The sequence below is a fragment of the Humulus lupulus genome, chromosome 1, assembly GCF_963169125.1.
Source record: "Humulus lupulus chromosome 1, drHumLupu1.1, whole genome shotgun sequence".
Taxonomy (NCBI): domain Eukaryota; kingdom Viridiplantae; phylum Streptophyta; class Magnoliopsida; order Rosales; family Cannabaceae; genus Humulus; species Humulus lupulus.
Window position 1 is genome coordinate 275,176,384 of NC_084793.1, and position 72,089 is coordinate 275,248,472.

Below are 72,089 nucleotides of genomic sequence, written 5' to 3' on the forward strand. Positions count from 1 at the left end.
ATTCCTTAATAATCATAATTATGACAAGTGTCACACTCTTATTAACTCTATCTAAAACTTAGGTTATAATAAACAATATATCTAGGACCAGCAATATTAATCAAACCTTATGTTATAATTAATATTTCTAAACTATAGGTTAAACTTATAAAATCCATAACTGTTGCTATGAGTTTCCAACTAAGTCCCGGCTTGAACCAAAATCCACAGTAACTAACATACTACAAACTAATACTAACTACTACTACTATCAAGCTAAGTAAAATTCTGGAACACTACATTAACTCCACCTCACCCCATTGGTAATGATCCTATGAAGTCTATGCCCCATACAACGAACGACCATGGGGAAGTTAACAAAGTGAGCTCGGTTGGTGGAGCTCGAGGTATTGAAACGAACCGCTAGCACATATTACAATGTTTAACATATGTGAATGCATCAACTTTTAGTGTCGGCCAAAAGTATCCTTGTCTAATCATTTTTTTCGAGAGGCTATGCTCCCCTGCGTGATATCCGCAAACCCCTTTATGGATTTCTTCAATGATTCTTCTCACTTCAGGCGGGGTTACACATCATAACAATGGCATGAAATAGCCTATTTGATACAAATTTCCCTCCAATATTGTATATCTTGGAATCTTGTATAGTAATTTTTCGAGCCTCATTCTGGTCTTTAGAGAGACTTCAAGTTTCAAGGTAGTTGATTATAGGCGTCATCCATGTCGGTTGTGAGTCAGCCATTTCGATGTCACCCATTTCTAGCTTGGATATACTAGATTGTGGCAAGAATTCCACTAGAACCACATTGAGTGCGCCAGCTTCCCTAGTTGTTGCGAGTCAAGCTAACGCATCAACGTTTGAGTTTTTTTCCCTCAGAACTTGTTCAATCGTGTAGTAATTGAACTGCTCGGAAGCAGTTTTGGCTTTTTCTAGGTACTCTGCCATTTTTGTCCCTTGAGCTTGATATTCACATCGTACCTGGTTGACTATAAGTAGAGGGTCGCTATGGAAGTGTATGGCCTTGGATTTTAGTTCCCAAGCCACTCGAAGCCCTACCAATAATGCTTCATATTCTGCCTCATTAATGGATGCATCAAACCCAAATCTCAACTCATAAAGAAATCTATGTCCTTTGGGGGTTATGAGTATGATCCTTGCCCCTGATCCATTCTCGTTTGAGGACCCATCAACGTAAAGTTTCCACAGCTCTTTAGCTAGGGTTGCCCCTTCCTCGTTGGATATGTCGGTGCATTCAACTATAAAGTTGGATAATGCTTGGCCCTTGATCGTTGTTCTCGAGTGATAGGTTATCTCGAATTGCTAGAGTTCGACTGCTCACTTTAATAGTCGTCTTGACGCTTTAGGTTTTTCCAATATTTGCGTCAAGGGTTGGTCAAGAAGAAGATGTATGGGGTGTGCTCGGAAGTAAGGTAGTAACTTCCGCAAAGCATGCAACAAACATAGTGCGATCTTTTCCATTAGAGGATATCGTGATTCAGGTTCTAATAGCCATTTACTGACATAATACACTGATCTTTGTACTTTTTTGTCCTCACGAACTAACGCATCGCTGATGGCGTGCTCAGTTATGGCAAGGTATAAGTACAGTATGTTGGAAAAACATTCAGAGCATGCTGCGGAATGGAGGTGGCCCATTGGGTACAGCAATAAAAAAATTCATTATTCATATAAACAGTTTATATGAACAAGAAAACATCCAGACAGAAACATTAACATACAATATTATTAATCATGCAACATATATATAAATATACAATATATTTATATATAACATATAAATACATAAACATATGAATATTCAAGAACATGAATAATTACATCTCAAAGCCTATCAAGTGTCCTTGAATCTTTTCGTATATTTATCGATCCTCCTATCCAATGCATTTAGTACCTAAACCATGATCTTCTGGAGTGTTCTCTACACCTCAAGATGTGTGTGGGCACATAGAGAACATGGGTTTAGGTTTGCAATTTTAGGAATCACGAGTATTTCTCAACACATAAGAACTTGAATTATGGTGTGAGAATGGCTAGAATAAAGAAGAAGAAAAAAGAGTTTTTGTCTGACAAAAATTCTCAGAATTATTCTAAATTATGTATTGTGTTGTTGTTGTTGTTGTTGTTTTTCTTCTTATTATTCTATATCATATATATATATAGAGAGAGAGAGAAAGAGAGAGATTATTCTATTACCTTATTATTCCTAATAATAATAGTAATATAATAACAATATCATAATGATGATAGGATTTAATTTATGTAAATATCTAACTTACCAAATTTGAAAAAACTATTTTCAAATTATTAATTAATTAAATAATATAAAATAAAAACAACACTGATATAATATCAGTGTAGTTGGTACACGCATGGCACAGTCCTTGGACTGTGTCATGCGTGTACTGCTATATCCCTTTTTAGGGATATTGCATTTTATTTATTTATTTAACTAAAATTAATCTCTCACAAAATAAGGTGTTTATCTTTTTGAGGAAAAGATGACAACCATATTTCAAAATTTAAATTTTAAATTCAAAATTCAAATTGATGATCATCATTATCATCATCTTTTAAAATTCAATAAATCAAAAACTATTTTTGACTTACCAATTTTATTTTCTCCCACTCAAATAAAATAATTAATTTCAAAAAATTTATTTATTTATTTATATATATATGAATTTCAAAATTATATATTTAAATTAATAAATATATTTTCTAAAATTAATAATTATTCAACCTTAATTATCATATAATTATGTACTTGACCCGAAGAATAAAATTCTTCTCAAATTCTCAATTTACAGTTTTACTCTTGTATCAACTCTTACCTTGATATGGTGTTGATAGAGCCATCCTAGACACCTATGGACCTATAATATTAAGCTCCAATAAATATTAGATTATTAATCAAAGCTCTTTGATTAAATAATCATATTTATTAATCTCATGATTACTCCACTATAAATATGAGATTGAATTTTTTATAATTATAGACATATATTTACTGAGTATTTTATTTAATAATAAAGTGTCCATTGATATAATCATTACATACAATGTTAATCCTCTATTAATGATTCATAATTAAAAGGGAATAAAATTACCGTTTTACCCTTTTAGCCATATCTTGTTCCTAGAGTACCATTGACTTTACTAGTGAAGGTAGTGTCACAACAAGTTTGCGACGTGAGCGCTCATAACCTTTTCAGTTCCAAAAGTCAACCCAATAGGGAACCATATTCAATCTATAAGAAGGTATATATTTCATGTCTGTTAAACTACGTCCCCAGCCATATACATCAATGAGTCGCCAAAACAATTATGTTTAGCCTGATCATTCTGACAAACCTTAACGCATGAATCAAAGGATCAGATGACATATATAGGAGTTCATAGCAACTTCACGATTAAGATCATCGTTTGATGTGTTTGATTAATACTATGAAACGATGTTTAAACAAGTATTAACAAATCACATCTGGTCCAGTTCTATACATCACTATATATAAAACACCTTCACTAAAGTGTCCTACTACACTAGTGACCCAGATCTAGGTCACTTGTATTCATAATACTGGTGAATCGTACTAGCAGTAATTAATCTAAAGCTTCCATAACTTTATTTTACTACGAACTGTTTTAAATTTATTATCTTAATCTCTATCCTCTCATACCAATATGAGATTAAGACCACATAGATAAACTTTGGAATTTTCTGATATTCATTTAATATTATCAATATAATATCGGACATGGTCTATATATATATATAATAATTCAACTCAATTATTTATTTCATTTAAAACATTTGTCAACTACAATTGCTTTAAGGGCACTATTCACAACACAGTACATTTCCCAAGATGGGTTTAGACAAAAATTGGTGGTTCTGCGAGGTGTTTCTTGATAGCCTGAAAGGATAGCTCGTACTCCTCTATCCACTCGAATTTCTTGCCCCATCTATAAAGGTTAAATAATTGCTGACATTTATCAGTTGATTTTGAGATGAACTTGTTCAAAGCTTCCATACGTCCAGTTAAACTCTAGACATCCTTGTGCTTTCAAGGTGAAGGCATTGCTATTAGGGCCTTATTTTGTCTAGGTTTGCCTCGATTCCTCGAGCATTCACTATAAAACTGAGGAATTTTCTCAAAGATACTTCAAAGGGGCTTTTTTGTGGATTTAGCCTCATATTTTACTGCTTGAGTATAGTGAAACATTCTTTGAGGTCGGTAACATGGTTATTGGTGTGTTTCAATTTAACCAACATGTTATCCATGTACACCTCCATGTTGTTTCTGATCTGCTCAGAGAACATACGATTTACCAATCTTTGATATGTTGCTACAACGTTTTTTTAGCCCAAAGGGCATCACGTGTAGCAATATAATCCTTTATCCTTTATGAAGCTCATGTGTTCCTGATCGGGAGCATGCATAGCTATCTGGTTATATCCAGACTAGGCATCCATAAATGACATGACATCATGTCCCGAGTTTGCATCAACGAGCTAATCAATTCGAGGCAGTGGGAATAATCATTTGGCACGCTTTATTCAAATCTGAATAGTCAATGTAGGTTCCCACTTCCCAGTTGGCTTTGGAACTAAAACTGGATTGGCTATCCAGTCTGGATAGTAGGCTTCTCTTATGAAACGATTAGCCTTTAACCTATCCACTTCTTCCTTTAAGGCTTGCTTTTTTTCATCATCAAGGAGCCTCCTTTTTTTCTATTTCGGGGGGAAATTTTTATCTATATTTAAAGTGTGACTTATTTTGTTGGGATTGATCCTAATCATGTCTACATGGGACTAAGCAAAAACATCTTGGTTCTCTTTCAAGAAGCGTGTTAATTGCTATTTCACTTCTCTAGCAAGGTTTTTTCTAATTTTCCCCACTTTAGTTATGTCCCTATTATCGAGGTGGACATCTTCAAGCTCCTTAATTGATCTGAGTTCAGCTAGTTCCTCACCCATTCGAGGGTCAATTTCATTTTCGACCTCAAAAATTATTTCCCCTATCTCTTCGATCACAACTGGTTCTTGGGTGCTGGATTGACCTTTTCCCCTCATAGAGATGCTATAACATTCTCGACATGCTAGCTGGTCTCCTCTCAATGTCCCAATTCCACTTGGTGTTGGGAATTTGAGCGCCAAGTGCCTTACAGATGTTACAGAGCCTAATCAAGGTTTTTCTCTAGAGCAAAACATTGTAGGCAGATGGTGTATCTACCACTATGAACTCAAACATCATAGTCACTGGGACTGGATACTCTCCTAGTGTTACTGTGCTAGATATCCCTTCTCCCAAAAACCCATACAGGTTAGCTGCATAAGCTTTTAAGTCTCGAACTGATAAGCCCAATTTTTCCAATGTTGTTTTATACAAGATATTCACCGAGCTCCCATTATCAATCAGTACTTGGTGAACTCTTTTATTGGAGAGCTGGATGGTAATGACCGGGGAGTCGTTATGTGGGAACTGTACATGAGAGGCATTTTCTTTGGTGAAAGTTATTGGTTGGGTTTCGACTCGTTGTTATTTTAGAGCTCGGGGCTCTGGAACATAGGGAGATCCATCCTTACTTTTCAGTTCTTGTACATATCTTTTCTGGGCATTCCTACTCATTTCATATATGTGGGGCCCTCTGGAGATGGTCATTACATCTTCTCCATCAATCATAGGTGGTCGGTTATCATCTTGAGCAAGGGGCGCCACGAGCTGAGGTGGCGGTGCAAGTTGGGCTGGTGCCACTCTTTGGTTTTGTGGAGCTTGCCCCTGGTTATTGCTCCTATTCCAGACATACTGCCCGAGGTAACCTCTCGAGATTAAATCCTTGATCTTGTCATTCAACTGCCTGCATTCCTCAGTCATCTGGCCGATGTCCCTATGGAATCAATAATATTTATTTTGATCTCACTTGGTGCGTTGATTGCGCATCAGTTCAGGTCGTCGAAATGGAACCTAATTTTCATTTGCCACATAGATATTCTCATGAGTCTTTGTTAGCTCGGTATACACTATGTAAATGGAGATGTACTTGTCTCCCTTTTTCTTCTTCCTCCCTTATGCCTTTGGAGTGTTTCCCTCATTCTTCTTTCGTTTGGAAAATTATCACCAGAGGGTTGTACAACAGTTGGTGTCGCCGAACTTGAAGCAGGGTTCATGTTTATCGTTATAGTTATTGGGGCAGGAGGTTCCAACTGTAATGCTAACCTGGCCTCTTCTACATTGATGAATCTCTGAGCTCGTAATGTAAATTCCATTATGGCACAAATCAGTTTTAGCTGCAGGTCATCCCAAAGGTCACTTCTCGACAGGATTCCAGGTTGAATAGCCATCAAGTGGCTACTATTATCTATGTATCGAGCTCGAGCATCTTCGATATTGAATTATCAATATACTTCTTGAGTGATTCACTCTGTTGTTGTTTAATATTTGCCAAGGATGAGGCCTCGAACATAATACTTTTTGCAGCTCGAAACTGCTTTTTGAAATCCCTACACAACTATTCCCATGACAAAATGGAATGCCTACGGAATTTGTGGAACCAACTATTTGCAACTCCTGTTAAGTTTGTCGAAAACATCATACATTTGAGCTCAAATCCAACATTACTAGCCCTCATCACTGTGTTAAAAGTGCTCAGATGTCTACCAGGATCAGTACTCCCATCGTAAGGCGCCACATAGGGTATTTTAAAACCATTTGGAAATGGTGTGCTCGAAATATGAGGGTGAAGGGTTCGAGCTCTTCATCTGAGTCGTATTCTTTCTCCTTGTTTTTTTCTTCTCACAGGAGCTTGAACTGTTCCTCAAGCATGTTAATTCTCTCCTTAACCGAATCTACCAAGGGCGGAGCCTGTACTACGGGGAGCTGATTATTTTCAAAGGAACTCCAGCTCCTTGTTGTAGTATCGGGTTATAATTATTCTTGTAAACTGGTTGTAAAGGCTCCCGCTGAGCATTTAGATGTGCTATTAGGTCTGGGTTTGGCTGGTTATACTGCCCCCGATTCTGGTTCAGATGACCTCGAAGATCAAGTGCATTGTTAGGATAATTTTCGTAGTATATGGGCTCAGTGTTGTATACGCTTACCGACATATTGATATCTTGACTATCTTCAAGAAAACTAATCATTCTTTGCTGTTGTTGGTGTTGAGCATAATTTCGAGGTGGATTATCCACGTGTACCCTGATCCTAGTGGCTCGGTATCCGATAAGTAACTTCCCGAAGGCTGTGTTGGGAAACTTATACAAGATCTTTATTTATTTTAATATAGATCTAATATTAAACAAGTTAATATGAGACAACCTAGAACATGTTTCTAAAATTGAATTCAAAGAGAAATAATGATAAGAACACTTACATTATACGCAACGGAATGAATGAATCCCTCCTTCATTTTCTCTAACCCTTGTATCCTTTATGTCGAAGAGTATTACCAAGAAATTGAACCCTTCTTCAATTTTCTTCATAGCCTTCCAAAGTATCCTTGTAATCACCTAGACTAGGGTAGGCAATTCTCAACACATGAGATAGATACAGAGAGAAGAAGAATATAAGAGAAAAATTGAGGCTTAGAAAATGACTTATGCAGTATAGAGAATCCAAAACCAAATAGATCTTCTTAGAAACTTATGATTCAACTTATGTTTTCAACTTTCTCTTAGCATTCCTTTTATAGACTCAATTAGGTCATTTATTTAATTAAAAAATCAATAAAATAGTAGATAATATCAGCCCTTGGTCGAAATTATCATGGGCTTTAGGCCTGTGAAATTTTCCATTTAATTATAAGACCGTTGAACTTAAAATCAAGGCCTGTATTATTTTCTATTGATTTAATTAATTAAATAATTATTCAAACCCCTTATCAAATTAATTATTTATAATTTGAACCTTGGTTTAAACTTATTTATAATTTAGATACCAATTTATCTTAATTAATAAATCTTATCTAATTTGTCTTTTATTCTCTAAATTGTATAACTCTGTGAAACTATCCAGAATTGACCCGGTCAACTTTGATAATTCTAATTAATAATTAAATCAATTAATTGAGACTATCTAGATGATTTTATCCAAGGTATAGTGAGGACCATGAGCCTATGAAATCAAGCTTCAATAAGTTATCATAAATCTAACAAATAAATTTACTAACTTATTAATTCCTCGTGAGTAAAACGCCCTAGACTAGTACTTAATAAAACATTCACATTTTCATTGGTCTATAAAAGAAATCCACTTATTATAAATGTTTCAGTGGGGTCTTGCTTAAAAACATGCAAGTTGGGCCCAATAGTTTTAAAAGAAAATATCATTTTTTATACAAAGTTCTAAAACAACCAATAATTCAAGTCCCACTGGTAAGTTTAAAAAAAAAAGTCTCATAAAACATAACATTATAAAAAATGGCGTTTTTAATTGATCGTTTTTTGTCCATAGGATGCCCCCATGCCATACACACCAGGATGATAGAACTCCCCACATCACCACGCGTGCCACAGAGAAAACCAATTTGCTACCTGGAAGGAAAAGTAAGGGGGTGAGCTAAAAGCCCAGTAAGGAAGTACAAACAACAAGCAAGTAAGATACAACAATTTATAAACACTATCATTCATCTTTATACATCATAGCATCATCATAAAATAGGCATCAATATCATAAACATAAACATAATGCCACCGTCATATCATAAACATTATAACAAAATCATAAACATCACCAAACATCATAACATAATCATAAACATCACCAGGCAACATAACACATTCATAAACAATTCCTTGTGAACATGACCAGCTAACTTGTCCATGCCACCCTTTGAGGTAAACAAGAGACTCTGGTCCTTGAATAATCTTGGCACGTCCACCCATGGAGTTATGTCTTCATATCCTTAGTAACTCGGGTTACGTCTTCTTTATCCTTAGCAACCCATTTTGATGTGTCACGTTCATCACGCTAACATCCATTCATATCATACAATATTCATACAAGCCAAAATATCATCACATTATAGCATTCATAATTCATAACATTTCATTCACACAACAGTCTTACCATTCATAATATAACATTCATAAATTCTATCTAACTTCCTTACCTCAGGTCCAAGCTAAGTAAAACCACAACTTCTCAACGAGCCTATACCATAATCAAAACGACATTTTTTAGCTTCATATAATTACTATTTTGCCCCCTCATATAACTCATGTGTGCATGGGCCATGCACACATTGTAGGAGTTACACACAACATACACATATGCTTAATTACACATAAGGTCATAAAAAGAATAATGCTCATTGTACCTATATTGCATGCATGATCTTTCTATAAAAACTACATGGTTGCATAATAGACATTATATTGGATGTAAAAGTGAATTTGCAGGTAACATGTATTCGTGGGAATGTTGCGTAAATGTGGCGTTAAAAACGATAATTTCATGTGTCTACTTCTATCGTTTTATAATAATAGACTTGTAGCATGTTTTGTTTACCATTGTTTATCTTCTTAAAATTACTAGGTTGATTAAATCTCCCAAGACATTCTTTTTATTTCATAAAAACAATTTTATTTAGCCATTAAGAATATATAAAAGACCCATTTATTATTTTTAAATTACAAAGAAAAGCAAAGGCATTGGAAATTATTTAAAAAGAAAAATACCTATGTTTATCATGTCTCCTTAGAAAATAATAATTTAGTTTAAGTTAATAGAATTTCATAATTTGATGTGAGAAAAATAATAATTTTAAGTGTGGGAAAAAATATATTTTGCTTGAATTATTTTAAATACTTAATTTTTATGTAATACAAATTTATATGTGAAAATTAAATAACTAATTAAAACTTTTTAAACTAAACTTTTAGCCATTATTTAAAATTCACAAGTGAATTAAATCCAACAGTTTTCTTAATCCAATTAAAGAAAATCATAACTTGTAAAATAACAATTCATATTATATTAAAAATATCACTTTTAAGTTTTACCATTGTTTATGTTATTTATTTATTTCAAAATACCAATCAAATTCCTTTTATTGAAACACACTTTACATTTTTAAACAAAAATTCCAGCAATCAAATTTTATCATTAAAATTATCATCCTTATTTTTAAAAACTCATATATTCTCAAAAATATAAAAAAAAAATCTGTAGGTATTTATTTACACAAAATATCATTTCAAGGCATAATTAAATTTCCTATTAAATTTCTTAAAACATCAAAACACTTGCAAGGTTTATTTAAGCACTCAAAACATTATTCTCATCATAAACAACATTATTTTTGCACAAAAAATCAGCAAGCACATTAAATCATAAAATTCATTCTTTTCATTATATTAACAAAATTCATGCTTATTTATGTACAATATTCCAACACAAACCCTAGCATGCTTCTAACCTCTTTAACCATTTTAATCACATCATGAGCATACAATAATCACCTTGAAACTCATGAAAAAATAACCACCATTGATCTCGTGTTAAATATACTCTCAATACATTATTACCATGCAATTATTCTAAAGAACAAAACAATCATAACTTCATACAAGATCACAACCTATCATGATTTCTAAGATTAAATTGACATTAAAAAAATAACCATCATACTTGAGCATTACCCTAGGCCGAAACACATTTAATAAAAAATTAACCCATTCTTTTCATGTATTTTAAATATTCATCATCACTTTTCATAGATCACAAATTTAAACCCATGTACAATTTCACATAAATTCTTTAAGCCAAAACATACCTATCATTTAACCATATAAAAGCTTTGAACAACATATCACAATCACCATATTTCAACAATCATCTCACTACACATATTTTAATACACAACCATAAAAATCAAACCCAAACAACATCAACCCATGCCCACGCCTAGGTCTATCTTCCCTTGCATCAAAATATAACAAAAATATACATCAATCCATGAACATCATAACATTAGCTTTAGAGATTTGATACCTCTCTTGATTGTAAAATCAAGAACACAAATTGATCAACACCCAAACTTTACCACCCCTTGTTCAAGCCTAGGGTTTTTATGAAATCCACCATGAGAAGAAGGAGAGATTCAACAACACACAATAAAGAAACCATAGTCAATATTACTAGAAAAGAAGAGAAAAATAACAAGCATAACACAAAGAAGGCATACCCTAGACTTGGTATTCCCTTCTCCTTCTTCTTCCTTTCTTCCTTCTTCTCCTTCTCTCTCTAACTCACATCCCACTCTCTCTTTCTCTCTCTAATTTCGGCAGCCACAAGAGCAAATGGCTCTTCTCCTCTTTCCTTTCCCCTTTATCCTTATTCTCTCATAATGGCTTAATAAAAAGAAAAGGTAAGTTTCATATTCTCTCCATATTTTCTCTTAATTTTTGTATATTTGTTTTTATCTTTAAATGGCATGGAATAAAAAGATGATCACATCCTTACTTAAAATAACCAAGGTCTTCAAATTTTTAATTTATTTGAATCAAGAAAATAAATGGAATAAATCATTCCTTTCCCACTACACTTACACGTCCACCATATGGTTTCCCATTCCCTTTTTATTTATTTATTTTTTGTAAATAAATCAATTAAATCTAATATAAGGAAACTATATCATGTGTAGGAAATTCTACCCATGTGCATCATGCTACCATGCACTAGCACACACTAAATCTCTAGAGTACATCACTATCTACCATGCACCTAAGTGCATTCAATCAAATCTCACATAATCACATTTTTGAAATAAAAATAAATAAATATCATTTAACAAATAATTTCACAAAAATATTCTACAAACAATGCTAACAATTAAATAAAATAACAAACAATTAAATAAAACAAACAACAACTAAATAAAATAAACAACATTTAAATAAAACAATTCACCTCACTTAACACTTAAATAAAATAAAACACCAAAAAATGTTAATAACTAAAAAAAAAATTGGTGCAATACATCGTGACTCCTCTAAAGACTTGGAATTGTACTCTTGAATTCATAGAACGCTCGATAAGCAATATAGATACGTTATTAATTATTCATTGTTACAACCATAATTGTCACTCAATCCTCTATAGACGATCTACAATGATATGAGACTAAAATACTGTTTTGCCCCTCATTGTATTTTATCCTTAAAACACTTAGTTCCTTGTAAATGATATTTCAGTAAACTAATATTAATTACTAAAATGAGATCTCTATCATTTAGCACATTGAACCAAACTAAAAGGAAACCATTGTTTCACTTCTTCATCAGAAGCTATAGATGTCCATATCTATGATTAACACTCTCACTCAATTATACTACTGAGTTCCCAAGATGCAAGTATGGGCTAGTCTGTAGAGTAAGCTGGTAACGAACAAGTCAAAGAACTCAAATAATACAATCAGTTAGAATACTAACCACTCATAATTAATATTGAATTGACCTATGGTCAACTATATGATATGACTAGAATAGATAATAATGGTATGTTTACTTATCGTATCTACTGTCAATATCGGTCCAGTCCGATATAACAAATACATCCGATCTTATCTACTTTGCTAATATTCTGGAATAAACATAACACTACGATGTGTAAGGAGATCATATCGTAGATTGTCAAGTTAGTGTAAATCCTGTGTACTGACTAATCTTAGGACTAACTTATATTTGAACATATAATCATATTTATATTCCACTGTGATTACGTCACTATAAATACGATTAGCTATGTTGACCCTCAATTTGGCCAACGACACGGAGTCAAAAATACGACAAGAAATGAGATGATAATCAATAATGGAATCTAATGATAAAGAACAAACGCAAATGATTTATAGTGGTTCGGCCCCAATTGATGGTAATGACCTACGTCCACTTAGTGTTATTATTAATATTGAATTCCAATGCCGTGATCAAAGAACTAGGGTTCTTGAGTTTCACAAATCTTGGGAGAATTACAAAAAGACGATGGATAGTCGCACTGTATGTTCTTTTTCTCAGTTTTCAGAGAAAGGATTCAAAAGTCAAAAGTCCCTTCCTTAAGCCCTCTCATGCATATTTATAGGCTCAAGGGGGGTTACATGGGCCAATGGGCCTTAACTTTCCTTAATATCTGTGTATCAAGGTAATAAAGAGGAAATAATCAACGTAGTTATTACAAGATTACAATCTTTTAAGGAAATAAACCGAATCATACGACCAGCCTGGTCGTATCTAATCGTGAGGTTTGACGAAGCAAGGTGTAGCTAGTTGATAATCGAACAACATCTCCTTATTTCGACTCTGCCACGTGTCAACCACGTGTGAGAAATCCTTGCCACATCATCAGTAGCCGTTTTTGGGTAAACATTTGCTCCCTAAGTTTATTTTACTGCGACCAGCATAAAGTAAACTTAAGAAACTAACCCTTCGCATGCCCCACCAAATCTGTCAAAGCCGCCCATGCCTTCTCGAAAAAGGTAACTAATCATGTCCAATCAAGTCTTTTCAATTTCCCAAAAACTTGTTAGACGGCTATTACACTTCCCCATACTTTGAAAAAAGTAATTCCATGATTACCTCTTTTATGGTGTCACAATCACTATAAATAATACCCCAAGATCACATTTTTACTTTTTACTTTTCACTCGCCTTCTCTTCTTCAAGAACTCTGAAGAACTTCGACCATCAGAGCCAAGAAAATCCCAGAAGCTCCCGCTGCTGATCTAAGGAACTTTCGCTCAGACGCTCAAAACATTCTGTTCATACTCCACCTTTCATCCAAGTAAGCTTTCCAAACCTTTCAGTCGTTTGAGTTGCCATGCAAAATCTTTTTTTATTTGTTTCGTATCTGAGCTCTTGACTGTTCTTGATCGAAACTGTCTTAGGGTAAATGGGCATATTTATCGATGTTTGATAGGATAGTGAAATAATGTTTCACAGGAGTTAGGAGTCAATTTGGTAGTCGAGATCATAGATTTAGGGCGTAAAATCAAAGTAAAAATTCAATTTTTAAGCTAGTTGAAAAACTGGGTTTTTCCCGCCCTCTCGAAGTCGAAAAAGTTTTCTCTGAAAAACTTTTTACTTCCGCTTTTTAATCCGTTTCTCAAACTGCTCGTATAAAACTTAGTGTTTTTGCCAGAATGCTATTGGCTGTATAAAAGCTTAACTTCTATACGCGAGCAATGTTATTCCCACTTTCAACACAAGTTTTTAGGCTTCAAGTTCTCATCTCCCCTTTTCTGTTCACAGATTTTCATGCAAGATTCGTGGGGAGGTGAGAGACCAATTGATGACGACCTGCTCGCCCAACTGCTCGTGGATGAATAACAGTCATCATTACTTATTCCAGACATCCCTTTTTCTCGAATTCCACCTAACAGACCTCACTCAAACCCTTCAGCCATGGGTAGAATAAAATCCACTGCCCAGAAAAAGAAACCAGCAAAACCTTCTGAAAACCAGCCTACTCCCCATGCTAAAATTCCCTCGACCAGCAGTAGAGTTGAGGATACTCCCGAGCTAGGAATCCAAATTCAAGCCCACCTCAAAAATGTCATTCGACCAGATGTCGAATGGTACATTCCCCCCTAGTCGAGTAAGGATTAGGATGATTGCCAATTATATCAAGAAGTACGGGCTTCCTGGGGTGACCCTAGTCCAACCCACCAGAGACCAACGGGCGAATCTGCCTGGAGGCGCCTTTAGCGCCTAGTCGAGGTATCACATCGAGGCAGGAGCGATCCTGCCTCTCCATCCTTTCTTTCAAGGAGTGGCCAATTATTTTGGGGTCGCTCCTTTCCAAATAACCCCAAATGGGTATAGAATGCTCTCTGCACTCTATATCATTTATAGTCATAAGAAGTGCCCAGCCCCCACACCACACGAGGTCAACTATCTGTTCGACCTAAAGTCCTACCCCAATCAAGAAAACACGAGGTTTTTCCATTTCTGCCACCAGGAAGCGACCCGCACTTTCCTGAGTGATACTACTTTCATATCCAACATAGGGAAGTACCATATGGAGTACTTTCTAACTACCGACATGGTCACCAAAAACCTGGCCTTCACACAAGGAGGTAATACCTTTGCACCCCTGATTGTTTGTTTTCCTTTGATTCTTCTTACATTTCCCTTAGAGGTTTAGTGCATTTCAGGTCCATGGTTGCGACCAGTTCCCACTCCAGACATGGAAGTCCAATTAGCCCTCTTGGCCAGCATGACCGACGTAGAGAAAAGCGTCAAACAGCTGGTCACAGAGGCCAATCTGAGGCTAGTCGGCCTTTTGGCGCCTCATCAGGATGTGAGGGAATCTACCGCGGGGAGTGCCACCGGCACTGAAGTCCCCGAGCAACAACAAGACGTGTCATAACCTCCAACGAAGAGGGCAACAAGGGTGACCATCAATGAACCAATCGGTGCCTCGCGACCCGCCGCTGCACCAGCCCCTCTAGGGAAGGGCAAGAGGAAGGCCTTAGAGTCTATTCTTGAGTCGTCGAACGAGAACGGTACTGATTTTTCGCTTTTAGATAGTCTGCCTATTCCCTATCACCTTTTTTACGGGGATGGCAACTTTAAATACACACCTGCTTTAAATTCAGACTTCTTTAGGCCAGAGAGTGAGTGTAACACTAGTAAAGTAAATAGTGTAGAGACCAGTAATTATAGCTCGGGTATTATACTTTTAATTTCTCTGCCCTTGATTCCTAAACTTAGCAAGATTTTTTTATTATATTGCCTAATTGTTCGCTTGTTTCTTTTTTACAGACATGCCCGCCGAACGAGCTTTCGACTTGTACGCCAAATCGGTGAACAAGAAAAAATCCCACAAGCGCCAGTCTTGGGAGGGCTGCAGCAATCCCCCCACGAAGAAATCTCAAACAGTAGACCCTTATGTGCCTACTCCGACAAAGGAGACAATTCCTCCACCAGCTCCTGCCAGAGATGCAACTCCGCCGCCTCCAGTAAATCTAGATCCCCCGTCTCCGGTCGGATAGACTCCTCCACCAGCTCCAGCCGACCTTACGCCTCTAACGTCCACCGTCCAGCAGTCGGCTGGTTGCCGAGAAGAAGCCTCGGGAGACGACCTCACGAGTGTGGTGCTAATTCAGCCAAAGATAGGCTGTCCAGAATAACAAAGCACCATCGCAGCCAGGAGGCGATTCAGGAGACTGCCTCCATGGCAGTTGATCAAGTCTTCAACCGTGCACTGAACGAAGTGCTTGCTGTAAGTTGCTTTCCTTATTGTACTTTATGAATTTTCTCGCCAATTCGCCCTACTAACAGCTTTATCTCTTTCTGATCACAGGTTGTTCTTACCATGACTTCTGGCTGGCGATGCTCGAGGATGCTAACCGCTCAATTCGAAAAGAAACTTAGCGATCAGCTTAGTGCTGCTGAGGCTCGATACGCTGAGCAACTCAAGGCAACTGAAATCACTTATGTCGAGCAGCTGAAGGTAGTTGAGGTGAAGCATTATAAGGCTCTTAAGGAAGCTGAGGTGAAGCATACCGAGGCCCTTAAGGATGCTGAGGCGAAGCACCTCAAGGCGCTGCAAGTGACCAAGGTCAAACTCGCTTATCTTAAAGAGGAGTTGGAAAAGACGGAGGTGAGTATTGCTAAGATCACTGCATCTAAGGAGTAGTACAAGGAGATCTCGCTCATAAATTACGGGAAGCCCACAAGCTTCAAGATAAGCTGGAGATAAGCCGCAAAGAAGTTACTGCATTGGAGGAACAGAATGCCCGCAATCTTGAAGACTACGAAGGGGCAGCGTTCAAGTGCTTTTACTTGTTCTGGAAAAACAACCCCAGTGCTAATTTCTCCTATCTTCTAGACCATATCAGGGAGGCGGAGCTAGCTAGGTGTGTTGCTCGTCTGGAAGAAGAAACAATTCTAAGGTCTCCAGAGATTTCTTTAGCAACCGGTATCGAGGGCGCCTGAGAAGAGGTTGGAGATACAGTCGACCAGCAGCAACAGAAATCGCCACAGGACCCCCCGGCTACTTCATAATTTTATCTTTTTATTTTTGAATTATATGACCTACGGGTCATGATGTAAAAATAATTTTATGTTTTAACTTATATTGCTGCACGGGCAGCTTTTCCCTTTTTATAAAATAGTTACATCTGAGTAGTCACTGCTCACGGTGTAAAAGAATTCATTTGGATATTATAATATTTTTATGTTATTATAATATCTGTTCGCATGACCGAACTTAGCATAGTACTTTGGATTGATTTAACAAACTAACAAAATTTTGAAAAATCCTCTAAGTACCTTAGCATGCTTTCACTTATTTTGCTCATGTGTTTACATACCTTTCGATATGCTTTGCTTACTAGATGCCTTATATGCCCCCCAAGTGATTGAGGAGCTTTAGGTCCTTAGTCACTTGCCTTGACCGAAACCTGTTCGAACATTACTGCTCGGAGCAAAGGAATTAAAATGACAATACAGCAAAACAACACACATAATGAGCAAATACTTGTAATAAATACAATAATTGGCAAGAATGACTGGCTGCACACAGTCCTTTATATTTCTCGTAATAAATGGACAAAACATGTCTGCATGAGTGATCAATAAGATCTTACACTTATAAGCGATTAGTCATGTAAAATGACCAACCCTTTTTCATAACTTGTAAAAAGTAAAATTAATACAAGCCAATTCTTTAAGAAGAATTGTTTATTGATAGTACTTGCGCATGTGTTCTCCATTCCAATAGCGAGGAATGAGATCTCCATTTAAGCGAGCAAGTTTACAGGTGCCTGGATGGAGGACTTCTTCAATCTGGTATGGTCCTTCCCAATTAGGTCCAAGTACTCCAGCAACCTGGTCGCGGGTGTTTAGGAAAACTCTTCGAAGTACCAGATCTTTGACACTGAATTTCCATTCACGTACTTTAGAATTGAAATACCGGGCAATTTTTTGCTGGTAAGCAGCTACTCGGAATTGGGCTTGCTCACGCTTTTCATCAACTAAATCCAGGGATTCCATCAATAGTTGGCTATTAGAGCCTTGATCGTACGTTATTCTTCGATGTGACAGCGGATCTAACTCAACAGAAAACATAGCTCATACCCATAAGCCAAGGAGAATGGAGTATGGCATGTTGCTGTTCGGTGGGAAGTTCTGTATGACCAAAGGACTTCAGGCAATTGCTCCGACCATGCCCCCTTAGCCTCCTCGAGTCTTTTCTTCAGAGTATCCTTTAGCGTTTTATTGACCGCTTTGACTTGTCCATTTGCCTGAGGATGATTGACTGAAGAAAAGCTCTTGATAATTCCATGTCGTTCGCAAAAATCTATGAACAGATCACTATCAAACTGCATGCCGCTGCCTGAGACAATTTTTCTTGGCAATCCATAGTGACACACAATGTTTTTATTCACAAAATCCAGCATTTTCTTGGTCGTTATGGTTACAAGTGGCTTAGCTTCAGCCCATTTAGTGAAATAATCGACAACAACCACACATACTTGACGCCGCCATTTCCTGTAGGGAGAGATCCGATTAAATCTATTCCCCAAACTGCGAACGGCCACGGACTTTGCATCTGTTTCAGCTCATTAGGGGCTGCTCATGGGATTTTGGAGAACCTCTGGCACTTGTTGCACCTCCGGAAAAATTCCATTGAGTCTTCATTCATTGTTGGCCAGAAGTATCCTTGCCTTAGGATCTTTTTTGATAAGCTTTGCCCCCCAGCATGGTCCCCACAAAAGCCTTCGTGTACCTCTTTCATCAATTCCTTGGCCTTCTCTTTCGAAATACATCTGAGGAGTGGCATTGAGTATCCCCTTCAGTACAAGATTCCATCGACCAAGATATACCTAGTGGCCTGTCGCTGAAAGGTCCTAGCTTTGTTTCTGTCCGTTGGTAACACGCCTTGTGTTAGATACTCTATGTATGGTGCCATCCATGTATCCGCCACCTGGATCACCAAAGTAGTCTCCTCTGTTTGGATGCTTGGCATAGACAGCCGTTCAACTGGCACTATGTTCAGAGTATCAGCATCCTTCGCACTTGCTAATTTGGCCAAAGCATCAGCGTTTGAATTCTGGCCGCGAGGTGCTTGCTGAAGGGTGTACTTGTCAAACTATGCTAATAGATCCTTCATTTTGTTTAGGTAAGCGACCATTTTTAAGCCACAAGCCTAGTACTCTCCCATGACCTGATTTACCACCAGCTGAGAGTCACTGTAGATGTCAAGTGCCTTTATGTTCATGTCCCTGGCCAATCGTAACCCAGCGAGCAATGCTTCATACTCAGCCTCATTGTTAGAAGCAGTGAAGTCAAACCTGATTGCGCAATGAAATTGATGCCCCTCAGGCGTTATCAGACTCACACCTACTCCTGCGTGATGTTCATTAGAGGAGCCGTCCGTGAACAACTTCCATGAGGGAGTCTGGTTTTGAGGCTCAGGTTCTTCAGATGCTTCTGGCTGCTCGCTATCTGGAAGTCTAGTGAACTCTACGATGAAGTTAGCCAGGGCTTGCCCTTTTATCGCTGCTCGTGGCAAGTAAGAGATATCGAACTGCCCAAGTTCAACCGCCCATTTCAATAATCTTCATGCGGCTTCTGGCTTATGCAGAACTTGTCGTAGAGGCTGGTCAGTCAAAACCGTAACTGGGTGAGCCTGAAAGTAAGGTCGCAGCTTCCTGGAGGCTAAAATTAAGCAATAGGCTAACTTTTCAATAGGTAGGTATCGCAGCTCCGCTCCAATTAGCCTTTTGCTTACATAATAAACAGCCTTCTGCACGCCTTCTTCTTCTCTTACAAAGACAACACTAGCAGCATATTCTGTGATCGCCAAGTAGATGAACAAAGTTTCTCCATCAACCGGCTTTGATAGGACCGGTGGTTGCGACATGTGCATCCTCAATGCTTGAAAAGCCTGTTCGCACTCCTCTGTCCATTCGAAATTTGTGTTGCCTCTGAGTAGATTAAAGAATGGGACACATTTGTCTGTTGATTTGGAAATAAATATACTCAGAGCAGCAATTCTTTCGATCAAGCTTTGAACATCCTTAATCTTTGCTGGCGATTTCATATCGACCAGGGTTTTGATCTTTTTGGGATTAGCCTCGATTCCTCGTGAGTTTACTATAAATCCCAAGAACTTCCCTGATCCTACTTCGAAGGAGCACTTGAGAGGATTCAACTTCAACTGATATTTGTTCAAGATGTTGAAGCATTCTTGCAAATCCCCTATATGCCCTTCTGCCTTCTTCGACTTAACCAGCATGTCATCGACGTATACCTCCATGTTTGTCCCGATCAGCTCCTTAAACATGTGGTTGACCAGTCACTGGTAAGTCGCACTAGCATTTTTCAAACCGAAGGGCATTACTTTGTAACAGTAAAGCCCTGTGCCAGTCCGAAAGCTAGTGTGATCCTCGTCAGAAGGATGCATACTAATCTGGTTATACCCAGAGTATGTATCCATGAATGAGATAATCTCGTGCCCTACAGTGGCATCAACCAACTGGTCAATTTTGGGGAGTGGGAAACAATCCTTAGGGCAGACTTTATTAAGGTCTGTGAAATCTACGCATGTTTGCCATTTGCCATTCGACTTGGGAACAAGCACAGGATTAAAGACCCATGACGGATAAAATGCTACCCTGATGAATCCATTCTCCTTCAGCTTCTTGACTTCCTCCTTTAGAGCATTTGATCTATCTTTGTCGAGGAGGCTCCTTTTTTGTTGCACTGGTGGAAATTTTTTATCTATGTTCAGGACATGGCTAATGACTGCACGATTCTGACCATGTCTTTGTGCGACCAGGAAAAGACTTCCTGGTTTTCCTTAAAAAATTCCACCAGTGCTTGTTTTTTTGTTGTCTCTAAGTTTTTACCGACTTTCACAACCCTGGTCGGATCTTCTTCATCGAGTTGGACCTCTTCAAGGTCCTCGATGGGTCCTATCTCTTCATCAAAATCCCCAAAGCGAGGATCTAAGTCTTTATCCTCACTTTGGGCAACGCCCTATTTGGTGACATTATCACCTGATTGGGTTTGTACATCAACTGCCATTTGCAACTCTTTTCCGGGAACTTCTCTCGATACACCTTTCTTCGCCTTAGTTATCGAGGCGTTGTAGCACTCCCTCGCTTCCCGCTAATTTCCCAACATGCATCCTACCCCTGCGTCTGTTGGGAACTTCATGGCAAGGTGCCATATTGAAATGACGGCTCGCAGGTCGACCAGAATTGGCCTCCCAATTATAGCATTATATGCCGAAGGACAATCAACAACTATGAAAGTAGTGAGTAATGTCCTGTTAGCAGGTGCAGTACCTGCTGTAACTGGGAGCCTAATCGACCCAGTTGGGTGGGGCGAGCCCTTCGCCAGAAAAACCATAGATGGTTTGGTTGCATAGCTCCAAATCTTTAACGGACAACTTCATTCTTTCCAACGAGAACTTGTATAAGATGTTGACCGAGCTTCCTGTGTCAACCAACACCCTCTTCACCATCATGTTGGCAATTTGCACGTCCACAACCAACGGATCGGAGTGTGGGAATCGTACATGTTGGGCATCGTCTTCAGAGAAGGTTATCAATTCCTCCTCTGTTCGAACCTTTTTTGGTGCTCGATCCTCCACACTCATCATCTCGATGTCCTGGTCATGGCGTAGGGTTCGAGTGTATCGTTCCCTTGCCTTTCCACTATCCCCTGCAAGGTGTGGGCCACCACAGATGGTAAGTAACATGCTTGCCACAGGATCTGGCTGTAAAGGTAGCGAGCATTGGCGTGCAGTCGCCTGCTCGTTGCCACCTTAAGCCTCTCACTGAGACCCTCCTGCGGCTCGCACATATTTCCTTAGATGTCCCTGCCTGATCAGGAACTCAATTTCATCCTTTAATTGGTTACACTCATTAGTGTCGTGTCCGTAGTCGTTATGAAAATGACAGAATTTTATGGTATCTCTCTTAGAGATATCCTTCCTTATAGGCGCGGGTCGCTTATAAGGCACGTTAGAGCTGGTCACCTAGTAGAGTTCCGCTCGACTTTCGACAAGGGCCGTGTAGTTGGTGAATCTTGGCTCATATCGATTTCCTTTGGGGCATTTATTCTCAGAAGTTGAGGGCTCATTGTTCGCCCGCTTTCCACCATTCCTATCATTTATGTTCCTGTTGCCCTTGTCGTTGCCATTGGGTTTCTCCGACCCGTTGGTGGCCTTGGCAGGTTCTTCCTTTGGCCCCTTGTCCTTCGTTGGCGATTTCCCCTCATTGGCAATCGTATCCTCGAGCTTGATATATCGATCAGCTTGATCCAAAAACTCCTGGGTACTTCTTACCTTATTCTTTCTTAGGCTACTCCAGAGGGGGGAATGGCGCCTAACCCCAGCAGTTAGGGCCATCATCTTGCCTTCGTCACCCACTGTCTTGGCTCCAGCCGCTGCTCGCATAAAGCACTGGACAAATTCCTTCAAGGGCTCTCCTTCCTTCTGGCGTATCTCAACCAGTTGGTTGGCCTCTGTGGGGTGTACGCGACCCGCATAGAATTGTCTGTAAAATTCATTCACGAACATCTCCTAGGATACTATCCTGGCAGGAGGGAACTTAAAGAACCACTACTGGGCAGTATCGGACAGTGTTGCGGGGAAGATCCTGCAACAGGCATCGTCTGACACCTTCTGAATGTCCATTTGTATCTTAAATTTGTTGACATGAGATATTGGGTCTCCATACCCATCAAAGTTTACCAGTACAGGCATTTTGAATTTGCTGGGGGTTTCTGCCACAACAATTCTCTGTACAAATGGAGTGCCTCTCCTCCAATCGTACTCTATGTGGGACGTTTAACCCCCGACCAGCTATTGTACCGCTTGGTTCAGAGCATCAATCTGAGCCTAAATGACTTCTAGGATTGCTGGGGCGACTGGTGCCTGGGGAGCGTACTCATCGTGCCTCTCACGACGGTCGTTGAGTGCGTTACTTAAATCATCATCCCCGCGTCTCTGCTCGCTAACTCCTAGCCGATCAAAGACGTTGTGCTGCCTGGGTTGCCCCCCAATGTTATGGCTTGCTGGCCTATTTTCTCTAAGTGGGGGGCTTTCGCCTCCACCTCTTTCCTCATTCCTTCGACCAGTATTCCCTTTGTCAGAATCGGCTTCATTATAGTCATGGCCATCTCTAAACTGTGGCTGACTACGGCGTGACCGGCTGTTCACACTATTTCCTCCTCGAGCTGGCATTTCCCAAGCGTCAGGGGGAGGCCTGCGCTGGTCATTGGGTCCCTGTGCATTACTATGCTGTGGGGGGCCCCTGACCGCAGAGCCCGACTCGTGATGCCTTCTGTTGGCAGAAGGACACTACCTTCTGCTTAGTGGATTTGGCTCTTCGTCCCTTGGGCATCTAGGGCTGCGGGGCAACTGCCCCGCCTTATTCTGCCTCTAGTGCTGGGGATTGCCTCGACCAGCCTCAGATGGAGGTTGTTGCTTAGGATCCCTAGCTGGGACATCATCCTGAGCCAGAGGTGGCTGCTTTGGCCTTTAAGGGCTTGTTGGCTGGAGCGAAGGACTGGGATTGTGAGCCCGCTGAGGTGGCGCACTCGGTGGCTGATCCGGTTGAGAGGCCGGTGCAGCCTGTCCTCGAGCCAATTGAATGGCTACTTTAAGAGCGACCGTGGCATCCCTCTGCCGACGGTCCATGTCCGCCTGCCGCTTGTTCAGCTCCTGACATTGACACTCAATCTCCCTTTGCTGCAGCGCTAGGGTCTATGCTGCATTTTCCTGATTGGCCCTCAGATTGGCCAACTCATCCTGCAACACCCCCAGTGTTGCCCTCAGCATTTCCGAATCCAACTCCTCTTCTTCAAACTCTAAATGTGGCTCATTCTCCGCCACACTTGGAGGAGGTGGTTGAGATGATGCAGCGCCAGCGGCCAGTCCAGCTTTCTTAGATGTCTTTGTCATTAGATTCTCTTATAGCTTCTTGATCAAGCTCTCAATGAAAGCACCAAAATGTTGACCCTCGATTTTGCCAACGACACAGAGTCAAAAATACGACAAGAAATGAGATGATTATCAATAATGGAATCTAATGATAAAGAACAAACGCAAACGATTTATAGTGGTTCGGCCCCAATTGATGGTAATGACCTATGTCCACTTGGTGTTATTATTAATATTGAATTCCAATGTTGTGATCAAAGAACTAGGGTTCTTGAGTTTCACAAACCTTGGGAGAATTACAAAAAGACGATGGATAATCACACTGTATGTTCTTTTTCTCAGTATTCAGAGAAAGGATTCAAAAGTCAAAAGTCCCTTCCTTGAGCCCTCTCATGCATATTTATAGGCTCAAGGGGGGTTACATGGGCCAATGGGCCTTAACTTTCCTTAATATCCGTGTATTAAGGTAAATAGGAAATAATCAACATAGTTATTACAAGATTACAATCTTTTAAGGAAATAAACCGAATCATATGACCAGCCTGGTCGTATCTAATCGTGAGGTTTGACGAAGTAAGGTGTAGCTGGTTGATAATCGAACAACATCTCCTTATTTCGACTCTGCCACGTGTCAACCACGTGTGAGAAATCCTTGCCACGTCATCAGCAACCGTTTTTGGGCAAACAAGCTATATGCTCGGGATTTAATAGAAGTTTATATTAAACAAATAATCATGAAAATAAAATATGTGAGCAAAGTGATTGACCAAGTCAAAAAATGATTTCTATTCTTTTATTGATAATAAATGAGATTACAAAGAAATTGAGTTTTAACCAACAGGCTGGGGCTGTCTTGCCTACCTTACCCCTTAGTTTGCTCCCACTGGGGCCTTATGGTTATTCATTTGTCATGTCCGGTCCAGGGATTTCTATCTCGACTAGCACTTTTTGCTGCTCTTTGAGGTATCCATTGCCAGCTCGAGTTCCACCTGGGGCTTGTTGCTGTGTATCTTGAACTGGTGATGGGTGTCTAATGGGAGAAGGAGGATGCTTGATCAGAGATGGTGACGATCTCTCATTATTTGAGGCTGGCCTCACAGGTTTGTGTTATTACTCTGAGTTGCTTGGGGGGCAGCTCAACTATTCCCATTATTGGTAGGACTTCCCTCGCCTGGTTAGCACGTGGGGGTTTTCGAGATGAAATCCTTGACTGGTGAGCTCCAGTATTTACTCCAGCTCCTCCTACTGTTGAGCTTTTTGCTCGGCCATTCGAGTCACGGTACTTCCTCGAGGATGTCCCCTAGTCCTCCTTGGAGGTGTTTGGGCTTCAACAACCCTTCTTGCCATTTCTTCGTTCAATTGAGTGGCTTCGGCTAGCCTCTCTCAAATTCTTTGGTTTTCCAATTCCACTATTGAAACATATCTCTCAAGATTGTAGTAATCCTGATGTGGTGGCCTTGAACTTTGGCCAGGATCTCATGGCGTTGAGGAAACACTCTCTTCATCTGGAGTTCGATCATCATTCATGGGTCATTTGACAGCTCGTCGGGGGTGTTCCTCATTCCGCGGGGTGGTTTCCTCTAAGATTCTGGGCAGTGGTCGTCCATTTCGAGATCCAGGGATGTTTCCAATGGGTGCAACCATTTTTGTGATGAACACGAATTTAGATGGGAGGTTTGAAAGAATGCTTAATGCTCTCAATGAAAGCACCAAACTGTTGACGACGTTTTTCGTCAACAAAAAATAAGAGCAATTAAGCTTATTCAAGAAACTAGGAAGAAAATAAAATAACTGGGATTTTTGACGTGGTTTAGTAGTTAAATCTACCTAGTCCGCGAGTTACTATTATTTAGATAATATGCGTTAAAGCCTAAAGACAATTTCACAGAGTTTCAGTCCCAAATTTGAGCGTGCTTTACAAATAAATAATCCCAGTATTTATAGACTGGGTTCATATATTTTTTCCCACATTAATAGGGAAGTTACAACAATATTCAATTTAAATTTGAAATATAAATAATCCCATAAGAATAAGGTTGACTAAACAAATACAAAACTAAGCCCATGAATGTAGCCTTTTATTATTCAAATGCAACTACCTGTTGTACCAAACATTCGCTTTCGAGCCTACATCACGATTCGATTTGACAATTGCATCACTATCATGTCACCATCTTTCGAGCTTTTGAAGTCAACCTTTGGCATAATCCGATCATTTCGAGCTAACTCCTCATTTCGAGCTAGACTAGTGAGGTGGCATCAATATTATTGACGTACACACTTGATCATATAAATATGTGCATATAAATACATTATTTCCTCAAACCTTATCCTTGCGAATCTACATTTCGAGATGACTTAATAAGTCTCAAAATTTGGGGTATAACAATTGTACTTTTTTTTAGTATTTTTTCTACTATATATAAAAATCTTCAAATCAATTTTTTCAACATTTTCTTTTTAAAGTAACCCTGATATGAACATTCAAATTTGGAAAGAAAAAAAATTAGATATAAAAACGTGAATGGGTAACCAGTTATCTTGTTGAGCACAGAACATTCAAATCTGGAAAAAAATTTGATATGAAAACATAAATGAGTAACCGGTCACCCTAGCAGGAACATCCAAATATAAAAGAAAGAAAATATATTTGAAAACTTGAATGTGTACCTAGTAACACTAATAGGAACGTTCAAATTTAGGAAAAAAATAGATATGAAAACGTGAATGGATAACCAGTTACCCTGATGAGAACATTCAAATCTGAATTCTTTTTTTTTTTTTTTAATGATAACATGAATAAGTAACCAGTTACCCTAGTAAGAACATCCAAATATGGAAAAAAATATGAAAAATTGAATGGGTAACAAGTAACACTGATCAGAACATCGAAATTTGGAAAGAAAAAAATAGATAAGAAAACGTGAATGAGTAATCAGTTACCTTGATGAGAACATTCAATTCTGAAAGAAAAAAAATCTGACATGAACATGTGAATGGGTAACTAGTTACCTTGATGGGAACATCCAAATATGAAGAAAAAAAATCATAACTGTTAATGTGAAAGTAATTAGTTACTTAACCAGACACAAAAACATGTTTGACGAAAGAGGGAGGAGAAAGAAGTTGTCACAGATAAGAGAAGTTGAAGAGATAAAAACTTAAAATGGTAAAGTGAAACTATAATTGTGATTTTGAATTGTAACATTAAATTACAAAAAATAAAGATTAAACAATATAAAAATAATAAAATAGATTAAGTTCTCTTTTTAAAATACTAAACTAATATTTTATAATAAAATTAATATAAAAATAATCAAATAAAATTAGTATTATATTTGTTGGGTTTTATGCCCTTATAAAACCATGATGGACATGTAACACGATTTTATATTGTCAGTAAAAGTAGTAGAAATCATTTAGTTTGACAACATGTTGTTTGCTTATTTTATTACATGATTATTGGAATAATACAAACATTTATAAAATCCCGAACATATAGACAATTACAATTATAGTGACTAGATCACAGTGGATTATGATTGTAATTATATGTTCAAAAGAACGAATCCTAAGATTAAGTCAGTGCATTGGATTTTCACTAATTTGGTAATCTAAGATATTATCTACTTCACATTCAGGATGTGATGTCTTATCCAAGGCATTGACCAAGTATATAAGATCGAATGTATATGTGTACATTGGACTAGGACCGATATTGATAATTGATAAATAAATAAGTATCGTTGTTATCGAATCTAATCAATGTCACAACGTTGACTATAGGTAAAGTTGATCTTAATTCTGAGTGAAAATATTCTGCTAATTATATTATTTAAATCTTTTGACTTGTTCGTTACCAGCTTACCCTACGGTCTAGCTCATACTTACACCTTGGAGATTTAGTAGTGTAATTGAGTGGGAGTATTAATCATAGATATGAAATCTATAGCTTTTGTATGAGAGGTGAAAAGATGACTTCCTTAATAACTTAGTCTAAAAGGGTAAATGATTGAGTGCTCATATATGTGATTAAGTTCATGAATTTATCATTTGCAAGGGACTTAGTGAGAGTTAATGATAAAATACAAATGAGGGGAAAACAATAATTTGCACCCGACTCGTTAGTAAGTCATCGATAGAGAATTGAATGATTGTAATGGTTATAACAGTGGATAATGTATTTGTGATTTGAAAAATATTTTCTATGAATTCAAGAGTTCAATTCTGAATCTATATCGGAGTTATGAGGAATTAATAAATTGTGAGATAATTTATTTAATAAATAAACTCACGGAAATTTATTGTAGCTTGTATTCATGGATCCATGGTCCCCACATCACCTTTGAGTAAATCATCTAGAATGTCTCAATTAATTGATTTAATTATCAATTATGATTTTTAAAGTTGACTACATCAACTCTGGTAAATTTTACAAAGATATGAGATTTAGATAATAAAAGAGAATCTTTGGGCAAATTTATTAATATTGATAAATTGATGTCAATATAAATTAATAATATTAAATCAAGTTTCAAATTATAATTAGTTAATTTGAACAAGGATTTAATTAATTAATTAAAAGATAAATAAATAAAAATATTTTGATTTTAGGCCCAATTGAGGTTTAAATTCAAAACAAAGAGATTGTACCCAAATCCATTTATGGCAACCCAAGACTTTTATTTTTTGTTTATTATTTTTAATTAATTTAAATTTAAATAAAGCCCATTAAATTGCCTATATAAGGAATATGATATCTAGGGTTTTCAGGAGTCAGTCTCAGTTGATTCATTGGATAAGTGAAAACCTAGACAGTCTAATCCTTTCTTGGCCACTCACACTTTTCTAGATCTCTATCTCATGTGTTAAGAATCAGCTCATACTAGTTCTAGGTTGATCAAATGCTTGGTGAGGAAGACTATGTTGCTGATCTAGTTCAATCTCTTGATAATACTCAGCTACAGAAATGAATCAATGGTTAGAGAGATTGAAGTAAGGAGTTGTTCCAGTTCCGCTGCGTATTCGTAAGTTTCTACATCTTTGTGTTTATGTTAATTTACGAATTTGATGTTCATTTGTATGTCATGTTATTTTATTTTTCTTGGCCACTCACACTTTTCTAGATCTCTATCTCATGTGTTGAGAATCAGCTCACACTAGTTCTATGTTGATCAAATGCTTGGTGAGGAAGACTATGTTGCTGATCTAGTTCAATCTCTTGATAATACTCTGCTACAGAAATGAATCAATGGTTAGAGAGATTGAAGTAAGGAGTTGTTCCAGTTCCGCTGCGTATTCGTAAGTTTCTACATCTTTGTGTTTATGTTAATTTACGAATTTGATGTTCATTTGTATGTCATGTTATTTTATGTTTCTATTATGTTTTTGGAAAAATAATAGGAAACATGCATCTAGATTTAAATTATAAGTTGCTACCATATTTGCAGCCAAAAATTTGATCAAGATATCCATTTTTATTACAAATTAATATATAATATATATTGTTTTTCAACTTATGCGTCTAATTTTTTTTATTCTAAAAAATATATATAAATAATATGTATTTTAAATATTTAAATAAAAAAAATTAAACCAATAATATATTAAAACTTGTTAAAGTAAGATTTTAATTTCTAAAAAATTATACATTATTTAAAAAAAATTATGAAAAAAGTAGAATAAAATTATTGAAATTAACAAACTAAGGAATTAAAGAATATCAAAAAAAAATATTGAGAGAAAATGTCAAAAAATATTTTAAAATTAATTTTATTTAATTAACAGGGTGCCTATATATATTATTGGGGTGCAAATAAAATTACTCAATAAAAAACAATGAAATGACTAAAACAACCAAATAAATTAAATAAACTTAATTAAGAGCAAAACTATGACATAAACTAATTTTTATACTAAAATATGAGAAATTAAATCCATAAATTTGAAAATTCTTATAAAAAATCATAAACTAAGTTTTTTTTAAAACCACATTTTTGTAAACTAGTTAAAAATAGCTATAAAATATGTAATTTATTTTTAAAAAAAATAATTTGATGTATTTATTCATCACACAATATTAATAATACATAGTATAACATAATAATAATATTTACAAATAAATGAAAGGGGTTCTATAACTACCGCTTGAAGCTTTGCAAATTCAAAATAATTATTCATATTTTTATATGTTCTTAAAGACTCTTTAATTGGGCTTTCTATATTTTTTTTTTTTGGATAAATAAGATTTTTTTTCTATGAACTATGACATTGTAGAGTTTTGCTCTTTTAAATTTTTGCCTAGCAAAAATCCCCTAAACTATAACAAACATTACAAATGTGCCAATTCTATTCATTTTTTTAAAATAGTTTGTTGATGTGGCACCAATGTGATGCAATTTGAGAGTCAAGGTAGAAAATACATGCATTGATAGTTGTTAAATGACAAAATTTAAGAATATGTATCTGCATTCTTCGAGCTAATTTTATACGTTTAACATCAACAAACTCGATTTCAGCTAACTTCAGTTAGTTAAATAGACTATCATACTGTAACTATGCCTGTGACCGCATCAACAAACTATTTAAAAAAATGAACGAAATGTAACAAAAAATGCATGTTTGCAATGGTTACTAAAGTTCAAAAAGAATTTTCGCACACAAAATAATTTAAGGAACAAAACTCAACCATGACTATAGTTCACGGAATTTTACCCTCTTTTTTTACATTGGAATTTAGACTAGAATCCTGTTTCTTTTTTAATATTAGGTTGGGTTCTCAGTTTTAAATAATTATAGATAAGATTTTTTTTTGTAAACTAATAAAAAAAATAGTACATTCAACTCAAATTTGGTTAGCTATAAGAATTTATATTTGTTTCTCTATAAGTCCCCAATCTTATTATTTTGTGTCTCTATATTTTGTGTATATCAGTGTAATTTTTTTTAGCATATAAGTCGACCTTCCGGAGAGTACCGGCCCGGACTTCAAACACGCTAATCAGAAGCATAATGGACCTCCGATCTCGTGGAATGAGAGAGAAAAAAGGCGGGCATAACAAAAACACCCCCAAAATAAAAATAAAAAATTAATAATAAATAAGCAAAAGGAAAAAAAAATTAGGGTTGGGGGTGCGCACTACACTACCCGCGTACGCTAGTACTGATCACCTTTATTTCTGGGACCTTCGGTTTCCGTCCTCTATATCCCCCGTTATCTCCTTTTCTTGACGCCCAATTCGTTCTCCTTCGTTTCGCACAGATCTGAGATTGCTTCGTTTTCTCCAGTTAGTATTGATTCGTCTCGCCACGATCGGTCGCCTAAATCGCAGAATTTCGCCGAATTTCGTCGATTTCGGCCTTATTTTCAGGTATTTGATTCAATTTCATGCGAAATTCGTTTATTTCGATCGAATCTGATTGGTTTTGATGTTGATTTTGTATATGAATTCGTTTTTCGTTCTATTTGATCGATGTAATGCGATTGTGAAGTCGAGGGATTTTGATTTGGATAAAGGGGAGGAAATTAGGGTTTCGGATTTTACAATTTTGGTCATAATCGATTCGGATTGATGATCGGTGGGCGTTTTTGTTTCAGGTTTTTGCGTTGAAGTGGTTTTTAATCCGAAAAAGCAATGCGGGGATACGATCGAGATGTTAGTATTCTTCAAATCTGTACCTTTGTTGCGTATTGTTCTTATTCTATATTTTCTGATTATATTTTGCCATTTCTTTAATGTTTTTGTGCAGGAACTGCATCCACAAATGGAAGATGAGTACGAAGATTACGATGATTCTGGATACGGACATGAGGAAGAAGTTGACGAGGAGGAGGAAGAAGAGGAATATGAAGAAGAAGATCCGAAACTTACCAAAGAGCAGTTGGAGTATCTTGCGTACAGACAACGTGTAAAAGAACGAATCAGAAAGCAGAGGAAGAAAGAAGGCGGTTCTGGTTCCAACAATTCTAATGGCGACAGGAAAAAGCTTCCGTATGATAAGTGAGTGACTTAATTCCTCGTTGAAGCTAACTTCTTTTCCAGTACGATACCCGATGTGTGATATTTAACATTTTGATTTACCGGTACCTTGTTTAAGAATTTGTAAATTTTGTATCTCACGTATTGGGGTTTGGAGTCATTTTGAACACATTTGTCTAATAGTTAGCTGGTTCTTTCTTGGATTTTCTTGTGATTGTTAAATCGTGACCATGGACGATTACTGCAGAGTTGAATTTGATGAGATGCTTTTGAGTATGCATCATGGGAGCATTGAGATTGTTGCAATTGTACTCCTTTCTCTACGAAGAATTATTTTATTTTAGGCCTATCAAGTTTGATAATTGTCGCATTGTAAGGCTTTCGGATTTAATGGCATTGCAATACGCTGGTGTGTTAATATTTTCTTTGCTGAAGTAGATTATGACGGATTGATGTTTGTGCTGAGTAATTTTGTTTTGTTTTTGCAGTTATGGATCCTTTTTCGGCCCATCCCAACCAGTTATTGCTTCAAGAGTAATTCAAGAGAGCAAGTCACTATTGGAAAATCAACATTTGACGCCTCAACTTTCCAATGCCCTTCATCCTGTATGTATCACAGTTACTATTTGATTTTCATTTAATTGGATGCTGCATGATATTTTTTGTGTTAGTGAAAGTTCTTATATTAGTTATACGACGGTTTGAACCTTTTAATGGTCCTTTGTACAGTAATTTTATACTTTCCTTGTTTATGGCTGCTATGATTATGCCCCTTTGTGTGTTGAGGCTGACATTTTTATTTTTTAATTTGACCATAAGTTTTGCTTGTGGAAATTGAAGTTCTTATCATTTTTCTGTCTTTTGAAATAGATCGTTTATGTATCTATTTAATCTTTAGATTCTCAAGTATCTCCCTCCTGTTTAGAAGTGCTTCAGTTTCAGTTGCAATTGCCCATTGCGTTATTTGGTTTGATTCATTGTATCTTGTGGTTATATTTTTTGTTCAAGTTTAAAGATATGTTAGTGTTTGTCTTCTAAATCGTTTCATTGATTGCTGTTATTGCGTAACCTTTGTCGCATCTCCTCCCTTTTGAGTCTACTGATATATATATATATATTTAATACATAATATTGTTGAACTGAAGCAAAAAACTTAGGATCTTAGTTTTCATACTCTCCCTCTCTCTCTCTCACGCACACACACACACATTTATTTGATATATTCTCTGTAGACATTCCACCCCTGATTATACTTACTATAGCTTACATAGGACTGCCAGAATGATACTGCAGTGCTGGATACTGTTGTAGTTCCTTGCACAGATTTTAAACATGTACATGTGAAATTTCTTTCATAAGCGTGGACTTTGAATATTTTTTTTTTCTTTTTCTTTTTTTTCCCTCTTAGTGTTTTAGATTCTATCTGACTGCTGATTTTTCTTAGCAGACCAAAAAGAGCTCAAGTTCGTCCTCTGCAAGCTCAAAACCTGGAGTACAGGGTCAGAAACCGAAAGTTGTAAATGAGGTATTTTAGCATGCAGTACTTCACTGGTCCTTCAACATACTCTTTATTTTGCTTCATTTGATGAATATTTTGGCACTTGCAGGTTAAAACTAAAGTCCAGAAACTAAAAGATACAAGAGACTATTCTTTTTTATTGTCTGATGATGCAGAGCTTCCAGCTCCCGCAAAGGTGCCCCCACAGAGAAATGTGTCCGCTCCAAATTCTGGTGTGTTACTAGATCTTAACTTGCTCTTGGCTATGGGGCTTGAAAACTTCTATTTTTCATTGAGGAAACTTATACAGGTTTTTTGCTGATGTTGAAGATGCGCGACCTGCTCAACTGCCAATGAAAAGTAAACAAGCATTGGGAAATAATGGAAGACATTCTCAGGGTAGTCATCCAGAAAGGAAGTCAGTTCCTATGAATGGACATGTGCATTCTAAAGTAGGCTCGAATAAATTACCTTCAGCAAGTAAGCCCAGTTCGGCACCAATGGATTCTAGAAGACAGCATAGTAGCAGCAACGGGACTGGGCCTGGTCGGCCTCTAGTGACTAAAAGTTTGCCCTCAAGGAGTCCTGCTCCTGTGGGTAAGAAGGTTGCCACACCAGCTGCAAAGAGCTCCATCCCAAGTACTAAGAGTTCCTTCCCAAGTACTAAGAGTTCCATTCCAAGTACTAAGAGTAGTATGCAGAAGCCCCTTTCTTCAAAGTTGCAGCCCTCTATTTCTAGGCAGCAGCAGTTTGGACAGAGAAGGGAATTACAGGCACCTGCTAAGGCTAAATTGTTGCCTAAACAGCCAACTGGATTGTCAAGACCTCAGGTTTTTTTTTCTTCTATACTTCCCTTGGGGTCAAATTTTCACTTGGCTGCTGCATTCTTATTGAATTGTGGATAACGTTCTTTATTTTTCATGAATTTGGCAGATAAACAAGCCACAAAGACAAATGTCATCCCACCTTTCATCTCAAGACAACCGCCCCAAGAAAAAGCCTGCGAGACGGTACTCTGATGACGAGGGTGATGATGATGAACAGGCCATTAGTATGATCAGACAAATGTTCGGGTAAATTACTCTTTTTTTTTTACCTTTTAATTTCTGCTTTAGGTTAATTAACTGCTAGATCCTTTATTTGAAAATTTCATTTGCTAACTGGTTCATTCTTTTTGGGCTACATATATATATTTATAAATATACATTTTACTATTTTGCAATAGATGTTAACTTCTCCGGATCCTTCAATTCTTTTTTGTGTTTGAGTTTATAGACTTTTTTTAGTTGTCCTGGTACATAAAACCCTTTGAAGTTTGGATGGCACTCATCAGGAATTTTATTGTTTCTGATTGTAGTTTTTATGTTCATGTACAGTATTCCTAAAACAAAATCTGGATTTTTTAATTTCTTCCAGGTACAATCCCAATAAATTTGCTGATCGCGATGATGATCTTAGCGACATGGAGGCCAACTTTGAGGATATTATGAGAGAAGAGAAAAGAAGGTGAGTAGCATGGTTCACTTAAACCGGTATTAAAGATTTTATCCCGTTATAACCTTGAAAGAGTTTAAAAGAGTAAAATACTGCTTAAAATTAAACTATATAGTACTTGAAATGAAGAATAGCGAAATTGGGTTTTGATTTCTAATTAAATTTTCTACTAGGGACATGGTAAAGAGTACACATTTAATTGTTATTATAAGAAAAGAAGAGTGTTAAATTTAGGAGCTTATATGAAACAACTTGCCATATGGTGAGTATGTGTTTTGATGTTAATAGGGTTTTGTTTGTGATTTTGCAGTTCGATAATTGCGAGAAGAGAAGATGAAGAACAGCAACGTTTGATAGAGGAAGAAGAAAGAAGAGAGAAGGAGGCTAAGATGAGAAGATTAAAGAAGCGAAAGCTGGGGCATTAGAACTATTATTATCTGAGTCTTTAGGAAGTATACATTTTCTCATTGTTATTTAAGCTCGACCAAGTTGTACACAATCAAATTTCTTTTTTCTTTTTTTTTTTCCTTTGGAGGTGGAGGGGTCAAAATATTGAGTTAATTATTCTCTAGTTTAGGAAGCTGTTGCTGGTACCAATTGTACTTAGTGGGTAGTAATAACATGAGAGAGGTGATTTTTTTGAGTTGCATCTTGTTATTGCCACTCGTAGCCAAGTAAATAACAAGTTCCATCCATAGCTCATTCTTGGACGCTTGTCTATGACCTCTATTAACATGTCTATAACTAATATATTCAAAATTATATGTTTTTGTTTTTTAATAGATCAAAACATATCGACGAATTATTATGTTAACCCTATAAGAGACTTTACAGTATATTTTGATGTTTATAATTTTGTTCACCAAAATTTGGATGGAATGTTATATTCGTGCTTCTACTTTTTCTACATGTTTTTTTCGATAATTATTTAAATATTTATACTATTCTTTACCATGTATTCTCTAAAATACTTGGTAACTAATTAGATTAGTATTTTTTTGGTTATTCTATACGAAATCTATTATCTCCTCCCTCTTTATCACTTTTTGTCATCTCTTTCTCTCTCCATTCCTCATTCGTGCAAATATCATCATCCTTTGTTGAAATAAAAACTTCAAAGACCAACCAAAATAGCATGAAGAAATTTAGATATTTTACTCTATTTTATACGCTTTATAGTTATTATTCCTACAATTCCAGAACTTAATTGTTAAATGCTGTTTCTTTAAAGGGATTAGATTGTCAATGAAAAATTTAAATTGTGTTCATATTACTATAAAATTCTCATTGGAATAAAAAAGTATTTTTCCAAATTTACTACCTATGTGTTATTATTTTTTTTTTTTGAAACAAGTTGTATATGCAAGGCCGAGATTGGATAACTTCCACTAATTATTAACTAATGCTCTACATCCACGTCCGGTTTCATTTTCCATTAATTATTTCCAAGGAAAGGAAAAGGAAAAAAAGGAGAGTCTGGGATCCCGTGATTATTTTTTTTTTCTCGAAAATGTTGAAATGAATAATTTAAGTAGAAGAAAATTGAACTGAGTTTTGTGGGTTCGGTTTGAGAGGAGTGAGAGAATGAAGGCGTTGATGATAACCACCACCCCTGCGATTCAATGGCAGCAATGGTTTCCTTCTTCCTCAAAATTCAACAACCCACTGCAACCTCTACCTGTTTCCCCCAAATATCCTTCATTTTCTTCTTGCTTAAGGTGACCTCACTTTCTCTACTCACCTTCACCATTCCATTCTTCCTTTTTTTCTTTTCCTGTTTATTATAATTATGTTAACCTTTTTCTATGGCTTTCCTTGATATTTGGTCAAAATTCTATGCTTCCTGGACTGTATAATTCTTTCCTTTTTCGGCTACTTTTGCTTTCTAAGCTCTTTACAAATATACACCTTTAGTTATGTATATATATATAGACATACATACTGTTCGTATGCTTGTATCTACCAATCTATTTGTAAATGTGAAATTAGCATATTTGATTATGATTTCATCATTGAGTGAATATTCTTCTCTTATGGCTTTTCAATCATTTTATTTATATAGTTAGTTGTTTTCTGTATTTGTAAGTCTCTAATCAACAGTTTTTTATGTGTGTGCGCCTCTTAGGTTGGAAGGTCATGGAAATGCAGAAATTTCTGAGGTATACTAATACAGTAATTGCTACGAAATTCAAACTGACCACCTTTTTTTATTTATTATTATTTCATTGAACTTACAATGACATTTATATTTAGCTTTTGTTTTTCTGTTTTATCTGAATTTGGTTTTTGATTTTTTCCCTTTAATTGTTCAATTTGAAATGATGTAAAGTCATCGAATGGTGAGACAAAGAAGCACGCGGACGTTTGGCGACTATTCAAAGAAGCTCAGCAGAGTAAGTCTTTAATGCAACTGGGAGTTTGCTTTTTTTTTTTTTTTGTTGAAAAATATGTTTTCTTGAAACTGTGACTCTTAAACATAACATTTTGTTAAGATTTATGTATATGATACATTTGTTTTTATACGTAGATATTTTGTACTTGAACAAACAGCGCCTAAAGGCCATGAGGGAGCTGGACAGAACAAACAAAGAGAAGCAGTTGTTACTGGATAAGATTGAGCAGTTAGAGTTGGAAAGCCAGTCTGTTGTTGCAAAAGGTAATGATGTCATAGTGCGAACTGATTAATTTTGATCAGTTTTATAATTTGTGGTATATTTCAGTTTGAGGTCCTTATAATTTGCTTCTATCATTCTTTATGCATAGTGAGGCATCTATGGCATTCCCTGGTATAGATTTGTCCATGTGGTCGTTGACATTTGGTTCATCATGTCTAAATTGTACTTCTTTCGAATATTATAACAAAGAGCGATTGTAAATTAAAATTCCTTGATGAATTGTTTACAATACTGGAGTTATATGGGGTAAGGAACCACCGAGTTGTATAGTCCTTGTGACATCTAAAATATCCTTTCACATCAGTTCAGCCAAATGCAATTTCCTTTTTCTCAATTTGTTTGCATAGAATTCGAATTGAAGAATAGTCTTATAATTCATGATCCCAAACCAGATAAACTGTCATTTTGTTGGGAAATGCTACTTCGGATAGACTCAATGGTCCTCACTGGCATGATTAGCACAGATGAGGCGTCTGACTTGAGAAGGCTGATCATGGATCACAAAGAAAGTATAGTTGATGTTCTCACTGACACACTACAGAAGAAAGATGTTGAGTTTCTAGCAGCGCTTCGGCACTTTTCAGACCGAAGAAAAAAGTAAAATTATCTTCTAGACATTTGGGTATCTTTTTATCATTGTTCTTACTGAAGTTATTCATTTACACATTTATCCCTTGAAACTTGTGGATGCTATGCCTGTGGTAAAGTATTGCATTATAACAAACATCACTTAGTTATTGGTGTATAATTTATAATTCTGTGCTGAGGAGGATAGCTTCAAGATATGCATGCACATGAGTGACAGATTGGCTCTTCTTTAAATTTGTTTCCAATACCGTCTTCAGTTATTGACCTGAAATAAATATAAAAAATTCATGAGCATATATGCTATTTAGGCTTTTCTTTGTACTGCAATATAGAATATGCAATAGATGGGAGTGCCTTTTAAAATAGCCTTTAGTTACGGTCACTCTCAAAGCTTCCTGTATGTATCATTTTTTCTTGTGATGTTTTCAAGGTTTTGAGTTATTTTGCTCCTTTAAAGTTGTTAGCGTCTTTGCTTCCTCCGTTGTTGTTTTCTTATTATATTTTGGCTTTCCACTCTATCTATTCGTTTGCCTCCTTTACTTTTTTCCCCCTGTTCTAACAGTAAATTTCTTTATCATTCTTAATCCAGGAATGGATTTTACATTGTCCACATATGTACTGAAATGGCACCATTGGTCTCAGTTGGATCTTTGGCATTTTACATAACAGGCTTATCTCGTGCATTACAGAGAAAGGGTCATTTGGTGGAGGTCATATTACCAAAGTAATCTCCGGACCTTTTCATTATTCATTCTTTAATAGCGGCTTAACATAATTCAGCTTCATTGTGATGAGATATAATCTCTCTTCATTTGAAAGTATTTTGGAAAACATAATTCATTGTAATTTGTACTTGAGTAGATTGTGGTAACATAATACGTAAATGTTATATGATGAGGTTGCTTTCTGGTTGCCTTTGAAAATATCCTTTTAGGGAGTATAGAAATTCCGGTCTATTGAAGTCCAGCGCATGCAATCACTTATGCATGTCTTGCCTACATTGATTATTATTGCCTTCCTTAAGGATCAGGCAGGCAGAGGAATTCAAGTGTGATATTATATTTGGCAAGAGAGCATTAAATTGATCACATGCACTTGAATGTGCAGTGGTCCACTTGATTTCAAGTTAGGTTATTATTTACTTATTTATTTTTTGTGAAAAGACACTTTGAATTCTTAGGTCCATGGTATTTTGAATTAATAGTGAACTGCAAGGAAGATTTTTTAATTTATTTATTTTTTGAATCATAAATTTGCTAGTAGTTGTATACTTACTCATTGGTTTCCTTCTGGAATTCACCATGTAAATAGGTATGAGATCCTCAATCTAGATGAAGTTCAAGGGCTGCATGAAATTAATGTAGAATCCTATTCATATTTTAACGGTCAATTACATGGAAACAGAATTTGGACTGGGTAAGTTCAGCTCCTTGGAGATTCTTATTTGTTTGGTTACTTCAAACTATATTTCAAACTCAAGATAAGGACTGTTCATCTTCCTTTTACAGTGTTGTCTGTGGCATTGGAGTTACTTTAATTGAACCGCAGTACTATTCATCCTTTTTCAGTCGTGAGAGGGTTTATGGGTACCCAGATGACTTTGAACGGTTAGTAGAAAAATGTTACTCTCTTAACACATTTTCTGCTAGTTTACTACATCATATTCGTAGTTTTCCTACTTGGCCTTTCTCATTGGCACCACTTTCCTTTCCCCCTTCTCACTGAAACTATAGACATTTCTTACTGTGAAAATGTTGGGGCCTTCAATAAATTTTTTATGCATCTCCTAGTTGTATCAACAATACATTAAATTGTGAGAAGTTAAATTTTTGTTTCTTTCAGGTTTTCTTACTTTTCTCGAGCTTCTTTGGATTATATAGTAAAATCAGGAAAGCATCCTGATGTGTTGCACATCCACAATTGGGAGACTGCTATCATTGGGCCACTTTTCTGGGATATTTTTTCTAATCAGGTGAAGTTATTCTTATATTATTCTTGTAGAAGTTTGAGTTTAGCGTGCATGTGACAGATTCTGCTCTTAGTTTTACTTGTTAAACAGTTAAATAGTGATGATCAATTAGCTCAAACTTTGATAGATCTTTTCTGTCGAGATGAAGACTTTTAGAAGTCTTTGTTCTTTGCATGTAACCTGCGGAAAGGTTTCCTTAGTGCGTGAAGGAATATGAGGAATCCAAATATTATCATTAGCGGTCAGTTAAAAGTAGGTAAATTGACATTTGGTCCATTGACTACTTAAGTTTTTACAATTTGATCTCCAACTTTTCTATTTTTGGCACTTTTGGTCCCTTGACTTTAGTTGTGATGCTTTGGTCTGTGAAGTAAGTTATTTATAGTCATCATTAATTTGGTCACTTTGGTAATAAGTGGCTAATTTGGAGGCTAAATCATCATAACTTTTTGGTCAAGGGACCAAATGAGCCAAAATAGTCATAATTATTAAATCAAGGACCATATATGCCAGAATTGAAAAGTTTGGGATCAAATTGTGAAACGTAAATAATCAAGGGATCAAATGTGCTAACTAGTACTTACCCTTATAAGTTTAAGAGTAAGGAAAAGCGAAAGCTTCCTGAAGTGAAGATTTGACTGTTTTCTTTGTGTGCTGTTATATTCTAACTGAGCTGATATATTCTGCCATTGAAATGGGCCAATTGACTTTGTTTTAGTGAAACTTGCTTTTATAACAGCAGTGAATAAATTTTATTCTCCTTCAAAAGAAAGCTTTTTCTTTTTTTTCCTGTGTTTATTAGCTAGTTATTTTACCTCATATATAGGGACTTGGAGGCACAAGAATATTATGGACATGCCATAACTTGAATATATCGGTAAGTTTTAGTAAATTTTCTTTTCTGACTTTACATATTTCTAACCATCTGTATCTATTTGACATTAGACCATGTGCCCCATGTTTTGACACTTTAGCATCTTGAACACCCGGATAAACTAGAATTATGTGGACTTGATCCTGCTAGGCTTCACCGCCCTGATCGTTTGCAAGATAATGACAAGATGCATCTTGTCAACATTTTGAAGGTACACATCTTTCTCATGCATGATCGTTCTTTTTTATGGGGTTAAATTTCTTTATTTAACTAAAAGCTTCATCAGAAGATGCTATTTAAGTTTTTAATTAACTCTAGTAATGTATTTATTTTCTTTTATGTACATGTACAAAACATCGGGCTTGGATCTATTTGATTTGATTTGTGACATCATAATTTATAAATAATCATTTAACTACAACTTAAGTCAAGAACTGGCTGTCTGAGTACGTCAGGAGCAACTCCCAATACCTTTCAAAATTGACAAGTATTATTGTTTATTGAGACTTATGTTAAGTTGCAGTTATATACATCGATCTTAAGATTCACAAAGTACAATTAGATCCTTTTCACCTAAAGGCTAGTTAGAAACTTTAAGTGTAATTGTGATGTGACATGGTATACAGGATTGTAATGGAATGTCGTATTGAAAACCTAAAATTAATAAGTTGGTGTTTATCTTGATTTGCAGTCCAATGAGCTCGTTTCCGTCAGATATCTTTGAATTTAGATTCTATATATCTCAGAGAAGGGAAAAGAAATCACTAATATTAAGATGCTATTATGCCCGAGGGGAAAAAAAACTCATTTCCATTTAGGGTGTGTTTGAAAACAACTGTGTAATTATTAGGCCATGTAATTACTAGGGTAGTAATTACATATCTGAGTAATTACACTATATTTTAAAATACAAGGTCTGATTGGATGTCAAGTGGTAATTACTTATGAATTCCTACTGTTATGTTTGTCAATATAGTTAGTAATTACACATAAAAATGATATTATTTAATTAATACTATTTAAAATTGATATTAATTAGTAATTACACTCAATTCTCACGGGGCTATGAGAATTGGATAGTGTAATTAGGACCCTTCAATTACATAGTCACAGTGTAATTATATGGTCAGACAAACACGTCAAATCAAGTAATTATTCCGAATTACACCAAATTCCAATTACAGGGTAGCTTTTCAAACGCACCCTTAATGTCTTTTAATTTATATTACAGCACACACTTGAAAAGCTCATATTTGTTAGAGGCTGTGGCGTCTTTATCTGTCCATCGTTCATTGTTTTTCATTTGTATAAATTTGCAGGGTGGAGTTGTTTACTCGAATAAAGTTATAATTATGTCATCCATACAGTCAAAAAGCAAGCTCATTAGTAATGAAAATCATGGTTTGGAATCCACCTTGAACATTTACAAGTAAGTAACACCTAAATGCCGGTAATGGAATTTGGAAATAAATTCTTCAGTCGCATTCACTTTCTTTATTCATTTGTTGCAGGGACAAGCTGGCTCTTTCTCCTTTCGGATTTGATAGCTCTACCTGGGATCCTTCCCAAGATACTTTTCTTCCAGAGAACTACAGTGTGGATGACATGGAAGGGAAAACCTCTTGCAAAGTTGCACTGCAAAAATACATGGGGTTATCTGAGAATGAATCAAAAATTGTTGTAAGTTTTAAACCTGGGTTAATTATGAAATTTAGTGCCTGATTTCTTAGGTGTTTTAGTTCTACAATATGGTATGAGTAGTTTCCATGATCCAGAACTCAGTGATGAAATAGAAAATATCCTTAGCTGTTTCAAGTGATCATTTAAAGGTAAATATCATTTCTTAGAAAAAAAATTGCAATGTTTAAAATGCAGTGGGAAGACAGTGATGTGCTTCACTTTCCAATGTCTCAGTAATTTTGTAACACCATCTTGTCTTCTCCCCCCAACCTTTTTATTACCCTACTAACTGGTGAAGTTTTTCATGATAAATTTATGCTTTCTCTTCAGTGATTACTGATTAATTTGTGACTTCATTTTTTTAATTTTAACAAATTCATGGTAAATGGTTCTATATCTTACTTGCCTGTTATTGAATGGTCACTGGAAGTTATGAAGTTATGTTGTATCAGGTGGGATGCATCCTGTCTGAAGGTTTAGATGTTGATATGGAGAACCTGAAAGTTATTGTAAGGAATGCAATTGGGAGAAGAGTCCAGGTTACTTACTTGTATCAGATTTGCACTCCCCTTTATTTCCCCTGGTCATTTCTATTCCTCTATTTAATGGTCAAAACTAGTTGAGCCCAACTTATCAGAAGGGGAGGGGGGAAAATCACATACTTGCTGCAGAAGTCCTACATTGATTCAAAAAAGAAAAAATGTTGGTTAATGGTGTTTTTATAGAAAGGAATCAAATAATGAGCCACATTTATCGATAAGATTCTCATAACATAATAATGTCCCAGAAATGTTTCTCATTCACGTTATTTTCCTATGTAATTTGTCTGTGGCTTCCTACAGTTTATTGTCATGGGGAATAGTACTATGCCAAATACAAATACCAGCAGGGGGCTTGAATCTCTTGAAGACGAGCTTAAGGTACAAAATGCTACGTCTTTTTTTCTGTGTGTAAGAAATTGAGAAAGATAAAAGAAAAATGGCAAGAGCACCGTGTTTTTAATTTACTTAATTTTGGTGGCTTGGATAATGTATAAAACTTGTATTCGGAGTTCGATTGAATTGGAGCTTTATCAATGAACACTAGCAATATCGAGCTGATTGAAAATAACAGATACCATTGAAAGGTTCCTTTATTGATTGCAAATAGACTAATATCTCAGTTAACAATTCTTTCCACTAAAATTGCTAATGTCTCTTATATTACTAGAATTCATATTTGGTGGTCTTCTTTCCTTTTTGGTACTAAAGTATTTGAATTCTTTAAATCTGCAGGATAAAGATATACGCATTGTTCTCAGTTATGAAGAAGCATTGTCACATGTAATCTTTGCTGGTTCTGATATTATTCTGTGCCAATCTTTTCATGACCCTATTTTCCAAGCTCCGGTTTGTCTCCCTCTCTTTCTCTGTTATTGTTGTCATTTTGTTTTTTGTTTTTCATTTTCTCTGAAGTCGATGATATTTTAAAACAAAATCAACTCATCTGCCGCCCAATTCATTTACTAGTTATAATTCTACAATTACTTCAGAGCATTGTCATTTTTAATAGGTTTTTATACAGCGCTGAGTGCATTCATAATTGCAGACTCTTAGAACTCGTCTTGCACTTATCTGAGGTTTAAGACTCAAATTCATTACAGTGACTGAATTTTTCAAATCCTTGGATTATTGTGCTTGATAACTAATAACTTTCTCCTCAACCCATATTTTGGCTTTTTTTGTCTTGATTGTGATGGTAGCTTGTATTCCAACTTCCCCACTGTGGAAAGTTTCATACCCATTTGTGACCTCCATACACGTTTAAATCATCTCCAAAGCCTCTCTTTCCTAAGTTTTTTTTTTTGCCTTCAATACGTTTGGTTGGAATGAAAACATAGAAATAGGAATGGTAATGGTAATGGTAATGTGAATAAGAATAAAAATGGAATAATATTTAATATGAATAAAAGAAACTGATAAAACAATTATTAATTTATTTTTCATCCTGCATTAAAATGACATTTCCACCCATTAGTGGAAAAGTCATTCCATTCAAATGACATTTCAATAATTTTAAATACAACCAAACAAAAGAATAGAATAAAAATTGATTCCTTTCCATTTTATTTCATTACCCCCAACCAAACATAATCTTAATTGTTATTTATTTTCATTTAATAATTTAGCTTAAGGCTTTGAAGTACGGAGCAGCTCCAATCTCGCTAGCCTCCGAGAATTACAAATTCAGGTAACTTCATCTCTTGCATAATAATGAACTACATTTCTCTCTTTTTTTTCTTAGCTCTTAAAAAATGAAAATGATTCTTAACCATCTTCTTCTATTTGAGAAGATTTTTTGTAGATCATGATTTTGAGTCAACTAAATTCTCACGGTTCATCAGCTCTACATTTGGAAATATGTCACTCGACGAAGCATTGAACGAAATTGTACGTTTTTTCCTTACCAATAGTCATTAGAATTAGATCTTCTAAGTTATGATGTGTTGTATATAATTAAATATATTAAATAAGAATAAGTGTATTTGAGGCTTGATGTTATGGTTTATTCTTTGTAGAAAAACAACCAATCAAATTGGAAGCAAAACGTAATGGAAGGGATGGCTATGGACTTCTCATGGGATGCCGAGTGCTGTGACACCCATGTTTCTGCTTATACAGCCTTGAGGAATTTGTAAATCGCTTTGTAATTATAAAATTGTATATAATTATTTTTATTATTTAAGAGTAGTATTTATTGTATATTTTAATTCCCAATAATAATAACATTGATAATAAAATATGAAAATTTCAATTTGATGATTCGATCACTTTATTTATTTATTATTAGGTGAAACAAAGTCCACAAAACATACAATTAATTAGGTTTTGGAATATGAGTTAGGATAGCATGAGAAATGGCAAGGGTAGCTCCACATATTAATATTTCTTTACTCCTTTACTATAAACATATATCCCTAGTTTTTCACAAAAATAACTCCAAACCAACTTAAAAAGTCCCAATTACCCTTAACACAAATTAAGGCTCTCTCTCTTCTCTTCTCACCTTTTCTTTCTCCTCTTCTCTCTTATGTTTTGCAGCAGCCACCACTTACCGACGATTAAGTCCATTGTAGCAATAGAATTCAATTGACAAAGAGAACTCATGCTCTATAGTTTTGCTCTATATTTTAGCATCATTATTTTGAAAAATTCCCCAAAGTTGAATGAGAAGTGAGATTTGACGCCATTGATAAGTTTTAGCGTCATTCATTTGAAAAATTCCCTAAAGTTGGGGGAGGAACGAGTATTTGATGCAATTGATAATAAGCAAGTTGTTTTGTTATTTATAAGTCATGGTGTGTTATAAAATAGTTTGTGTTTTTCGCACTAATTTGGGGCATAGAAACCAACCAAAAATATTAATTTTATGTTGAGATTATGAATTTCTATTGAAATCTATGATTTAGGGTTTTGTTGTTAGGACATGGTTTAGTTTGACCTTGTTCTTACCGAATTCTGACTTTGTTCGGACATGGTTCAGACCTTGTTCAGACATGGTTCGGACATGGTTCGGACATACTTTGAACCTAGTATGAACTTAGTTTGAATTTGGTCCAAGGTCTGAACTGTGTCCGAACTAGGTCTGAAACAGGTCCAAACTATGTCCGAACATGAAAACCTTAAATCGCAGAGATCACATAAAAATTCGTCATCTTAAATAAAATATTTTTTTGGCAAATTTTTCAGCCCAAAAAAGTTCGAAAAACAACTATAAATTATTATATGACATACTCATAACCTATAAAGAACAATAACACTTAAAAATTATCAAAAACTCTTTCTTCCTTCAACTTTGACAACTTTTGAATGAAAGAACACAAATTCGAAATAGAAGAAGATTGTAGCTGCACTTTGTGAGTGAGGTGAGAAGAAAGAAAGAACACAAAAATTGATGGTGGTTTGTTGTTGCAAAATCGTTAGAGAGGAGAGGAGAAAGAGAGTGGAGAAGAGAAAGAGAGAGTCCTAATTTGTGCTAAGGGTATTTGAGACTTTTCAAATGGGTTTATGGTTATTTTTGTAAAAATCTTTGAAGAGATATATATCTTGTTGTTCATGTTTTCATCGAGTGACACGTGGCATACATTAGGAGTAATCTAGTGTACACGGAAGCTGATTGAGCTTCTGGGAACTTACCTAGAGTCCCCCGAAAGGAAGGCTTTTCCCATTATTGACCGTTCGCCGCCTCCGAAGAAGTATGTCCTTGTGGAAGGTTACTTCATAAGGACTACTTACGATATCTCTCCTGTTCACATCTCCTCCACACGTCCTCCAGGCCACCGAGATCCTTCCTCAGGGCCTGGAGCAGGATTGCCAGATGTCATGCACAACGACATTTGACCACAAGCAGCTTTTTCATGGCCACTGTAGCACAAGGTGTGTTGTCGACTCTGTACAAGCGACAAGCAGGATGTCTCACAATGCCGCCTGATATTGGAAAATGTGCAGCTACCCCCTGACACTGTCAGAGACGTGTTACCCCCCAAAAGTAGTGGGTTGTAACCTCGTAAATTGGCCCACTGAGATACGCCTGGGCCCATCAGCACCTGAACTAAGGGAATGTATCATTTATTATTGATTTAATACCCCATTAAGGGAGAATGTTTGTTATGAATCCACATTAAGGAGTTAATTGCCCTCAACCATCTATACATAGGGCTGGGGCACACATTGTAAATGATCCTAGTTTCTTGTATTCAAAGCTTTGCTAAAACGTTGCCTGAACTTCATAGAAGCTTGAACCCCTAAGCTTTCCAAATCCTAATACAATTGACTTGTGGACTAGGGTTAATTAATAACCTGTACCACATAAATCTATGTGTCTCCTTCTACATTTCTTTAAGATTTTATTTAATTGCTTGTTAGTGAAAAGCTAGTCAACATTTTTGCTTCTTTCATTGAGAGCTTGAAGAAAACTTTGAGTCACAACGATGGTGAATACCAGACGCATCGTTACTAAAGAAATCCCTGCTTCCACCGTCATTGAGGGAGAAGAACCAAGTCGACCACCTCCACCAGCTGATCCGAAGGTGGCCCATGACGACGGCTATGACGAGAACGATGGATACGATGGAGAGGATGGAGATGACTACTACGAAAGTGAATACTCCAAGTCATTCTATACGGAGAAGCCACCAGAAATGGTGGCCCTCAAGGGCCAAATCGCCTCCTAGCAACACAAGATAGAGGCTTAAGAGGGTAGTATCGCCGCCTTACAGGAGGTGGTTAATGCCATGAAGGCTACTTTGGCAGCTCAAGGGCTGCAAGTGGACCCTCATGGCGAAGTACCACCTAGGCAGCCAGCTGGCGTGCCACATGCGCACCTAGCTGGAGTGCCACCTGCTCAACCAGCAGGCGTGCCCCCCAAGCACCCTGCTGATGTGGCGCAAGATCTGCCAGCTGAGATTTTTTCCTCCTCGGCTCTTTTAGGCGATGCTTCGCCTCCCATAGGTGACACAACGTAGATGCCTTTGTAATAAAGCCCCGAGCATGACCCCAAAATGTCTCCAAATGCCTCCAAACTTTTTGGGAATGTTTGGATACCTCATTGTATCACTTTAGACCCATAAAAATCACTTTTGGATGCCTACTATACAATCTCATGTTTTCACTTCAACTTAAGTGAAATTCGTTAAGTGTTTTTCACCTCAACTTAAGTGAAAATCGTCAAGTATTTTTCACCTCAATGTGTAAATATCTTAACCATTATATTTAATCAATCTCAACATGATTTTCCTTAAAGATTGGTTGGTGAGGACTTTGATGGGATGTGCCTGGAAATAAGGCTTGAGCTTCCAAGAAGCCATCATCAGGCTAAAGGTCATCTTCTCCATGAGCGGATACCTGGACTCTGCCCTGAGGAGTCTCTTGCTTACATAATAGACGGGGTGTTGGACGCGACCTTCCTCGCGAACCAAGGTAGCACTAATGACGTTTTTAGAGATAGCTATGTAGAGGAGGAGGGGTTCTCCATCTACGGGCTTTGACATAATTGAAGGATTTGCCATATGTGCCTTCAACTGCTGGAATGCCTGTTCACACTCCTCGGAGGGTATTGAAGAACGTAATGCACTTGTCGGTAGCCTTATAAACGAAGTGGATGAGAGCTGTTATCTAACCAGTCAAGCTTTGCACGCCCTTGAGCTTTCTGGGTGACAACATCTTGATCAAGGCTCTTATCTTCTCGGGATTTGCTTCAATTCCTCGGGCACTGACAATAAATCCCAGGAACTTCCCGGAGGCTACCCCAAATGTGCATTTTTGGGGATTCAACTTCATCCCAAATCTACGGAGAACTGAGAATGCTTCTGCCAAGTCTTTCACGTGGTCGGGAGCCAATATGAACTTCACCAGCATGTCGTCCACGTACACCTCCATGTTTCAATCAAGTTGATTCTTAAACATCTTATTCAAAAATCTCTGGTACGTGGCCCCAACAATTTTCAGACCAAAAGGCATCACTTTGTAGCAATAAACTCCTTTGTCTGTTCGGAAGCTGGTGTGCTCTTGATTTGCGACATGAATGCTATTATCTAATGTCCAAAGTCCAAATTACAAACATAAAAATGTCAAAATTCCCAAAATACAACCATAAAAAAACATAGAGTCAATAAAGTCCATAACTAGTTAACTAAAACCATAATAAAGTCCATAACTCTACAACCATAAACATAACGTCTATGAAAATCCAAAATACAAAGAAAGAGATTAGTAGTATGTATGACCACTCCATTCCTTTCAAAATTCAAATGTTCAAATTAAAAAAATTATTAAAGAAAAGAAATCAAAGATAATAAATAACAATACACTAAGTAAAATAAGGCATGAATAAATTCTTACTAGCAATTCTTTCAATTCATAGATTATTGTGCAGTTGATGAGGCTGAAGATTGAACATTGACAGAGGATGAGGCTGGCCCAGCACTAGTAGAATCATCAGTCATCTCTACAAATATTATTAATATAAAAGATAAATATTAGATTATAAAAAATTCACACTTAAAATAAATATTTATAAGTTATAAGTTGCAAGTTAGACCATGAAAATCCAAATAAAATGTAATAAATTACCTGACTCAAGATACTCTGATGTTTGAAGCGCTTCTTCTTCATCCATATAGTCTCGAACAATAATGGGTTGATGTGATCTGCTCCACCATTTTTTGAGATAAATTAATGTTTCGACTATCCTTGGGCTTAGTGAGCTTCTAAAAGGATATAAAATTTGACCTCCAATAGAAAATGTCACCTCAGAAGCAACAGTGGTAACCGATATAGCTAACACATCACAATCCATGAGTGATAAGATCTTTTACTTGCACCCACTACTAGCCCACCATCCCAAAACATTAAAATTCTCACTTGGTCACTCAGGTTCATCTTCCAAATATTTATCTACCTCATTTTTTGTCATTCCATTATCCTTCTCCAATCTTTGTGCCACAAACTCATCATGCAAATTACGTGACTTCTTGGCAGTAGGTCAACCACTAACATGCATGATGAACGTGGATGAACCACTAACAATAGGCTGAGACTGTGGCTGAGTCATTGATGTTAATGGATGAAGACTTGATGTTGTCTCATTATATTGATCAAACATTGCTCGTATTGTCTGCTCTACCCTTTTCACCATCTCTTTGCACGTCATCTCATCATAAGTAGCACCATAGCAATGGCTGAGATACTCGAGCTTGTATCTTGGGTCTAGGACCAAGGCATTTAGAAATGACTCATTACAATCATCAAGCTTTACCCAATACTTGTCATACTTTAGTTTCATGCTCATTGCCATTGTCCTAAAAAACTCATTCTCATTGTCGTCAACTACTAAGTCATACAACTCATGTTGCATATTGCAGATCTCAATGAAGTACTTATTATCAGTAACATAAGTAGACCCACTAAACTTTAATGTTATTTTGTAAAAAGTCTCCAAAAACCTCACAAACACTAAAGCATTATCCCAATCAACATCAGTGGGGGGTCCCTCCTTTTGCTTTCCATCTTTGTCAATTTCTTCAAAATATTTAATATAATTAGCATCTGATTCCATCCTCTCAAATGCCTTTTGAAGTTTCATTGCACAATTGAGCATTAGATATGTGGAGTCCCACCTTGTTGTGACATCTAAACACATCCCTTTACATTCGATCCTTTCCTCCGTCACACACTTCTTAAAATATTTTAGCCTAGAAGGAGAAGATCTAACAAACCTCACAACATTTCTAATTGCTGCAATTGACCCATGTTTTTCCTTCAACCCTTTAGTAACAATTAGGTTCACTATATGAGCGCAACACCTCATATGTAAAAACTTTCCATCCAAAATTGTCCTTTCTCTTTCTCTTTGAACTTCGTCATCAAGTATCTAATGGAAACATCATTAGAGGAAGAATTGTCAACCGTAATGATAAACAACTTAGAGATGGCCTATTCTAAAAGACATAGCTCGATCTATTTGCCAATAGTTTCCCCTTTATGATCTACCACTTGGAAAAAATTGATAATTCTTTTCAGATACTCCCAAGCAATATCAATAAAATGAGCACTGATGACCATGTAATTCAAATTTTGAATGGAATTCCAAGTACCGGTAGTAATCGATATCCTCTCACGGCTCAAAATATTTTTCAATGTCATCTTCTCCTCCTTATATAACTTCAATACATCCCTAGCAACAGTCATTCGAGAAGGGATCTCATGTTGGGTTTTATGCCCTTATAAAACCATGTCGGACATGTAACACAATTTTATATTGTCTATAAAAGTAGTAGAAATCATTTAGTTTGACAACCGTGTTGCTTGCTTGTTTTATTGCATTTTTATTGAAATAATTCAAACATTTATAAAATTCTGAACATATGGATAGTTACAAGTATAGTGATTAGGTCATAGTGGATTATAGTTATAAATATATGTTCAAAAGAAGGAGTCCTAAGATTAGATCAGTGCATTGGATTTTCACTGATTAGGCAATCTACGATATGATCTACTTACACATTTGGGGTGTGGTGTCTTGTCCAAGGCATTGAACAAGTAGATAAGATCAGATGTATTTGGTTACATCAGACTAGGACCGATATTGAAAACTGATTGATAAATAAGTATCATTGTTATCTAATCTAATCAATGTCACAACGTTGACCATAGTTTAAGTTGATCTTAATTCTGAGTGATATTGTTTTGTTAATTATATTATTTAAATCTTTTGACTTGTTTGTTACCAGCTTACCCTACTGTCTAGCCCATACTTACATCTTGGAGAGTTAGTAGTTTAATTGAGTGAGAGTATTATTCATAGATATGAAATCTATAACTTCTGTATGAGAAGTGAAAAGATGATTTCCTTAACTTTGTTCAAAAGTTTAAATGATTGAGATCTCATTTCTATGATTAAGTTCACAGAAATATTATTTATAAGGAACTTAGTGGGAGTTAAGGATAAAATACTGATGAAGGCTAAAACGACAATTTTCACCCAGCTCGTTAGTAAGTCATTGATAGAGGATTGACTGACTGTAATGGTTATAACAATGGATAACGTATTTATGATTTGGAAAATACGTTCTATGAATTCAAGAGTTCAATTCTGAGTCTATAGTGGAGTCATGAGGAATTAATAAGGTAGTGAAATTATTCGTAAGTAAATTCACGGTAACTTATTGGAGTTTGATTTCATGGATCAATGGTCCCTGCATCACCTTTGAGTAAATCATCTAGAATGTCTCAATTAATTGATTTAATTATCAATTAGGATTTTTAAAGTTGATTGGTTCAATTTCGGAAAATTTACAGAGATATGAGATTTAGAGAATAAAAGAGAATCTTCGGATAAATTTATTAATATTGATAAATTGGTGTCAATATAAATAAATAATATCAAATAAAGTATCAAATTATAATTAGTTAATTTGAATAAGGATTTAATTAATTAATTAAAAATAAATAAATAAAATGTTTTGAATTTAAACCCAATTGGGATTTAAATTCAAAACAAAGAGATTGAGCCCAAGTCCATTTGTGAGAGCCCAAGACTTTTATTTTTAATTAATTTAAATTTAAATTTAAATAAAGTCCATTAAGTTGCCTATATAAGGAATATGATATTTAGGGTTTTCAAAAAGTCAGTCTCAGTTGATTCATTGGGTAAGTGAAAATATAGATAATCTAATAATTTCTTAGCCACTATCTCTTTTTCAATTCTATATCTCTATCTCATGTGATGAGAACCAGTGTACACTAGTTCTAGGTTGATCAAAGGATTGGTGAGGAAGGCTGTGTTTTTTATTTAGTTCAATCTCTTGATAATACTCTGCTACAGAAAGGAAACAAGGGTTAGAGATATCGTGAATACCAAAATTCTGCTTGAACGAGGCCCCCGCCTCGTGACCCTCAAAATATAGGTTTGGGATGGAAATAGTCTCGCTCACACGCCTTTGCGTCTCGCACCAAGGGGCCTCGCGGACACTGTCTCGCCCACATGCCCTTGCGTCTTACTCCAAGGGGCCTCGCGGACACCGTCTTTCCCATACGCCCCTGCGTCTCGCGCTAAGAGGCCTTGCAGACACCGTCTCGCCCACACGCCCCTGCATCTCATACCAAGGGGCCTCGTGGACACCGTCTCGCACCATGGCCTCCGCCTCGCGTCAAGGGCCTCACCCTCACACCCTTACATCTCGCGAGGCTCTCGCCCTCCATGCTCCTTGGGGTTCTAACTTCCATGAGGACCCGAAAAGACTTCAACATATAAAGGGTAAGAGAATAGGATGCATTGTGAGGATGAAAACCCGCGCATGACCAGAAGAGCACATACGTGTGAGGAATGCGTTGACAAGTGGTGAACCTTGTCCACTCTGGGTATGGAAGATGTATGGAGGTACGACCCTAAAAACCCCAAATGATAGACCCTAACTCCATGCCAGACAAGTAGGTTCCGAACTCCGGCCGGCAAGATCCGGGTCCATCAATGCGCAGACCCGACAAGAGTCCCCGAGTACATTCCATAAGCTCGAGCTCTAGGACTCGATTCTACGAAGAGGAGATACGCGACTTACCATGAAAAAATCAAAGGGTAGAAACCACCTTAGGAAATATGCAAGAGGTGTTGAATGACCTGTTACAGGGAAAGTCAAGCATGCTTATTCCTAAGAGAAAATGGGAAGGCCATGAAGGAGGAGAAACCACAGTCCCTATAGATGACAGGAGGACTCGACTCTCCACTAGCAATACCCCTGCCAAAGCAACATGAATGTCCTAGACAAGCGAAGCAGCCTAAGTGGACAGAGCGGAGGAACATTGCTAACCCTCATAATGAGGTTGAGGTCACTTCAAGGGAAACATCCCCAGACTTGAGGGAAGAACTCAACAGGAAAAGGATGAATGAGAGGACTACACCTTTGGTGGCTCCCCTGGAGGACAAAAGGAAAGGAAAGGCCAACCCATCCCACTTGAGAGACTCCTTGAACAAAAGCAGGCAAGACTTAGACACCGAGATGAGGAGCCTACGGAGCAAGATAATCACCATGTCTGGGGGGCACGCCGTCGACGACGAGTTTGATTATGAATCACCCTTCATTGGAGAAATCCAAGCCATGCGACTCCCAGACAACTTCAAAGAGCCTCACATGACCTCTTATGAGGGCAATACAAACCCAAAATACCATCTTGACACGTTCAATGACCTAATGAAGCTAAGGGGAATTACTAGCAGAGCCAGATGCCACTGTTTTGCTGTCACGTTAAAGGGACCTGCATGCAAGTGGTTTAAGAGACTTCGGTCAGGGTCCATCAGGTCTTGGCAACAATTTTATGACGAATTTCTCCAGCAACATCATGTTGTTCGTGATTACACCACGCCAGGCACCAGCCTTGCTAATGTGAAACAAGGAGAAGAAGAGAGCCTGAAGAGCTATATTTATAGGTTTAATATGGAGGCAGCCAAAGTGGGAAGCCTAACCCGTGGGGAGTTAAAAATGGCCATTACAGTCGGGGTGCACCCGGGTAGTAATCTATGGGATAACATGCTAAAGAGGTAGGTCACTGACTTGGAGGATTTCTATAAATAGGCACTGTGAATGCACAAGATTCCATGCTTGAAAGAGGTCCAAAGTGCACGCCAAGGTCCCAAAGATGCCTAAATACATGCTTGTGTCGTGAGGTCCTCGGGCCACCATCATCCCGCAGATAGGTACATGAGGCTAACCTCGGCATGCCTAGCATCCATGCACCTTAGCAGGACCGTCATCTCACGCCGCAGGGGAAGGAACGTCTCACACCCAGGCAGCCGAGGGGACTCGCGCGCCCCACGCGTGCCCAGGTGGCCGAGGGGCCTCGCGCGCCCCACGCGTGCCTAGGTAGCCAAGGGGCCTCGTGCCTTGGAGTGGCCTCGCGCCTCGCGCAACCCATATCTGCCCAAGGGGCCTCGCGCCTCACGGTGGCCTAGCGCCTCACGCGCCCCGTATCCGCCCCAGGGACCTCGCGCGCCCCGTATCCGCCCAAGGGGCTTCGCGCATCGCAAGGGCCAATGCCTCGTGTGCCCTGTGCGTGCCCAGGTGCTTCGAGTGTCTCACACCGTGGGCCCAAGATCCCCATCTCACCCTTGCATGCACCGAGTGTCTCGCACCCTGCACCTCAAGATGGTGTCTCTCATAAAGACCTATGGAAACCTCAACATTAAGAGGTAAATATCCAAGTATAATTTGAAAAGGTCAGTACGATCTTGTACGAGGTGCGACCTTTAAGAGAGAGGACACGCCAGGCTAGTAGTGGGAGCACTAGGAGAGGTGACGTGGCCTGTGTGTTTCTAACCAGATGTCAGAGTCGACAACACCACCAGCACCACTACGCATGGAGCCATTCCTCTGACACTCGTACTAAATGAGTAGTGGAGGCATCCCCACAGAATCTGACCATGTACGGGAACCAACACCACTACCCCTGAGACCACTCACCTGACAGTGTACTTGCGTACTATCTGGTCCCCTGGACTACATTATATCAGGGGCCATTAGAGCCCATTATAAAAGGAACTCTACTTCCACTTGGAAGGGGATTGGAAAAAACATTGTAGCACTATACCATAAGAAATACAAATTCAGTTCACCATTTTTCTCCTGCAAGTGTTCTTTGAGTTTCCAATTAGATCTTGAAAGTTTTTCTTTTGATAATCTCTACGTTTCTATTTTTCTAACTTAACTTGGTTGACGAGTTCTCACCCTCAACAGTTTGGCGCCGTCTGTGGGAAGGATAGATTGCAAGTCACTGTTCTTCCATTGATTCCGATAAGAAAAAATGCCGCGACATTCGAAACGGTTGAGAGAGCCGCGCGAGGTGGAAGTCCACCTTGACGGAGATCAGCCAAAAGCCTCCATGAAGGATCCTTCTCCACCTGCAAACATGGAGGCCCCAAGGAAGCCTGAGGTGCCCAGAGAAGAAAGGGAGGCCTCATCCTCGGCAGTCCCACCTGAGGAGGATCGCCCAAGGTCGGCGGCTGCCCCAGCAAGGGGCGCCGATGAGTTCTTGCCTCCAAGGCCGCCACAGGTGCCAAACCCTTGTCATCAGGATCCAGGCCCATCGAAGCGTCGGGCTGACAAGCACCCTCGGGTCCACTCCGTGAGCTCGAGTTCTAAGTCTCAATTCTACGAAGATGAGATACGAGAACTTCACCGTAAGAATCAGAGGCTAGAAACCACCCTGGAGAACATGCAAAAGGTGCTAAATGGCCTGTTGCAAGGGAGATCACACGTGACACTCCCTAAGCGGAAAGAGAGAGGCTAGGAGGGGGTAGAAACCACCGTCCCAGTAGATGATGGATGGACCCGACTCTCCACTAGTAACACCCCCGGAAGAAGCAGCATGAATGCCCCGGACCACCAAAGCATCCCCAGGGGCCAGGGCCGAAGACCAATGCTGCCCCTCGTAATGATGTCGAGGTCACCTCAGATCTACGGGAAGAACTCAACAAAAAGGGGGCGGGTAAAAGGACCACACCCCCTACGGCGCCCTGAGGAGGCGAAGGAAGGGGGGATCCTAACCCATCCACGTTGAGAGATTCCTTGAACAAGAGGAGGCAAGACCTGGACATAGAAATGAGAAGCCTACGGAGCAAAATCGTCACTACCTTTGGAGGTCAAGCCTTTGAGGATGAGTCGACCATGAGTTTCCCTTCATCAAGGAGATCCAAGCCATCCAGCTCCCAGCCAACTTTAAGGAGCCCCATATGACCCCCTACGAAGGAAGCACAGATCCAAAATACCATCTGGACGCATTTAACGATCTGATGAAATTGAGGGGAGTTAGTTGTGGAGCCAAATGTCACTGCTTCGCTGTCACATTGAAAGTACCTGCGTACAAATGGTTTAAAAGACTTAGACCGGGGTCCATCAGATCCTGGCAACAGTTTTCTGATGAATTCCTCCAGCAGCACCACGCCGTACGGGACTAAACGATGCCAGGCACCAGCCTCGCCAATGTGAAGCAAGGAGAAAATGAGAGTCTAAAGAGCTACATTCACAGGTTCAATATGGAGGCAGCTAAAGTAGGGAGCTTGACCCGCAGAGAGCTAAAAATGGCCATCACAGTTGGAGTGCGCCCGGGAAGCAATTTATGGGATAACATGCTCAAGAGGGAGGTCGCAGACTTGGATGATTTCTACGAGCGAGCACAAAAATATATTTGCGTGGAGGATGGTCACGAGAGCCTCAAAGCCGGAAAAGGCTAGTCTCCCCCAAAACCTTCGATCTGAGAAAACCAAAGCGGTGCAAAGAAGAAGGGGGTCTATGAGGGAACGAGAGATGATCGACCCCAGAAGCATCAACGCTCTGATGAGCGCATACAGGGCCCTTACACCTTTTATACTGACCTCACCCATGCGAGAGAGCATATTTTTGTTACGAACGAAAACCAGGTCCCTTTAAAAAGGCCCCCGCCAATGAAAAAAGACCGGTCTAAAAGAGACCCCAGCAAGTATTGCCAGTATCATAAAGATATCGGCCACACCACCGCGGAATACAACCATTTGAAGGTGGAAATCGAGGAGCTCATCCGTAGGGGACATTTGGGCAGATATGTGCGCAAGGAGAACCAGAGGCCACAAGAAGGAACGTCCCCGCCGCGAGCGCGAGAGGTGGCCCCAGAAGTACAGGGAGAGGTCAGGACCATCTTTGGAGGACCAGGATTCGGAGGCGATTCAAGGAAGGGACGAGACAAATATGCCAAGGAGGCCAGACAAAGTCCACCACCATGCGTCTTAAGTTTGGAGCAATGCCCCTCGAAGAGTTTCAAGGGCGAGAATGACTCGATAACCTTCACTGAAGAAGACGCGCAGGGGGTACATTTCCCTCATAATGACCCCTAGTGCTAACTATCCAGCTTGCGAACATGAGAGTACATCGGGTCCTAGTGGATAATGGAAGCTCTGTAGACATCCTGCATCGCCCCGCTTTGGAGAAGATGGGACTGAGCATCCGACACCTGAAACCCTGCAATACCTCCCTTTACGGGTTCACAGGGGACTCGATACAGCCCCTAGGTGCAATTGAATTAGTCCTCACCATGGGGGAACAACCCAGGAAAACCACCATAATGGCAAACTTTGTCATGGTGGATTGCTCCTCATCCTTCAATGCGGTATTAGGGAGACCCTCTCTGAGAGAATTGAAGGCAATAACTTCTGTGTATCACCTAGCTATGAAATTCCCAACCCCTGGGGGAGTAGTATGCATGAAAGGGGAGCAGAAGGAAGCGAGGGAATGCTATAACATGTCCCTCCACATGTCCACAAAAACATCAGTGCCGATGGCAATGGTTGTGTATGAAGGCGCGATCCACACGAGTTGGACCCACGAGTTACAGAACACCTCAAGAAATGCTACCAGTGAGGCTTCTGCACCCAGTGCAAAGAGGACCTATGTTTAGTTTGTTCCTTGTTATGTTAGCTTAGTGAGTAAGAATCAAAAAGGATACCTAGGTAACCTCTCAATTAGATGTAACCCTTTTTTATATGCCGTTATAAACCACATGCTATGAATGAAACTGTTCGCAACTTCACGTGTTATTTTTCTTCTCTATGCGAGCATCAGCCAAAGTGCCTGCCAAAATATATTTCACCAAACACTTGGGGGGGTAGGACAGGAGGAAAAAGCATACAGCAAGCAAGAGGATCCTAAAAAGGACTCCTCGCATCAGGAGGATCCTAAAAAGGAGGAACCTAAAAGGACCCCTTATATCAGGGCCTTAAACGAGTTCCTTAAAGGGATTTCTCGTATCCTAAAAAGAGCTCCTAAAATTGAGGATCCTAAAAAGGACCCTCTATCAGGAGGAACCTAAAAAGGGCTCCTAAAAAGGTGGATCCTAAAAAGGACCCTCTATCAGGAGGATCCTAAAAAGGGCTCCTAAAAAGGACCCCTTGTATCAGGGCATGGTGAACCCTAACAAACAGGGAGGAGACCTTGCAAGACATCTCCTGAAGTTCACAAGGATTAGCTACCCTTACGAACATCAAGGAGGCCAAAAGGTCTTATAAAAAAAAAAACAAGCTCCCAAATAAGGGCAGATACTCTCTCAAAGGGAGAAGCCCCAGAAAGAGAACCCGCCGATAAGCCTAGAGCGGCCACCAAGCCGTTTAGCCAAAAAGGTTCCTAAAAGAGACCCTTGCAAAAATAGTACTATGAATAATGACGAGAAGGACGCTTCTCGCAAGAAATAATAAGTGCGTGCAAAAATATATAAAAGGATAGCTAGAACCCAAGGGGTCAATATATCCTTATAAAAATAATCAAGAGGCACCGAAAAAGGACCCATTGAACCCTTTCACATGGGCTCCAAAGGACCTCTAGCCCGATAAATAAAAGAGGGGAACCTACCAAACCCCATCATACGGGCTCAAAAAGACCTCAAACATAGAGGAATAAGAGATGAATAACTACATATGTATATATTAAAAGAGAGTCTTGGTAACATGACAAGATTTAAAAAAAAAATTATTACAAGCACAACAAGGCTTGAATGAGCAGACAACCCACAGCGGACTAACTGACAGAAATTATAAAATGACGACCTCAAGGCCTCCTGCCATGGGCGTTCCACCCAGCCGCTCGGGTGACGGCATGCTCGCCAAAGGAAGAAAAATTGAAGTTTGGGTCCTGCCTCCATACACCGTAAAAGGGCGCGCTCTACGGACCTGTACTCAATAGCTGCCCTGTCCGCTTCTAAGGAAGCAACCCTCTCCTGCACCGCAGCTGCAGCAGCCCTGGCACTCTCAAGTTCGCCCTCTAAGGCAGCGACCCTCTCTTGCGACGCAGCCGCGGTAGCCCTGGCACCCTGGAGTTCGGCCTCTAGGCTAGTGACCCTTTCCTGCAACATCGTGGCCTTGGAAATTGCCCTATTCTTCTTTTTCGATGAGGCAGAAATTTTTGCCAAGGCCTTTTCTAGCATAGACTTGGTTTCAGGAAGCTCCCTCTCGAGCTCCTGGACCCGAGTTGCAAGACGGTCCCTCTCGACATTCGACGTGGAAAGGTTGTGAGCCGAGTCGGCAAATCGCTGCACCACGGTATAGGCCTGCACAAGAAAAATGACAACAACAGTGATAAGTAACAAAAAGAAATAAAAATAAAAAATAATAATAAAATAAAAAATAAATAAAAAATAAGGTCGACACAAGATGCATGAACTCACCCAAGCAGTAGTGCGCGTAAGAGTCTCCCCAAGATCCGACATGGCGAAACTCCCAAGACCACTCCAATCAGCTTCGGGGAGGTCTGAGGCGATCTAGACATACCGCCACCCGTAAGAGGCTGCCATGCGACCCACCCAGGGAGCCCCTTCCGAGCCAAGGGTACTTGGCTGGGTAAGGACAGACGACCCGCTCGCCGAAACAGGAAAGGGCGCAGGAAAATTGGAAAAATGAGCCCCGGGTAGATCTGGAGGGGGTGTAGGAAGATCAGGAAAGTAAGCCCCTGATGGACCGGGGTCGAGGGGAGCCTGAGGAAAAGTGTCAAAGTCTGCGGGGTCGGGGCAAACAAAATGCCCCGGTATGGCCTGTTGACCTTGGGATTGGGAAGCCATGTCAGGGTCAAAAAGGAAAAAGGGAGGACTTCCCCCGGGGGACGAAGATAGCTGGTAAGGTTGCCCGTGTCCAAGGGAGACTCCCTCCAACACGCCCTCTGCCTCACCTTCACCCGAACAAGGCTCCGCCGAGGCAGCCTGCGTCTTCTTTGACCCAGGAATAGTCCATAGCAACCTGGGATCTGAAACCGGGGACAGCTTGTGAAGGTTAAGATTCTCCATAGTGAATAGGTACGCAACCTTTTTCACGGCGGGGTCAGCGTTGATAAGATCGTTCATGGCGTTCGCCTCCGACCCAACAACTAAAGGTATGGCGAACTGCTCTGCACGATCCACACCATTATCGACACAAACATAAGTTATAAAACAATAAGTTTCAACAAAAAAAAAGAGAAGAAAAGGTGGCTCGAGGTACTTACTGGGAGCAGAACGGAAGTGCTCACGAACAGAAAGAGGGCCTTTCACAAAGAAAAAGTCCTGCTTCCAGGACCCTGGGTTGGACACTGTGCCCTCTATCAAAGGGACTTCATTATTTTCTTTTTGCAGGTAATAAAAGCCCTTGGATTTGGGAGAGGGCATGAGATTGTACAGGAAATGCACCTCTAGGGCCGTAGGAGCACGTTTGGCAAGTTCCGCAAACGCGATAAAGAGGCAGCTCAAGGTCAGCCAATTGTTGGGTGCCAGCTGAAGTGGAGTGAGGTCAAAATAGTTGAGGACCGCAACGAAGAATGAGTGTAATGGGATGGTACCACCCGCCTTCAGGATATGCTCACTAAGGGCCACGAAGCCATGACTAGGGCAGTCAGCCTGGCACTTGTCCGAAGGGGTGTATAATGCGTACTCCAGAGGAACATGATCGTGCTCTACAATTCCCATCAATTTATTTTCAGACACGTGGGACACCAGGGTGGATGCCAATAGGGGGGCATCGTCCTGGTCATTAACGGACACCTGTCGTCGTCCTCTCTTTGGCATATCTGCAAAACTAAAAGAAAAAGGTGAGGAAGAGACAGAGCACTTGACCCTCCATTTTCTCTTCCTAGCAAGAGTCTTCCACCGGGGCACCGGCTGCGGAAGCACTAAGCTAGGGAAGATTGAAAATAAGGGCTGAAGAGAAGCAGAAGTGGCCCCATGACAGTCATCAGGCAAGGATGGGCTAGAAGGCTCAGGCGGAAGATGTCCCTCCATGAACTCCAACTCCCCTTGCAAATCTAAAAGGGTCACCCTAAGGCTCGCTACATGGTCACTAAGATCAGGAGGGAGAGGTGCTCCGTCTCCTCTCAACATCGAGTCAATTTCGCTCTCTACCACCCAAATTTTTCGCCTAAGCTCAGCCATGTGCTTAAGATGACGAATACAGGCCTGCCTTAAGGTGTCATGGTCATGGTAAGGATTTTCCTCAGGGGACTCTGAGTCCGAAGACAAGTCAACAAACTCAACCCCCGGAGGAATGCCGAACGGACCTTCACTTGCCATGAGACCTCATCCCGAAAGCGAAAAGGGTTCACGTATAAAGGAGAGGATTGCTACAAAACACAAAGGAATGGACTCAAAACCTCTAGGCCTAAACACTCTAAATGACCCACTACGGGGTTTGAATAAAGGGGCATGCATCAAGGCTAACTCGCGACGAGCTCAGGCCAAAGTACCCCATCCCAAGTGGTGCTAATGTGGACCCAATAAACATAAGGGAGAAAGAAAGTATACCTCAAGCAAGTAAAATGGGGCATTGACGTGGTCAAAAGGAGGTCGAGGGCCAAAAGCATCGTCATGATAAAAAAGAGCCAAACGGTCGAAAGTACGCGTCTGCAAAAATAAACAGAAAAGATGTGTTGGCCTCCAAATATATGAAGGGATATAGACATACCAAAAATGAGCTCAAATATGTATAATAAAAAAAAAGGGACGAAACAATAACAAAAATGAGATAATGGGGGATTGAACCCCTCACCTCTTGAAAGAAGAAGGAATCTCAAAACCTCTAAGCTAAGGAAGTAAGGTGTAGATAATAGGCTAGGCATGAACGCCTATTTATAAGAATCTAAGAGAAGAGTCTACCAGAGTACCTAAAGGTCCTCTCCTAGACTGGGGGGCAAGTGTGAATGCACAAAATTACACGCTTGAAAGAGGTCCAAAGTGCACGCCAAGGTCCCATGGATGCCTAAATACATGCCTGTGCCGTGAGGCCCTCGGGCCACCATCATCCCGCGGATAGGTACATGAGGCTAACCTCGCCGTGCCTAGCATCCATGCACCTCAGCAGAACCGTCATCTCACGCTGCAGGGGAAGGAACGTCTCACGCCCAGGCGACCGAGGGGCCTCGCACACCCCACGCGTGCCCAGGTGGCCGAGGGGCCTCGTGCACCCCACGCATGTCCAGGTGGCCTCGCGCCTCATGCGCCCCATGCGTGCCCAGGTGGCCGAGGGGCCTCGCGTGCCCCACGCATGCCCAGGTGGCTGAGGGGCCTCACGCGCCCCACGCGTGCCCAGGTGGCCAAGGGGCCTTGCCCCATGCATGCCCAAGTGGCCTCGTGCCTGGCATGCCCCATATCCGCACAAGTGGCCTCGTGCCTCGCGCGCCCTATATCCGCCCAAGGGGCCTCGCGCCTTGGAGTGGCCTTGCACCTCATGCGCCCCATATTCGCCCAAGGGGCCTCGCGCCTCACGTAGGCCTAGCACCTCGCGCGCCCCGTATTCGCCCAAGGGGCCTCGTACCTCGCAAGGGCCAATGCCTCGCGTGCCCTGTGCGTGCCCAGGTGCTTCGGGTGTCTCGCACCGTGGGCCCAAGATCCCCATCTCACCCTTGCATGCACCGAGTGTTTCGCACCCTGCTCCTCAAGACGGTGTCTCTCATAAAGACCTACGGAAACCTCAACATTAAGAGGTAAATATCCAAGTATAATTTGAAAAGGTCAGTACGATCTTGTACGGGGTGCGATCTTTAAGAGAGAGGACACGCTAGGCTAGTAGTGGGAGCACTAGGAAAGGTGATGTGGCCTGTGTGTTTCTAACCAGATGTCAGAGTCAACACCACCACCAGCACCACTACGCCTGGAGCCACTCCTCTGACACTCGTACTAAATGAGTAGTGGAGGCATCCCCACAGAATCTGACCATGTACGGGAACCAACACCACTACCCCTGAGACCACTCACCTGACAGTGTACTTGCGTACTATCTGGTCCCCTAGACCACATTGTATCAGGGGCCATTAGAGCCCATTATAAAAGGAACTCCACTTCCACTTGGAAGGGGGTTGGAAAAAACACTGTAGCACTACACCATAAGAAATACAAATTCAGTTCACCATTTTTCTTCTGCAAGTGTTCTTTGAGTTTCCAATTAGATCTTTAAAGTTTTTATTTTGATAATCTCTACGTTTCTATTTTTCTAACTTAACTTGGTTGACGAGTTCTCACCGTCAACAGGCACAAAAGTACATTCGTGTCGAAGACGACCATGGAAACCTAAAGGCATCACTTGTCAAGCCCTCGGCCCCTGAAGGTTCGAATGACGCAAAAACAGAAAAGAGTGTACAAAGGGCCAAGAGATGACCACCAGAGGAAGCACAAACACAGAGGTAACCCTAGGAAAACATCCTACACCATCTACACTGACCTAACACATACTAGGGAACATATCTTCGTAGCGAACGAGAATCAGGTCCCCTTTAGGAGACCCCCACCAATGTAGAAAGATTGGTCAAAGAGAGATCCAAGAAAGTACTGTCAATATCATAAAGACATTGGCCACACCATGGCGAAATGCACAAATTTAAAGGTGGAAATTAAAGAAGTCATACGCAGGGGGCACTTGGGTAGATACGTCTGAAGAGAAAATGAAAGAACAGATGATAGACCACCCTCGCACAAGCACGAGATGTAGCCTCAGAAGTGCAAGGAGTGGTGAGGACAATCTTCAGAGGACTAGGATTTGGAGGAGAATCGAGAAAGGGGCGAGATAGATACACCAAGGAAGCCAGACAAAGTCCACCCCCATGCATGTTAAGCTTAGAACAACGACCCCCGAATTTTTTTAAAGGGGAAAACGATTCAATAACCTTCATCGAAGAAGATGTATGGGGTGTGCATTTTCCACACAATGATCCCTTGGTATTTAGTGTACAACTGGCTAACGTGCGGGTGCATCGTGTTCTAGTAGACAATGGGAGCTCCGTTGACATCCTATATCACCCAACCTTAGAGAAGATGGGACTGAGAATCAGGAACATAAAGCCCTGCAATACCTCCTTGTATGGTTTTACAGGAGACTCGATACAGCCCCTGGGCACAATCGAGTTAGCCCTCACCATGGGAGAGCCACCCAGACAGACCACTGTAATGACAAACTTTGTCATTGTAAGCTGTTCCTCGGCCTTCAATGCAGTATTAGGGAGACCCTCACTGAGAGAATTGAAGGTGATAACCTCAGTATACCACTTGGCCATAAAATTCCCAACTCCTGTGGGGGTAGTGAGCATGAAAGGGAAACAGAAAGAAGCAAGAGAATGTTATAGCACATCCCTCCGCACAGTCATGAAACCGCCAGTACCTATGGCGATGGTAGTGCATGGGAGCACAAACCCGCATGGGTTAAACCCCAGGAAGAACCTCCTAATAAAGGTTGATACCTCCACGAGAGGAAATGCCTCAGGAAGAGCATCCACCAATAAGCCTAGAGCGGCCACCAAGCTGTCTAGGCAAAAAGGGTCCTAAAAGAGACCCTTGTAAAAATAGTACTATGCATAATGACAAAAAGGACGCTTCTCGCAAAAAATAACAAGCGCGCACGAAAATATATAAAAGGATAGATAGAACCCATAGGGTCAACATATCCTTACAAATACAATCAAGGTGCACCAAAGAGACCATTACTACCGGTCCAAATAAAGCATCAATGAGTTATTAGAAAAAAGAGAGACCTATCGAACCCCTTTTTCTCCTGCATACATGAGTGGGCTATAAAGGACCTCAAGCATAAAGAAACAAAAACAAAAGATCACATATATATATATTTAAGAAAAAAGTTGTGATAATGTTGCAGGATAAAGTTAGCACCAACCACAACAGGACTTAAAAAAGTTCCTCAAGGAAAAAGCAAAAAACCAGGAGAAACATCTCCAACATAATAAGGTTCGAATAAGCATACAACCAAATCAAAGTGAAAAATAAAAACTGTAGAAACAAAATCTCAAGGCCTCCCTCCACGAGCATTCCACTCAGCCACCTTGGCAACAACATGGTCACCGAAGGAGGAGAAGTCGAAACCACGATTATGCCTCCACATTCCATAAAGGGTGGCTCTACGGACTTATACTCAACCTCTACCAAATCGACCTCCAGGAGGGTGACCCTCTCTCGCAACACCTCAGTCCAAGCTTCTACTCTCTTCTTCTTTTTGGATGACGAAGAGGCCTTCGCCAGGGCTTTCTCCAGCTTAAGGTTGACATCGGCAAACTGTCCCTCAAGCTCTTGAACTCTGACCACTAGACAATCCCTTTTAGCATTGGATGAAGATAGGTCCTATACCGAGTCTACAAAGCGCTGAGCCACCAGAGAAGCCTGCAAGGAAGCAAAAAGTGAGCAAACAAGGAGCCCAAAACACAAAAAAGACCAATGTAAGACGCATGAACTCACCCAAGTTGTGGAGTGCACAAGGGTCTCCCCAAGCTTCGCCATGGTAAAATTCTCGAGACCTCTCCACTCGGTCTCGGGGATACCCTCGGCAACTTGGGCATACCTTCACACATAAGGGGCTAGTGTACGACCCACCCAGGATGTCCCCTCCAAATCAGGAGCGCCCGAGTGAGCCGGGACAGATGACCCACTCACCGAACGAAGAGGAGGTGTAGGAACATCAGACGAATGGTACCTCGAATAGCCATGACTAGCGGGGGCATAAGGAAGATTATCAAATTCATAGAAGGAAGGCAGAACGAAGCACCCTTGCATGGACTATGGACCACGGGAATGAGAAGTCATGCTGCAGTCCGTAGGAGCAGAATAGGGGTGTCCCCTGGAGGCTGGAGAAAGCCAAGTTGGATGTTTAGATTCGAGTGAAGCCTCCTCAGGCACCCATTCAACATCACCCTCGTCCGAGTGAGGTTTTTTCGGAGTTGCCTTCTTCTTTTGCCAGAGATGTGCCATAGCAGGTCGGGCTCCAAAACCCTGGATAGACCATAGTAATTAAGGTTGGCCATAGTAAAGAGATGGGCAACCATTTTCGTTGCAGGGTCTGCATCAAGGAAGACATCTGTCGGCGCTGCCTCCGACTCAGGAACGTCGGGGATACTGAAGCTCTCTGAACAATCAACTTAGTTATCAATATGAGTATAAGTTCCACAATAGCAAACACAATATAAAAGGAAAGACTTGAAGTGCTTACTTGGAGATGAGCGGAAATGTTCGCGGACAGAAATGGGACCTTTCACAAAGAAAAAGTCATGCTTCCATGAACCCGGGTTAGAAACGGAACCCTCTATCAAAGAGACCTGAGAGTTGGCTTTCTGTAAAAAGTAGAAGCCCTTAGATTTAGGAGTGGGCTTGAGATTGTACATGAAATGCACCTCCTGGGCCGTGGGAGCGCGATCGTTAAGCTTCATGAACTCCATATACATGCATCTTAAGGTCAACCAGCTGTTGGGTGCCAGCTGAAGTGGAGCAAGGTCAAAGTGATTCAGGACCATGATGAAGAACGGGTGTAGGGGAATGGTCCCACCCGCCTTAAAAAATGTTCGCTCATAGCGACATAGCCCTATGGGGGGGGGGGGGGGATTATTAGCCCAACATTTGTTGGATGGTACATATAGCTTGTACTCCTTGTTAATGTGGTATTTCTCGGATAGCTCTAACAGCCTGTTTTCTGACACGTTGGAAATGATGGTGGATGCCAATAAAGGACTGGAGTCCTGCTTCTCAGGAGCAACCTGTTGTGTCATTCTCTTTGACATGTCTGCAAAAACAAAGGAAAAAGGTGAGGTAAAAAATAGACCACTTTACCCTCCATTTTCTTCTTCTTGCGTGAGTTTTCCATCGAGACATCGAGTGTGGAAGTGTCAAACACGGGTGGATTAAGGACAAGGGTTGAGGGGAACCGGGGGTGACCTCAGGGCTACTATAGGGAGAACATGGGGCTGAGGGTTTAGGAAGGAGGTTTCCTTCCATGAACTCTAGCTCCATTTGTAGGTCAAGAAGGCTCACTCTAAGGCTTGCAATGTGATCATTAAGATCAAAGGAGAAAGGGACTCCATCACCCCTCAAAACCGAGTCTATCTCGCTCTCCACCACCCATATTTTATGCCTAAGCTCGACCATGTGTTCAAGGTGACATATACGAGCCCTCCTCAAGGTGTAGTAGTTTTGGTAAAGGTTGTTTTTAAGGGACCCCGAGTCTGAGGACAAGTCTACAAACTCGACCCCTGGAGGAATGCTAGACAGCCCCTCACATGCCATAAACTCGTGTCTTGTTGGTGATATGGGTGCAAGTGTATGTGGAGAGTGCACTACAAAAAAAAAAGGAATAAGCTCAAAACCTCTTGACACAAGTGCTTGAAACAACCAACTACGGGGTGCAAGGGAGGTTATATGTGCTAACGGGTGCATATACATAAATTAGCTCACAAGGAGCTCTGGTAGAGACAACCCTTCCCAAGTAATGCTAATTTAGACCCATTAAGCACAAGAAAGGGTGAAGGCGTACCTTGAGCGGGTAAAGTCATGCACCGTCACAGTTGTAGAAATACCAGGGGTCAAAAGTACACGCCTACAAAAAGAAAGGAGATAGATGTTTTAGTCACCTAGCACATATACATATATTTATATATATATAAAGGAAAAGAAAGAAAAAATGCCCATATGAGGGATAAAACCACTCACCTCTTGGAAGCTTTGAAGACAATAGCACCACCAAGCTAAGAGGAGAAAGTGTAGAAATTATCCTTAAGAAGAAGACCTTTTTATAGGAAGCTCAAACTCATCCTAGCCGTTGAATTCAATATTTGATCTATGATCAAGAATGAAGCCAAACACCTGCATTGGGATCCGTGAAGCCAAATGATAGGTTCACATTTACTCTCAAGGAATGATGGGAATCATCATCCCAAAGTGTGTTACTTCACAGTACCAAGGCAAAGGAACACACCAACACAACAAGGGGCTTGAAGGCACTATACCAAAAAGTCTACCGGAGCACCTAAAGGCCCTCCCATAGACTGGGGGGCAGGTGTGAATACCAAAATTTCGCTTGGTTGGGGACACAAGTAACAATGATCCGTTGACCTTTAAACACGCAATGGGTAAGTCTGAAAGTGATCTTTGACTCAAAGCCAAGTACCAGGAAATAGAGTCTAAGTACTCTCAATTTTTCTGAGATCTTGTAGATGTGCCATTGGAATTTAGGCCCATGGGGTGCAAGTGGATCTGTAAGAAGAAGAGGGGAGCTGATGGAAAGGTCGAGACATTAAAGGCTTGACTCGTGGCAGAGAGAGAAAGTTGACTTAGAGAAAACTTTTTCTCCGGTAGCCATGTTAAAATTCATTTAGTATACTCTTATCCATAGCCACAACTCTTAATTAAGAGATAAGGCAAATGGACATCAAAGAAGCATTTTTAATGGCTATCTTGACGAGACCATTGACATGGGTCAATCAGAAGGATTTAAAGTAGTTGGACAAGAAAGTCGACAAGCTGAGTAGGTCAATCTATGGACTTAAACAAGCTTCACGCTCCTGTAAGTGAAGGTTAAATGGAAACATTAGTGACCTACTTAGGTGAGGTTCTTGGGCGTTACTCTGTAACAAATTCCTTGAAAGGATGTTTAGTGTCTTGACATGGAATTTATTTTTCTAAGTAACAGTCTCCAAAGACTCCTTAAGAGAAAGAAAAGATGTAACAAATTCCTTATGCATTTGAAATTAAAAGTCTAATGCATGCTATGTTGTGTGCTGTGACTGAAGATCTGCTATACAGTGGGAGTGGTGAGCAAGTTCCAGTAAAACCTTGGAAAAGATGGAGGTTGATATCTTTGATGGACTAGAGACTATATGCTAGTCTTTTCAGGTGGATCTTTGAACCTATAAGGATACACAAATTGAGATTTTAGACTGATGTTGATGATAGGATGTCTACTTCTGAAAAATGTGTTTACTCTTGGGGGTGGAGCTATGATTTGGAGAAACGATGGGTTGTCTGCCATCTCAATAGCTATGATTTGGAGAAGCATTAGGCTATCTACCATTTCAGAATCCACCTTGGAGGCTGAGTACATAGTTGCGTCTATGGCACCTAAGGAAATAGTCTGGTTGAGGAAGTTCTATACGGATCTCAGTGTTATTCCAGAAATGGATAAACAACTCATTTTGTCTAGTGACAGTAATGAGGCAATAGCAAATTCAAAAGAACCTTGAAGCTACAAAAGAGCAAAGCATATAGAGAGAAAGTACCACATTATCGAGGATGTGTGGTGAAGGCGTGATGTGAAAGTGATGAAGATAGCATTGGAAGGCAATCTTTCATATCCCTTTACAAAGATATAAACAGATAGTATAATTGTGAAGCATGTAGGACGCATGGTTTTGAGAAACATGTCTGATAAGTGAATTTTAGATTCACTTATTAGTGTCATTTTATATCTAATTTGTAGGTGTCTAGGTTGTTTTGTTTGGTTTTATGCTTGTGTTGTGTATGTGTAGGGTCCAAGGAGAAGTGGTTGAAAGTTCGTAAAAAACGGGAGTAAAATAGAGAAAAAATGAAAAAAATTGTGAAATAGGGCTGCAACCCCTTGTTCTAGCGTTGCAGCCCTATCCTGAAGAATCAACATTCCAGAATTTTCCTAGGCGCTGCAGCGCCATCATCAGGGGCTGCAGCGCAATTTTTGACTTGAATTAGGGCTGCAGCGCCATCATCAAGCGCTGTAGTGCCTGACTGTTACAGAGAGCGTGTATCTGGCCTTCCAGTAGCGCAACAGCGCATGTTCGAGGGGCAACAGCGCCCGGATTCGTACGAAAAGTTTAAGTTACGAATTTTGAAGGGAAAAAGAGGTCTTTTTGAGGGGATATAAAAGGAAAAGCATAATTAGGGTTATAATTACGTTTTGGAGGAGATTAGATCTGGGATTACATGTTTGGAAAGGAAAAAGGAGGCTAGAATTCATCAACATCACCATCATTACATCTAGTTTCTTTCTTCCTCCTTTTATTTTAGTTTTTAATGATGAACACCAATATTGCTATTGTGTTTAAGTTTGTAACGGAGAACTAAACTCCATTTGTACTAGAGTATTAGATGGATCTATTTTGATTATTGAATTGAGGTTTTTATTATTATCTTTATGAAGTTCTTCTTGTTTGTTCATATCTTCTTGATTTAATTTTCTCATATTAATGTTTGGCCATCATTATTGTGAATTGAGATCTAGGGTTTATGCTTGAGAAAGATAAACTTAGATTGGACATAGGAAGATTTGACATAGAGTGATTGTGAGATTGAGAGATTCCTTGAACTCTATGAATTTGGCTTAGAAGAATATTTGCTTAATGACTTCTTGATTAATTAATAGCGAATAGAGATATCATATTGATTAATTGAGATTAATTGCATATATGCTTGAGAAAGATAGATGCATTATATTAGAATTCTAGAAATTACAAATGAGGAGAACTAATTAGGATAATAAAGAAACCATGTTCATAATTAAATAGTGAGATCATTACTCTAATACATTTATCTTTTATCTAATCACTTTCCAAGATCATTAGCTTCTATTATTTTGCTATTTCATTTTCTTTATTTTATTGTTTGAGTTATTTGTTGAATTTTCTAATTAACATTATAGACTTAAAAGTTATAATAATTGGTGAATTAAATATTTAATCCCTGTGGGTTCGACATCCTTTAAATTATAACTATATTGCAATACACCGTACACTTGCGGTAGAAAAATCTGTATCAATGTTCCATTTGTTTTACAAGGGCAAGTAGGAGTTTGTTAGGTTTTATGCCCTTATAAAACCATGTCAAACATGTAACGCAATTTTATATTGTCTATAAAAGTAGTAGAAATTATTTAGTTTGACAACCGTGTTGCTTGCTTGTTTTATTACATGATTATTGAAATAATACAAAAATTAATCTCGAACATATGGATAGTTACAATTATAGTGACTAGGTCATAGTGTATTATAGTTGTAATTATATGTTCAAAATAATGAGTCCTAAGATTAGATCAGTGCATAGGATTTTCATTGATTAGGCAATCTACGATATGATCTACTTACACATTCGGGGTGTGATGTCTTGTCCAAGGCATT

The 72,089-nt window shown here is 39.0% G+C and overlaps 2 protein-coding genes and 1 long non-coding RNA gene across 5 annotated transcripts; 2 read left to right on the forward strand and 1 right to left on the reverse strand.

Annotated features, from left to right (window-relative positions):
• Nucleotides 1–8,300: 8,300 nt before the first annotated feature.
• LOC133806902 (uncharacterized) lies at nt 8,301–11,506 on the reverse strand. Of its 2 annotated transcripts, XR_009879089.1 has the most exons (4): nt 11,207–11,506; nt 11,014–11,081; nt 9,131–9,171; nt 8,301–8,552 (listed from the first exon to the last, which is right to left on the reverse strand). It is a non-coding gene; the product is annotated as an uncharacterized LOC133806902 (long non-coding RNA). The 2 variants fall into 2 exon arrangements; XR_009879090.1 differs by lacking the exon at nt 9,131–9,171.
• Nucleotides 11,507–30,876: 19,370 nt separating this feature from the next.
• Nucleotides 30,877–35,607, forward strand: LOC133806908 (uncharacterized). Of its 2 annotated transcripts, none has more exons than XM_062245006.1 (10): nt 30,877–31,292; nt 31,520–31,577; nt 31,672–31,922; nt 32,390–32,507; nt 33,346–33,426; nt 33,509–33,632; nt 33,730–34,229; nt 34,333–34,472; nt 34,816–34,905; nt 35,204–35,607. In XM_062245006.1, exons 2-10 carry the CDS (start codon nt 31,557–31,559, stop codon nt 35,316–35,318), a joined length of 1,440 nt encoding a protein of 479 aa, XP_062100990.1. In that variant the 5' UTR covers nt 30,877–31,292; nt 31,520–31,556; the 3' UTR covers nt 35,319–35,607. The 2 variants fall into 2 exon arrangements, with proteins under 2 accessions (XP_062100990.1, XP_062100993.1); XM_062245009.1 differs by having other exon boundaries at nt 30,879–31,292; nt 33,349–33,426.
• Nucleotides 35,608–36,312: 705 nt separating this feature from the next.
• Nucleotides 36,313–45,480, forward strand: LOC133806918 (probable starch synthase 4, chloroplastic/amyloplastic). Its single transcript, XM_062245014.1, has 19 exons — nt 36,313–36,611; nt 37,019–37,052; nt 37,223–37,286; nt 37,421–37,549; nt 37,961–38,165; nt 38,746–38,880; nt 39,468–39,572; nt 39,665–39,763; nt 39,999–40,128; nt 40,952–41,002; nt 41,100–41,210; nt 42,319–42,428; nt 42,511–42,679; nt 43,132–43,218; nt 43,522–43,599; nt 43,954–44,067; nt 44,847–44,908; nt 45,012–45,108; nt 45,237–45,480. The coding sequence occupies exons 1-19, from the start codon at nt 36,478–36,480 to the stop codon at nt 45,354–45,356; spliced, it is 2,034 nt and encodes a 677-aa protein (XP_062100998.1). The 5' UTR covers nt 36,313–36,477; the 3' UTR covers nt 45,357–45,480.
• Nucleotides 45,481–72,089: the final 26,609 nt, after the last annotated feature.

What these genes read in the sequence shown, in the direction of transcription:
- LOC133806908 (XM_062245006.1), top strand. Translation starts at nt 31,557, where the DNA reads ATGCGGGGATACGATCGAGAT. An exon ending in AACCGAAAGTTGTAAATGAG is followed by an intron (nt 33,427 to 33,508) that starts GTATTTTAGCAT and finishes TGGCACTTGCAG; the next exon opens with GTTAAAACTAAAGTCCAGAA. An exon ending in ATGATCAGACAAATGTTCGG is followed by an intron (nt 34,473 to 34,815) that starts GTAAATTACTCT and finishes AATTTCTTCCAG; the next exon opens with GTACAATCCCAATAAATTTG.
- LOC133806918 (XM_062245014.1), top strand. Translation starts at nt 36,478, where the DNA reads ATGAAGGCGTTGATGATAACCACCACCCCTGCGATTCAATGGCAGCAA. An exon ending in GTGGAGGTCATATTACCAAA is followed by an intron (nt 38,881 to 39,467) that starts GTAATCTCCGGA and finishes CCATGTAAATAG; the next exon opens with GTATGAGATCCTCAATCTAG. An exon ending in GGGATATTTTTTCTAATCAG is followed by an intron (nt 40,129 to 40,951) that starts GTGAAGTTATTC and finishes CCTCATATATAG; the next exon opens with GGACTTGGAGGCACAAGAAT.